The following is a 72,089-nucleotide window of genomic DNA, read 5'->3' as shown; positions in this document are numbered from 1 at the left end:
AAAAAAAGGGGCACCTTTGACTCTTCTTCCTCCTCCCTCTTTTCCTTTGTCAATATTTCTTCTTCAAAATAAAAAAAATAAAAAATCCGCTGGGCTGAAAAACCAAAAGGAATCCCAAGCTTTGGAAAAATGGCTATAGGGCTGAACACCCGAAAGAGACCCCAGAGTGACAGGAAAAAAAAAAATCTGTTAGGCTGAAAATCAGAAAGGAACCCCAAGAATTGGAAAAAAGGCTACCGTGCGGAACACTAGAAAGGGACCCCGGGGCGATGAAAAAAAAGAAGTTCTCTCCTTCTTTCTACTCTCCAAAGTCTTTTCTCTCTAAACATCTTCTCTTCCTCCCCCTGAGTCAAAGTGGTGTTAAAAGAAAATCAATAAGCATTAGCCTGACAGAACATTGTTAAGGACCTGGATCATTTGAAACTTCGAAAGGTGGGTGGTGGAGGAACGAAATCAGAAAGAGATTTTGAGCACTCAAGGGCAGTGTCCTATATTTTCAAGACTATGTTCTGCTCAAAACTCTAGAGAACTCTCCTTGAATTGCAATACAAGAGCTGAGGTTGGAAGATAAAGAATACTTGAAGATTCCTCGTCCTGAAGATTCAAGCAAGGACCCAATATGCTCACATAGGGTCCACCAAAGGGGTCACAAGTGGTTAAATTGTAGGACCTACATTAAAAGAAAACCACCCCCCAATAATAATAATAATAATAATAATAATAATAATAATAATAATAATAATAATAATAATAATAATAATAATAATAATAATAATAATAATAATAATAATAATAATAATAATAATAATAATAATAATAATAATAATAATAATAATAATAATAATAATAATAATAATAATAATAATAATAATAATAATAATAATAATAATAATAATAATAATAGTAATAGTAATAATAATAATAATAATACTAATAATAATAATAATAAATAATAATAAAAACTCCACGGTCTTATGAGTATAACTGCCGACTACACCGGCCATCGCTGCATGATGTTAAACTGCTTAGAGGGCTCTATGGTTGCAGGAGTTAAAACTGCTAACCAAAATTTGTTTTCCAAAATATCTTTCTTTTTTAAAAAAAAAAATTTCATATGTCTTGTGTTTTCAAAAACTTTAATTTCGTTGTTAAAATCGTAACCTGTCCATGCTCTGGGTTCTATTTCAAATATCCCTCTTTTCAAAATCTCCAAAACATCTTCTAAAACGAAGGAGTTTGGACACCCCGTATATGATGATTAATGCGTTGCTACCTCATCTCTTTCTTTGAAATTAGCCAGACAAGTCTCCTCCGATAGAAAGCTTTAAGAAACCCTAAGAAAGTCAAAGAAAATGCCAGATCTAAGAATATGAAATCGCGAAATCCTTTGAAGTTAAATGGCATGACCAGAAAATCCAACTTGAGTTTCAAGCTTGTGTAACTCACCGACATCTCACGCCAAACACCCTAGGAGGAAAATGCCATAGGTGGGTGAGCTCGGTGAGCACAATGAATTTGAGGGATTAGTTGGTGTGTCCTCTAATCATGTAACCTTAGGAAGAAATTTAAAAATGTTTGCATTATCTCTGACGTTCACCTGCCCCTCGAAGGATAAGGAATGCCAAGTGTCTACTTCTTTGCCACTCACCTTTCCCTAGAAGGACAGGGAATGCCAAAGCGGGGCAACTGTAGACACCCCATTTTAAATCTGGCAAATTATGTAGTTTCCTGAACTCTTAAGACAACGTTATCTTAGTAAACAAAAAACCATAGTCCACACAGCCTACCTTGTGACCTAGAACCATTCTGTCTACCCAGAACCATTCTGCCTACCCAGAACCTTGCAGATATCATGTTTTGACTCAAAATTCTATAGACGCCCTATTTTACTAAAAAACTCATTTAAAATAGTAGAAAAATCCTTTTTGACCCAAATTTTCTCTGAGAGCTTCACAAGAATCCTAGGAACAGACTTGAAATGGAAATTTTCAATTTGGACTAATTTTGGTTTGGGAGATACTAGGAGTGTCGCCCATCCTAAACTGGGGCACACGAGTGGACACCACTGGTGTCGCCCAGCTCTATTCAGGCCCAAATTAGAATTTTCCTTTGGGCTACGATTTCTTGCCCTTTTTTTAAGTTTTTACCATATTTGTTTTGGCGATGGTTAGGTTCCTCGATCTCACCCTCTAGATCTAGATGATCTAGCGGTACGTATCTTGGCTTTTTAGTGAACCCAGGATTTAAGATCGATCTCTCGGAATCTTGCTCAAGAGCAAGGGCAGGTATACCAACCGAGAGAGGAATTTAAGGTGGGTTCAGGACTTACTCGAGCTGACTCGCATGGGCGCCCTCTTAGATCATGAAGAAAGCCCCCCAACTGCTTTAGCTGGTTCGAAATTGCCACCCTTGACCTGCAATCCTCTTGTTTCCTTTACAACACTTCTATGGTTAAATTACAAGACAAGTGGGTCGAAGCGACCCACCCTTGTCTAAGGGCATTGTATGTTCATGTGAAAGAATGAGGAACTGGAAAGTTCAAATAAGGATAGAAAAGAGAAGGGGACTTGATGATGGCAAGACTCGCATGACAGCAGGAAAGTGACCAACTCGAAGTGGTAGTAAGACAGGCATGGTTCTCAAGATCATGGCGGTAATACTACTCGAAACCGAGGCTGTTATGGCAATGCTAGGCTAAGTATTCCCTCAATCAAATGAAGAGAGGAGAGAAGGCACGAGATGGCGAAGAGATAGGGTCCCATCGGCACTAGGCATTGCCACCCATGACCATGGAGTAGCAATGTCACGGCCCTTGGACGGCACTAGACACTGCTGCTCGTGGCGTGAGGGGAAGTAGAGAACTATGGATGACGCTAGGCATTGTCATTGGCAACACAAGAAGGAAGTGCACCCTTACACGGGCAACGATAACCTCTCGTGAAGCACGTGGCAACAACCATTTACGAAGCGCACGACGATGTTCTCATGAGGCACACAGCGGTAGGATTGGGATGCAAGGGGGAGCAACGATGAGCACTGAACGCACTGAGGAGGTTCACAGACAACGATTAACATCGCGCACATGAAAAAAGCTCACAGGCGGTAAAAGGCACTGTTGAGGTCTCTCGTGGGCAGCGATAGGCGTCGCCGTCTGCGATAGACACGCAATAGGGGAAGACCCCTGTGGGCGGCAATGAGTTTCGCCATCTGTGCTTTTCACTGAGGTGTCGAGGACACGTCTGCGGACGATGATGAGCAACACCATTAGCAAGCCTCGCTCGGAGGTTGAGATGGACAAATAGAAGGAGGAGGAGGCTCGTGCATGGCACTGCCATTGCCATGCGCGACCTGTGAGACCATAGGAGAGGCATGCACGACACTTCCACCGCCGTGCATGGCCTCTGAGAGGAGCTCACATGGAGAAGAAGAAGAAAGAGAGGAAGAGAGAGAAGAAAGGAAAAAGAAGAGAGAGAAGATTTACCTCGAGCTTAAGGGTATCAGTCCAAAAGTTTCTCTCACCTTACTCTCTCTCTCCAAACATGACACAACAATGAGAAGAAAGATAAACATTATTAAGTGAAAAAACTCTCTCTTTGCGTATTCTCTGTGTGTGTCTATTGTCCCCCTGCGTACAGTGATGGTACGCGGTATATTTAAAATTTGCCCCAAACATATGTGGATGACCAAAAATAACCCTAATTGCTGGAAATTAAGATTAAATTGAATTAAAAGAAATTAAAAAATAGAGTGCAAAATGAATAATTTGCCCCTTCCTAACAATTTGTGGAATTTCAAAATAGTCACTGTGTTGCTCAAAACTTGCGTGATCTTTCATGGATGATCCCGGTTGATCGAAATATGATTGTTTTCTTGTAGGGCTCGGCATGGCGATCGATTTGATACCAAATTCGACTCATGGATCGTGCTTTTAGTGCACGATCATGTGTCTTGAAATTTGAATGGATCTTGAAACTTCGGATCGATAGTGTGCTCGTTCCTTGATGTTTTTCTGTGGTTTCTTTGCTGGAACACACTGAGCATGCCATTACGATCGCGGGGCAACAAATGCAGCTCGATTCTGTGCTTGAACAAAGATTTTGCAACTTTGGAATTTTGGCTGGAATCTAGGATTCTGGCGACGAAATTTGCAGTCGGTTCCTCCGCCTCGGGTGCAGAATCTGACTGTTCATTATGTACGGGGTTCAGGTCATAGGTAGCTCGAGACCTTACGTACGCGATGGAATTGGTCTCACATCGATCGAGCTCATGAGCGGTGTGATTTGGTTGCTCGAGCGAGGCACGACGCTACTGATTTTCCTGCGCTTTCTTCACCGATCAGCAACTTCTCTCTAGTTTTTCTCCGCTCTCGGGGTCGTCATGGGGTGTGTCACATATCGAAACGCTCGTCTTGATGAGACGAGTATGCTCAAAAAATTTGAGCTTGACACAACCTCAAATAAGTCACATATGAGCATCAAAAGTCACTGATCATGACTGTCCCTTCAATGGTGTGGAGTTACAAGGTGGCCGCACGGGAATAGCGTGTGGCACCTCCTGTATCACTCTTTTACCTTTAACTTCTTTTTAGAGTGTCTGTTTAGGCTGAAAATTGACCCATAGGGTTTTCAAACGTGTCGAATCCAATGGTGATAGTCCCATAGCAATTTGAGACACCAAAATGTAGCTCTAGTTATAGGGTCCGTTTCAAGGTGCAAGAGGTCAATTATGTCAGAACTGTTTCTGAGTCTGCACTACCATAGACATGCTAGAATGCGATGAAACTTAGCAGGAAACTTTTGAGAGTCCTCATGAAGACCTTGACCAGTTCTGGGACTATTCTAAGAAAGAATTTCCACTGTTTGCTAGGCCTTTATTGAGCGGGGGCCCCATGATGATGAAAAATATCTTCCAACAGGCGACACTAGACATGTCACCCAAATACGGATCCCCAAAATGGTATTTTTGGTTGGAGGATCTGTTGGTTATGGAAATATGCCCTTCTCAACAGATCCTTAGCCTTTATAAACCCTTTTTTCGTGGCCATTTCATGGACATACTTCTTCAAAAAAGAGAAAGATTGAAACCCTAGCCCCTTTTTTCAAAGAGAGTTAAGCCTAAAATCGTAACCTAAAAACCCTAACGCAAAGCTTGAGAAACCTTAAGCCATGAAAGAATAGATCCGAAAATCATCTCCAGGGCACAACAACCGTTTTCAACTACAAATTGTCTGGTCAACATCTGAATCAGAGAGGCAAAGAGGACGCAGGTTCTGATACGGGCGAGACCTCGAAGGCTCAGGAGTCCTGAGCCATCCGGCTTGAGTTGGTATTGTTATCTTACCCATTCCTTCTTCTTCTTCTTATTGTTTTATTTGATTTTGAATTGTTTACTATTTTGAATTTGTGTTTTAATGTTTTGGATCATGCTGGCTCTGCCACAGATCGGAGAGTGGATCTGCTCGTTTCTTGGCAGATCTGGCCTCAGATCTTAATTCGATTTCTCCCACCTTTTCTACCATATTATTTTTATCAGTTTAAGGTGTCAAGATCCAACCGATCTTCGTCGGAAGATCAGCCCGATTTTCATCGTAAACACCTTGATGAGGTCGAAATTTCCCTAGAGAGTGAGCTAAGGGATTGTGTGAGGCTTGTGTATGATGTTTAGCTCTAGAAATGAGAGTCAAAGCCTCATCACTGAACCATCACACAACATGTATATATGATAGCCGTATTGGGAAATGAAGCCACTATTGAGGATGAAGCATGTACATATGCGAGAGATTACTGGTTAGATGCCTCGATGTTACCCTTTGGGTCAGGATGACCTGGTGCCATGGCTTTGGGTTCGAGATGGACCTGGGACCTAAGACCACTCTCTCGAGAACCATGTAAAGAAGACACAGGTAGGAATACCAATCGGTGAGAGAGGAATTTGGGTCGTGAGGCGGGACTTACCTAACGTGGGTTCGTGACACGCTCAGCCTAGCTCGCATGGGTGCCCTCTTAGATCACGTGGAATGCCCCCTGGCTTGTGCCCGATTTGGAATCACCTCCCTTGACCTATTTCTTCTTACCTACAAACACACACACACATTAGATTACAGACAAGTGGGTCTGAGGACCCCACCTTGTCATAGCATGAGTGCACACATGCGTGTGTACCCCAAGGAAAATGGAAGAATCAACATAATGGAGTCTATGTCAATTTGACAGCCTTACTGCGTCTCCTTGATGAGGAACTCAGTAAAGGGAAAGGGAAAATGGGTTAGATGAAGCAAAGACATTTGAGAGAAAGGAATTTTAGAGAGGAGAGAAAAAAAGAGAAGAGGATAGAGAGAGAAAAAGATACGAAGGCTGGTTTGGCTTTCACCTAGCTCTTCAGAGAAAGAAGAAGAAAAGTAGAGAAAGAAAAAGAGAGACGAATGTTTGAAGACATTTTTCAGCAACTTGGTCCCTGATTCGGAATAAAGAGGAAGCAGGTCAATAAAGCCTCAACATGTAGTGAACTTCTCGAGAATCTAAGAATTTCCCTATAATGGGTCAGAATCTTCTTAAGCACTCCAAAAGGCCACCTACTAAGTTTCGTCTCAATCGACAAGCCTAAGGCAGCACCTACAAAGAAACAATTTTGGAAAAAAATAATTGCCTCTAGCACCCTGAAATGGACCCCGCAACTAGAATTATATTTTTGGTGCGTTATACAGTTGTGGGACCACCGCCATTAGATTCGTCACAGTTGAAAACCCCTATGAGTCAAGTTTCGACTTTATCAGGATTCCAAGACAAAGTTACGAGTAAAATACCAAAAGGGGGTAGGCTACACACTATTCTCGTGCGGCCTCCCTACACCAATCTCCATTAAAGGAGGCTGGTATGAACAGTCCCGAGTAGCAACTTTATAGGTCTATATCTCACTCGTCTTGAGTCGAATCGCTCTCAAATTTGGTGAGCATGATCGTCTCATTAAGACGAGCATTTTGATATGTGGTACGACACGTGACGATACCCGAGCAGGGAGAAAAACTAAAGAGGAGATGGTGATTCGTGAAGATAGTTGCAGAAAATTCAGCAGCAGCACGCCTCACTCGAGCGACCAAATTGGAACGCTCACGTACCCAATCGATGTGAAACTAATTGCATTATGTGCGTAAGTTTCAAGGCTATCTTTGGTCTGAACCTCGAGTATGATGAACAGTTGGATTTTACACTTGGAGGTGTCAAAGCTACTGTAATTTTAGGCTGCTGGATTTTCAAATTCTTGCTAAAAACTCCAGACGACAAAATCTTCGTCCGGACGCGAAATCAAGCTGTGTTTGTTGCCATGTGATCGTTACAACATGCTTTGTGTGATTCAGCGAAGAAATCAAAGAGAAAAAATCAAGAAACAAGCACACTACCTATCCGACGTTTCTAAGACTCATCCAAATTTCGAGTTACATGATCGTGGCTTAAAAACACGTTCCACGGCTCAAAGTTGGTATCAAATCAATCGTCATGCTGAGCCCCAAATTAAATCAATAATATTTCGGTTAAACGGGCACCAAAGCAACCCTGAATCATCCACGGAAGATCACACATGTTCTAGGGCAGCATCAGGGGCTGTTTTGGAATTTCACACATTGTTCGGCAGGGGCAAAACAGTCCTTTTGCACCCAATTTTAGAATTTATTTTAATTCAATTAAGTTTTAATTATTATCAATTTAAGTAATTTTTGGGTGTACACCCATGTTTGGGCCCAATTCTACATAAACATGCAAAGCGTAATTGTAAAGGGGCCCCCAGTTCATTTTACACATTGATTCAATAAAGATTTCAATTCTTACTTAAGTTCGTGGGTGAGTCTTGGAGAGAGAGAGATAGGAGAGAGAAAAAAAGGGCTGGTACCCTTAGGTAAGATAATTTTCTCTCTCCTCCTCTTTTCTCTCTCATCTCTCTCTTTCTCTCCCTCATCTCTATCTCCCACTTTCTCTCTCCTCTCGTCTACGGCTTTCTTTCTTCTTTTGTCTCTGATCTCCTTTATCGACTTTCCTTTTTCTCTCTTTATCTTTCCTTCACTTTTACTTTCTTCTCGGTTCTTTCTCTCTGCTCTCTTTCTCCTTCTTCTTTGTTTGTACATGGCGAAGCCGATCGCTTGGCATGATGTTTTCTCGCTTCAGATACACAAACAGTGAGCGGGGCCTTAACTCAATTGGCGGGCCGGGCCTCTGTCAAAGTCTTCTCTTCTTCTTCGTCTAACATGGACGGCAGAAGCACATCGCCGCCCATGTCTTCTCCCTCTTCTTCTTCTGACAAGGACGGCGGAGGCGCATCGTGGCTCATGTCTTCTCCTTCTTCTTCTTCTTCTTCTTCTTCTAACACGGACAGTAGAAGCACATCGTCACCCATGTCTTCTCTCTCTTCTTCTTCGTCTGACATGGACAGCGGAAGCACATCGCCACCCTGTCTTCTCTATCTTCTTCTTCATCAAACACCGATGATGGAAGCACATAGTTGCCCATGTCTTCTCTCTCTTCTTCTTCATCTGACACGGACAGTGGAAGCGCATCGCCGCCCATGTCTTCTCCATCTTCTTCCTCTTCTTCTAACACGAACGGTGAAAGCACATCACCGCCCATGTCATTTCTCTCTTCTTCTTCGTCTGACATGGATGGCAAAAGCACATCGTCACCCATGTCTTCTTTCCCTTCTTTGTCGTCTGACATGGACGGCGGAAGCACATCGCTTCCCATATCTTCTCTCTCTTCTTCTTCTTCTAACATGGACGATCCGCCCATGTCTTCCCTTTCTTCTTCTTCTTTTGACAAGGACGACGGAAGCACATTGCCGCTCAAGTCTTCTCCCTCTTCTTCTTCTTCTGACACGGACGGCGGAAGCACATTGTCGCCCATGTCTTCCCTCTCTTTTTCTTTATTTGACACGGACGGTGGAAGCACATCGTCGCTCATGTCTTTTCTCTCTTCTTCTTCGTCTGACACAGACAGCGGAAGCACATCACCGCTCATGTCTTCTCTCCCTTCTTCTTCATCTGACATGGATGGCGGAAGCACATCGCCGCCCATGTCTTCTCTGTCTTTTCTGATTCCGCTACCATGAGCCGCAGAGGCTAATTGCCGCTCAAGTCCTTTCTCTCTTCTTTCCCTCCTGTCATGGACAACGGAGGTTCATCATCGTCCATATTCTTTTCTGTCTTCTCTATCATCACCATTTAGGTTCTCTTCCTCTCCTTCTCTCTTTTTTTCTTCTTCCTTGCTTTCCTTTTCGTTTTTTCTTCTCCCTCTGTTCCTCTTCTCTTCTTCTTTTTCCCCCATGCACAGCATCCGTAGTACTATGCATGTCTCTCTTTCTCTCTTTTCTTTCTTCTCTCTCTCATTTGACAAAGAGAGGCTGAGACAAGCATTGCCATGGTAGTTTTGTCATCCATCAGTATTGTCGTTGATCCGGTCTTAGTCATCGTGCCCGCTTTACTGCCACGATAGGCTACTCGTTACTTCAGGCCGGCCTATGATTATTCTATCGTCTAGTAGTATTTTTGTTGTGTCGGTCTAGTTACCATGCCCATCTTGCTACCACGCTGGGTCAACCACTTGTTGATCTAGTTGCTTTGTCAGTCTCTTCACTTAGTCAAAATTCCTCTGATCAAACTCTTTCTTCTTCTCTCATCTATTCTCTTACCCTTTCTTCTCTTGGATGTGCACACCTGTGCACATTCGCTCATAGACAAGGTGGTGTCTCTTTTGGCCCACTTGTATTGCAAAATTAACCATGTGTGTGTGATTTCAGAAACAGAAGAATACAGGCGAAGGGAGACGATTCGGAATCAATTTTACCACTAAGGGGCTTTCTTCATGATCTAAGAGGGCACCCACATGAGCCAGCCCAAGTAAGTCCCCGAACTCACCTTAAATTCCTCTCTCATCGGTTGGTACACCTGCTCTTGCTCCCTTGTGAGGTTCCCCAGAGAGCGATCTCAAGGTCTCGGGTTCCCCGAAACCAGAGACGTGTGCCGCCGATCATCCAGATCCGGAGGGCCAGATCGAGGCACTTAACCAGCTTGGCGACTCCACTGGGGAATTACTACCCCTTTGTCGGATCGTTCTTGTTTGACTAGTTCCTCCTTTGTTTTTTTGTTTTCACACACCACATGGCTTCTGGGTGCTCTAACTCGTTTATCCGGATCGGTGATTTTTTAATCTCTGCATTCGTGAGTGTTCCCCAAGAACAAGTTCCTCGAACTTGATTCCCAACCTTCATTTTGAGCATAAACTCAGTGTCTAGCTCCCAGGTCTTAACCTGGATAAACGTAAGGAGGGACTTAAAGGTCCCTAACTCCCCATCTCCTTGCTCTGGTAGAACCTCCACCAAGGCACCCTGCATCGGTAGCACATCTGCTGCCACTCATAGCATGCACCCTATCATTGGCAAGTCACTTTGTCGGTCGTATTGCCAATGTATGTCGAAAGGCTGCCCAGTCCCTTGCTACAAAAGGCAAAGAAGTTTCCATTGCCTCAGTGGGTCACCGCAAGGCTACCCCCCACATTCCTGCACAACCACGAGTCTCTACTCTTAAAGGCTCGGCACATCGAGGTGAAGACCCTGGGGCCTCCACCTCTCGCACACACTATAAGGCTCGTGGGTCATCCACTAGAGCCACACCTCAAGGCAAATTTTATGTTACCTCTAGTCAATGTACAGGGTTAGACCTCCCAAGGCCAGGTCCTGTGCATGTTGTGAACCAACCCAAGCACACTAGAGATGACTCCTTTGTCTTCCCATTCATCACACACTAGCATAGCCTGTAAGGGACAGGCTTCCACCTGTTCTCTTACAAACACCTGCTCACGGTTCTCAGCCTCCTAAGGCCATACTACTTGTTCGAGCTCGGGCTGACCCCCAAGTCACCCGTCATCCTTCTTCACGGGATGAACACACGTCGTCGTTGCAGACAGCTCCTTTCCCCCTACTCAAGCGTCCTTATGAGTCAACCCTACCTTTGCTTGCTCCTCCTTCTTTGAGCAAGCACCTCCAACCTTGGTACTCGAAGAACTGCCCCAAAAGTACCATTTTGAACCAGCCCCATTATCTAGATCATGTATGTGGAGCCCATAGGAGAGCTTAAGGTAAAGACCTGATGGGAGATCAAATCCTTCATCCTCCCCAGCCAAGGATGACCCCTGTTCCTGGCCCTCATCCTTTGCCGCACCTGATGGAGATCGCTCTTGCTTGTGCAAGAAGAGTTGACCAGCCGCAATCTCGATCGTAGTTCTAGCGTAAGGTCCATCAAAACCTCAAAGCCAAACGCGATAGGGGTCTGCAAATTTTGACTAGGGTAGCAACCAAGATGGTCGGGGCAACTGGGCTAACCCTCTTCATCTGAACCCCTTCTACCCACTTTAAATGACATATCTTGAAGAAGGAGGCCACGAACCCTGCACTGTGGTTAGTGTCATAGAAGATGACCCAGCCACTCACCTGCCACAGTCCCAAGACTGTCGAGAACCAGTCCTCACGCGATCGGCAAACAAGACTCGAGTCCAGTTGGGGCTTGCTGACAGACCTGCCATGGGCGACCCATCAAGTTTGCAAGCCCTCAACTGCAGCTAACACTGAACTCCCTGGGAAAATAGTCAGTGTAATGGTTATAAATGAGCCTAGCGACTCTCAAGAAGAGCACATGAATAAGTTTGAAGACATGGTGCGTGTAATAATGGAGAAGATAGATCGCATAGATGCCGCACGACAATCAGCTAACCGTGAGGTCAATTCCCATCACTCAGATGATGCACCACCAAGGCAGCCCCCTCCCTCGACCTCATAGAACAATTATGTCAATCACCCCATCTCACAGGAAGATATTGATGTTATTGTGACCCATAGCTTAAAGAACCGGCAGATCTAGGGTATACAGGGAGCAACGCTTTACCAAAAGCCATATCCCTCTTATATTGATCAGATTCCATTTCCCTCATACTACAAGAAAAGGAAATTTCCCCTGTTCAGCGGACCCACATCCCCCAACTAGCATATCGCGCACTTCCAAGCAACATGTCGAGAGACAGCAGCTGATGGGAAACTCCTTCTCTGTTAGTTTGTTGAAACCCTTGACGACTTGGCATTCCAGTGGTATGCTCGGCTTCCTCCAAACTTAGTACGTACTTGAGAAGAAATGGAGAAGATGTTCCATCAGCGTTTTTATGAGGTCGAGAGAGAATTCTAACCATTGAGCTCCTCACCTTGACCCAAGATCCCGATGAGCCCATGGATCAAATCATTTCAAGATGGAGAGATTTGATCGCTCGCCATCCCAATCCCATGCCTAAGAAGGAAGCGGTTCAAACCTGCATGCAGAACATGCGATCTGAGATTGCCCTACATGTTGAGGTCTCCAATCCGAGCTCCATGTCAGAGCTGATATCTAAATCAGTCTGCATAGAAATCTTGTCACATAACCACGGCGGGTCACAACAACAGTTTGCAAGATCAGGGAATAATCGGGGCAATGGTAGCTCTAGGACTAATACCCGAGGAAACCAACCAAAAGGAGTGATCAACGTAGCTGTCACGGTCAGCGATTCAAAGAAGGCTCCCTCTCAAACTTTGGACCTCTCCAAAGGGGTAAACACAGTGAAAGCACCCCAGTTGGACAAGCAACAATAGTCGTACAATCGAGTACCCCCACCTACAAATCTTAATCAAGATGATTATTGGACCAGGCATAGAAACAAGGTGTACCCCTTTGAAAAGGAATGGGTCCCTGCATTACTCCGACTGCTACTTGAATAGAAAATTATCAAGCTCCCAGAGACTAAGTTCCCTGATCAAACTGGACTTGATACTCAGGCAAATTACTCTCCTTACCATCGAAGGATCAACCACCCCACATATGACTGCTACACGCTGATAGATATTATCGAAGCCCTAATCTAGAAGGGTCAGATAAAACTTGAAGAGCTAAAGAAGAAATTCGAAGCAGCTGAAGGCTCCCACGCAGTAACAATCCAAGAGGAAGATGAACCGCCTGGTCTCCTTCGCGCCTTTTTCGCTATAATGCTTCAAGAAGGCCTCATCACACCAAAACCGGCAAGGCAACCCCGACACCTTCCTCAGGAGAGTGAGGACCATCGGTGTCCGTACCACCAGATATGGGGCCATGATCTATAAAAATGCTCCAGTTTCCATGGTATAATCACAGAGAAAATACAGGAATATCAATAGTCTTGTAGCATTCCAGAAAGTGATCCTCAAACCACTGCTCCACCAGTACGAGAGGGCCTCCTGACACAAGTCCTCGATAAAGATGACGCAGATCCTACTAAACCCTCAACTTCCCAGACATGAATAGTCCACCGCGGGCGGAGCAAACTCAAGTCATTAAGGCGAGAAGCAATTTGTCAAGCTACAGTTGTCCAAAAACCTAGTGAGACGAATCAACCGCTGTCAATGAAAACCAGGAGAAGACGAGCATCAAGGGCTGCTCACTGGAGAAACAAGACTGCTCAACCGCCAATTGAAAGGAATTTCTTGGGCCTCTTCCCCCATTGCCGACCTTGCAGGACTTCATCCCCGGCATAACCTTCCTCACTTCCTTACCCCATTAAGAAGATGTACCTGAGCCATCTTCCACTCGAAGTACGTCCAATGAGGAATGAGGGTGATGACGTTAAAAGCACTCCCAAGCGGTCTAAGCAAGAGAAAGACCTAAAATATTTCTTGCACATGTCCAACTCTAGTGATGATGCAAAAAGCATCCCAAAATGGTCCAATGAGGGGAATGACCTTCAAAGTCCCTCACTTTCTGACCCTTCTCCTCCTTCTTCTTCTACTTCTCATCCTTCCTCTTCTATGTCTCCTATAGGGACAACCTTGAAATGTCCAGACTTCGAGGCTCTCGATAGAGAATTTGAAGGGATCAACATAAGTAGGATGCAACAGAAGAAGTTGAAAAAGGCGCTAGCTCAGGTAGCTTGATTCGTAATAGTTGCTGACACCTTAGCAGCTCGAGCTAAGACACGACCATCCTCCTCCACTTAGAAGCACAAGAAGTCAAAACCAAAGAAACCCTAGTGGCCCCCTGAGCCGGACTTTGAACAGAAATTGAGAGAATCAAGAGGGTAGAGCTTCTATTCTCAAGAAGCTTGCCACATGGTACAAGTCTATGAGGTATCAGTTAGCGTGGGACAAACACCGCAAAAACTCGGGCAAAGACCGTGAGAGGATTCTTCTTGTCCCACAGTCACTGAATCTCAACTTCCCTATGACCTTCAAATTAAATTCCCACAACAGGATATGATGTCCATATTCGAAATTGATCCTTTTATGCCTCGAATCGATAAAGATGCAAAAATCGTAGCCTACCCTGGAGCTCTTTTGGAGATAGAGATGTCAGGATCATGGGTCTCTACACTTGAGGTTAATGAAACGACCTTTGAAGACAATGAGGAAGAGTTACAGGAAGCCCCAGAAGAATGAGAAGAAGGCGGTCAAGCCACAGCAGATGAACTCGAGGAGATAAATCCAGGGGATGAGACTTATCCTAGATCCACTTTCATTAATGCAAATATTCCTCCGGAAGAGAGAAAATTTCACTACCTTCTTGTAAGCAAACCGAGACATCTTTGCTTGGCATTACCATGAAATGTCTAGTTTAGACCCTTAAGTCGTCGTTCATTGCCTTAGCATCGATCCAACTATCAAACCTGTGAAACGGAAATCAAGGAGGTTTAGGCCTGACCTTGAAATGTAGATGGATGCTGAGGTGACAAAACTAAGAAAAGCAGGCTTCATTCGTGAAGTCAAGTACCTGAAATGGATAGCAAATGTTGTTCCAGTTAAGAAGAAGAATGGTCAAATCAGGGTTTGCATTGACTTCCGCGACCTGAATACCGTATGTCCCAAGGATGACTTCCCATTGCCATTCACCGAGATGCTCATCGATTCTATGGCTCACTGCCAAATCTTTCCCTTCATGGATGGATACTCCTGGTATAATCAGATACAGATGGCGCCCGAAGATGAGGAAGCCATCGTATTCTTTACCCCAAAAGGAGACTTCTGTTACACGATGATGCCTTTTGGATTGAAGACTGCTGGTGCCACATATCAAAGAGCAATGAGGACGATCATCAAAGACATGGTGCACAAAGAGGTGGAATGTTATGTAGATAACTTGGTGGTAAAATCCTTAGAGAAAGATTCTCATATGAGATACCTTGAAAAGGTGTTCGAGCGATTACACCTGCATCAGCTCAATAGGAACCCGTTGAAGTGCGCTTTTGGCATGCGTTCAGGAAAGTTCTTAGGGTTCATTGTTAGACACTGAGCACTTGAAGTTGAGCCAGTCAAGATCAAGGCAATCCAAGAAATGTCATCACCAACTACACTGCGAGAACTGCGCTCTCTTCAAGGGTAGTTGACGTACATCTGCAGGTTCTTCTCAAACCTCCCAGGTCACTGTAAACCCTTTACACACCTGTTAAAGAAAGATACCCCATTCATCTGGGATGAAGCATGTCAGGCAGCTCTTAATGACATCAAGCATTATTTACTCAATCCTCCAGTACTCTCTACATCGATATTGGGAAAACCTATCATTCTGTAAGTGACCACTTTACACGAGTCACTTGGGGCATTGTTGGCACAAAACAATGACGAAGGAAAAGAGACCGCACTGTACTATCTAAGCTGCATGATGCAAGAGGCAGAGAAGAATTATGCCCCCATAGAGAAGATGTGCTTGGCCCTGATCTTCATGATACAAAAGCTCCGCCACTACTTACTCAGTCATGAAGTGAAATCCATATCAAAAGAAAATCCTGTAAAGTTTCTCATGACACGCCCATGCATATCAGGACAGCTTGCTAAGTGGGCATTATTGCTGATAGAATTTGACATCACATATGTCCCCCAAAAGGCCATCAAGGGCCAAGCCTTGGCTGATTTTCTCGCTCCACACGCCATATCGGCGGAATCTCCTTTATCAAGTGACCTCCCTGATGAAGAAGTACTATGTGCAGAGCTTGCTCGCGCGTGGGAAATGTACTTCGACAGAGCCTTCCAATCTGATCGAGGAGGCACCGAAGTGGTATTCCTGACTTCAAAAGGAGGAGTTCTGCCACTTTCTTTCTCTCTTGCTAAGGTCGGCTCCCATAATGAAGCAGAATATCAGGCCCTTATAATTGGATTGGAGATAGCCTTTAATATAGACTTGGAGCAGCTTAATATCTATGGTGACTCTAAGTTGGTTATCTGGCAGCTCCAAGGGATCTAAGACGTACGAACACTCTCAAGCCTTGTCACGATAATGTAAAATCATATATGGCCCAATTTGAGGATGTATCCTTGAGTCACATCCCTAAGAGGCTAAATTCGCAAGGTGATGGACTAGCAAAACTCGAGGCCACAACTCAATTATCCTCATTAGGACCCACAATGGTCTAGGTGGCATAGTGGAGACACATTGAAGTAAGAACCGAGGTAGATGCGGATGATGAGAGAAATCTCTTCCCCGAGTGCCCTCCCTATCTATTCAAAGCGCTTCTATCAACTAAAGAAGTTATTAAGACGGAACACGAAATGATAAGGATTCAGGGAGGTAAGGTTCAAAGCCAGGAGCCAGAGTTCTTCGACCCAATATGCGCGAAAATTGACTTGGTAGAAGATTGGAGAGAACCCATCACTAATTTTTTAAGACATGGTAGACTTCCGGAGGACCGTGCTAAGGGCAACAACGTGCGTCGAATGTCTACCAAGTATACCCTCCTTGAAGGAGAGGCTCTCTTCAAATGGTCATTTGATGGCATTCGTCTTAGATGTGTGGACGCACAAGAAGCGCATAAAGTCCTAGAAGAAGTACACTTAGGCATCTGTGGATTGCATCAGTCCATTCCCAAGCTCTATGAATGGATACATAGATTGGGGTATTATTGGCCTTTGATGATTGCTGACTCCTTAAACTATGCTAAGAAGTGCCAGGTGTGCCAAATCCATTCAAGCCTAGTTCACCAGCCTCTAGAGCCCTTACACCCTATAGTGGCACCATGGCCCTTATCACAATGGGGGATGGACATTGTAGGGCCTATTGACCCTCCTTTATCAATGGGTCATGTCTTATTCTAGCTGCAACAGATTAATTCTCCAAGTGGGATGAAGCGATCCCCCTTATGGAGGTTCCTCGGACCACTGTAGCTAATTTCGTGTGACATCATATCATATATCGGTTTGGAGGTCCTGACCGAATTATATCGGACAATGGCCCTCAGTTCAAAAGTCATCACATTGATCTCTTGGTTAACCAGATCGGTTTCGAGTGGAGGTACTCAACTATGGACCACCCTCCAGCCAACGGATTAGCTGAAGCATTCAATAAAACCATGTGCAATGTTTTAAGGAAATCAGTATCAAAGACGAAAAAAAACTGGCACGAGAAACTCCCTGAAGTCTTGTGGGCCTATCTCACTATCACACGAAATGCCACCGATTCCACTCTTTATTCCCTAGTCTAATGGGGTGAATTACCCCTTGAAATTCAAATGCCTTTGTTGCGCGTCGCTATACATCAAGGACTAACTGAAGATAAGAGAGGCAAACTTCGATATCAAGAATTGGATGCACTCGATGAAAAGAGGTTGGAGGCTCAGTAGAACCTCGAACTCAACTAGGGGAGAATGAAGAGGGTCTTTGACAAGTCAGTCAAAGTACGCTCATTCGCCCATGGGGATCTAGTTCTAGTCGTCAAGAGGACGATTGCTATGCATGGGCGGTGCAAAGGGAAGTTTGAGCCTAAGTGGGAAGGTCCCTTTGTAGTAAAAAAGGTCTCACCAAATGGAGCTTACATGCTGGCACATCCTGATGGAGAGGAGGCAATGCCACCTATCAATGGGAAATATTTAAAGAATTACTACCCATGATGCATACTCAAGAAAAAAAAAGGAGACTCGAAGCACAAAAGTAAAAAAAGTTAGGAGGATGATAAAAAAGAGTCCTCAAATAAAGCTTCTCTTTTTGTTGCATTAAAAAGGAGTTACAAGTACAAGCCCATTATTAGGGAAGTTACAAATCCCTTGCAGCCAAGGAAAAGAGAACAGTTGACACCCGCAGTGTTCCTCTTGCATCTGAGGAAAAGAGAATAGTTGACATCCGTAGTGTTGCTCTTGCATTTGAGGATAAGAGGACGGTTACAGGCCAAAAAAAGAAAATGCCCTCCTCATGAAGAAGAAGCAAAATCACTTGCAAGAGGAAGGTTACAGGCAAAAAAGAAACACCCTCATCATGAAGAAGAAGCAAAACCACTTGGGAGTCAGCTTCAATTCATCTGCCAGATGTTTTCAAAGAGGATGGTTACAGGTCAAAAGAAGAAGCAAACAATTTTTGAGTCAGCTTCAATTCATTTGACTAGTATATCAAACATACAAAGCAGATTTCCCTGGCAGGGAACTAGCCTATGATGGAGAGTATACCCTGTTCACAGTGAATGCCCTTCCACAAAACAATACAGACTTCACTGTTGTGTTGGAGGACTTGGCTTCCAACAGGCATCATAAGCTAGGCCTTACCATGGGTTCTCGCCCTTTACCAACCCCAACCATCATCATGCACGATCACAACAGAACACGATTCATTGTCGTTCATCAGAGGATCGAGCAAGTAATAGCCATGTACGACTAAAGCCCGGAGTATCATCTTGCTAGCCACGTGTGACAAAGGCACTAACTAGCGCCACACGAGACTAACGCCGGTTGAGTTTTTGGAGACTAGCACCGGATGAGTTTTTGAAGACTCAGCACTGGCTGCGTACCTTCAAAAAGCTACCACCGACTATGTTTATGAACCCCAGCACTGGCTGCATGTCCCAACACCAACGTCGTCTGTGTTCCCAAGGACCAGCACCAGTTGCTTATCCTAGGTCAGCACCGGCTGTGGTCCCTTCCTACTGTGACTGTGTGCCTCTTGATGACTCTTCGTTTTCCCCCATGCACACCTTCTCAAGGCCCCTCGTCTTCCTGCAAGTAACTCTTCGTCTCCCCAATGATTGCACACTTTCTCGGGGCCCCTTGTTTTCTTCAACGACCCTTCGTCTTTGGTGACTTTTCGTCTCCCCCGACCCTTCGTCTTCGGTAACCGTTCACCTTCGTGCGACCGTCCACCTCTAGCGACTGTCCATCTCCTTCCTACCAGAAACTCCTTCCACTATCAGAAACCCTCTGCAAACTTCCTTCAAGTCATCAGGAAACCACTTTCACCCTTCAAAAAATTGCCAAAAACAAGCGGAAGACCCTGAGCAGCCCTCAACTGCACCTTCTTTCCTTCTCCAAAACCCCCTTAAAAACAAAACCACAGCTTGAGTTCCCTATTTCTCGGTGAACTCCCTTTTTCCTATTACAAACTCCTGCAATCCCGGCAAACCCTGCCTCCTTTCCTGCTAATGTCTCCTTGCTTAGTTGGAACCTACCCTTGCTCCCCGGTAAAACCTCTACTAATCTTGCCGGAATCCCCTATGTGTTTGTCAGAGCTCTCACCGAAAACCTCACCCTCACTGTTAAACCAAAATACCTTAAGTTTTTCTTGAAACAGTGAAAATGGGGTTTACCCCCTTTTTATAGCCGAAATTTCCCTCAAATATCCCTTACAAACCAGGAATCTCTACTACGTCCAAGAAGGCCAAATGAAGATCGGTTGGACTGGGTCGAGCTCTGACCCGAGGCCCAAGTGAACTTTTACCGACGCCCATGAAATCCCATGTAACAAAAAGTAGGACCGGGTCAGGCTTGGGTCAAGGCCTGAATAGTAACCCATGCCCAGCGCCAGTTGCATTCTCGACTTAGCGCCAGTTGCGTTCTCGACCCAATGCCAACTGCATTCTCTACCCAATGCCGGCTGTGTTTTTAACTACCCAGCGCCAGCTGAGTGTCCAAGAAGTAACGTTGGTTGACTTCAGCGGCAGCTGCATTTTCAAAGACTCAGCGTCGGCTGAGTGTTCAAGAAATAGCGTTCTTGGCAATACCCAGCGGCGGCTGTGTTCTTAAGGTTTCACTTTCATGCATGTTCATTGCCACACGCTCCATGCTAAAGTCATGCGTGTCCTGCTACTGTCATCCTGAGTGGCGTTGCACCCTAATTGTGGGCTATTATCCCCAACAGAGTGGTACCCAACTCGTTCCACACAGGCCATGACTTCTCATCCCTAGTAGGAGTCATACTCGTGTTGTAGTCCCTTATCCCCAAAGGAGTCAATGTCATTCTTATCACTACCACCCCCAGTGTGTTTGCTTCACACCTAGCAGTCCTATAGGATTTGGGTAATTTTTAATGAATTTGACCTCTATTGAGTACTATTTTTCACCTCTAAGAGAAACACACTCGTCCCCTAGTCCCCAATGAAGTCGGCCTTCCCATCTGAACCCCTTACCGGTCTTGACTATTTTATCATCAGGAGTCAGATTGCAGTCTACAAGACCTAGTCACATGCAACTTCACCTACATGGTGACCCACAACCTTGGTCTAGGTGCACGACCCTATACTGCATGGTCCAAACTATACGGCCACAGACTGTGGTGTAGGTCTAGCTACACGACCTTAAACTGCAGGTCCAAACTATAAGACCTTAAACCATAGTGCATGTCCTAGCTGCATGACGTTAAAAAGCTCAGCACCATGGTCCAAGCTATATGACCTTAAACTATAGTACATGTCCTAGTCGCATGACGTTAAAAGGCTCAGCACCCTGGTCTGAACTATATGACCATAAACTGTAGCGGAGGTCTAATTACACGACTTTAAATTGCATAGTTCTAGTTGCATGACTCAAAAATGCATAACCACGGTCTAGCTGTATGACCTTAGACCATTGTTCATGTCCTGGTCGCATGACGTTAAACTACTTTGCACAGGTCCCGGAGGCATGACCTTAAACATGCCCTCATACACACGCATACCCCCTTTACATGCATCTTCACACACGTCTTCCCTAACCGACCCATCCGTGTGTGCGTACCACCTTCTTTACCCCCCAGTGAGTCCATGCACTGCACCATCCATCATTCCCCAGTGAGTCTCACCCATGCTCACAAAACGACGAGGCATTTCGTCATCCATACCACCGTCCGCTAGTGGGTCACCACTTTCCACCTTCCATTCATACATTATCCATTTTTCATAGGTAGCTTCACGCCATCTACCCAAAGTGTATCAAAACCGCCACCATACTCACTTCATGGCCTCAACAGATTGTCATTCGCCATCACTACAATCCAGCTGTATGACCTTAAACTAGAGTGCATGTCCTGGCTGCATTATGTTAAAAGGCTTCGCACAGTCCTGAAGGCATGACCATAAACATGCCTTCACAAAAAAAATAAAACATAAATAAAATAACGGGCATGGTGTATACCTGAACAAGGGAATGCCATAAGTAAAAATGATGGACGGGCATGGCCACGAACCACGAGTAAAAGAGTTCCGTAAAAATAAAAATTCGAGAACGGTGAAAACCCACAAAGGGCATCATGAGTAAAAATGAAAAAACAAGGGTGGACATGGCCGAAAGGTCGTGGGTAAGAAAGCCCAAAATAAAAAGGAAGTTGGTGAAATCCGTCTCTATGGAACCTCCTTCCAAGTCCAAGTGAGAATCTACTAAGGATGCTTGAACCAATAAACAGGTTGATGCAGCACTCACCTCAGCAAGTGCCTTCAACCCATATTCAAAAGAAAAACCTCTAGTGTCACAATACCAAGATCGAAAATACGAGTTTAAAGCAAGATTCTGATAGTCTGAGTCCATTTACAAAAAGGACTCGGAGGATAGAAGATTCGCCAAAAAGGTAAGACACGTATCACGAAGAAGAGCATCATTCCCAAGACGCCACTAAACGCACTCCAAAGATGCCAGAGACGCCCCAAGAAGGCTAAGTCAGCCATGACTTTGGACCTATTGCGTGAAATTGCTAACAGTGGGTAGGGGTTATACCCAAAGCCGGTCACCTCGACAAACTGAAGTACCCTGTCCGCCAAGGAATATCTAAGTGCACAACGCAAAAGAGCACTGACAAAAGGCCCTTCAGCAGACCATTTAGAACAAACAAACAAGGAAGTCATTCCGACAAGCCAAAGATGCCCTAAGAAAGCTAAGTCAGCCATGACTTTCGACTTTTTACGTGAAACTGCTAACAGTGGGTAGGGGTTATACCCAAAGCCGGTCACCTTGATAAACTGAGGTACCCTGCCTGCTAAGGAATATCTGGTGCACAACATAGACGAACGCTGACCAAAGGCTCTTTTGCTGTCTATCCAAAAAAAATAAAAAACAGACCAAATGGGAAAAATGCCCTTCAACACGACACTCGACTGCTAGACGGGCTTGATTCTGACTAACAACATTCTTACAAAATCCTCAGCTTCAGAATCACAAACAATCCACGTAAGGGTGAAAAATTCGACATGATCGCTAAAAAAATTATTTTTTTCCCCTAAAGCCTCCACGGATGGAGCTGTACATTGCATCAAAATGTCTGAGCATCCTAGTTGCAGCATTGCGTGAATCTCCTTGACGTTCACGTCGTCATGTGGCTAGGAAGAAAAAAGTAATAATGCTGAAGGAAATTTTTTGAATGTTGTCCTTCTCACTACTGTCGAAGCACAACATTAGGTGGGGCATGCTATTTGAAGACATTTTTCAACATCTTGGTCCTTGATGCGGAATAAAGAGGAAGCAGGTCAATAAAGCCTCAACATGTAGTGAAATTCCCGATAGTCTCAGAATTGCCCCAGAATAGGTCATAATCTTCTTAAGCACTCCAAAAGGCCACCTTCCACGTTTCATCTCAATCTGACATGCCTAAGGCAGCGCATACAAAGAAACAATTTCAGAAAAAAAAACGGCCTCAACACCCTGAAACGGACCCCATAACTACAATTCTATTTTTTATGCGTCAAACAGCTATGGGACCATCACCATTAGATCTGACACGGTTAAAAGCCTCTATGGGGCAAGTTTTGGCTTAATCGGACATTTCAGAACAAGGTTATGAGACCAAAAGGGGGTAGGATGCACACCATTCCCTTGCGGCCTCCCTACACCAATCTCCATTAAAGGAGGCTGATGTGCACAGTCCCAAGCAGTAATTTTAAAGTATCGTATCTCACTCATCCTAAGTCAGCTCGCTCTCAAATTTGGTGAGCATGTTCATCTCATCAAGATGAGCGTTTTGATATGTGGTACAACTCGTTACGAACCCGAGCAGGGAGAAAAACTAGAATGAAGTTGGTGATTCATGAAGATAGTTGTAAAAACTTTAGCAGCAGCACGCCTCGATCGAGCGGCCAAATCACGACGCGTGTACCCGATCGATACAAAACCAATTGCATCATGTGCGTAAGGTTCGAGGCTATCTCTGGTCCGAACGCCTTGTAAGATGAACGGTTGTATTTCACACATGGAGGTGTCAAAACTGCTGTAAATTTCAGCCGTCGGATTTCCAAATTCTGGTAAGAAACTAAAGACGACAAAATCTTCATCCGGACATGAAATCAAGTTGCTTTTTTTGCCACGTGATCGTGACGGCATGCTTAATATGATTCAGCGAAGAAATCAAAGAAAAAACATCATGAAATAAGCACACTACCGATCCGAAGTTTGCAAGATTTCTCCAAATTTCGAGACACATAATCGTGGCTTAAAAACACGATCTACAGCTCGAAGTTGGTATCAAATCAATCGCCATAATGAGCCCTACAAGAAAACAATCATCTTTTGGTAAAACGAGCACAAGAGCAACCCAAATTATCCACAGAAGATCGTGCAAGTTCTAGGGCAGCAGCAACGACTGTTTTGGAATTTCACACATTGTTGGGCAGGAGTAAAATAGTCCTTTTGCACCCAATTTTATAAGTTCTTTTAATTCAATTAAATTGTAATTATCATCTATTTAAGTATCTTTTGGACGTACACCCATATTTGGCCCTCAGTTCATTCTACACATTTATTCAATAAAGATTTCAATTCTTGCTTAAGTTCATGGGTACGTCTTGGAGAGAGAGAGAGATGAGAGAGAAGAAAACGGTCGATACCCTTCGGTAAGATAATTTTCTCTCCTCCTCTTTTCTCTCTCATCTCTCTTTCTCTCTCCTCATCTCTATCTCCCTCTTTCTCATATGTCTTTCTTACCTACTTGTCTTTGATCTCCTTTATCCACTTTCCTTTTTCTCTATCTTTCTTTCACTGCTCATGTCTTCTCTCTCTTCTTCTTCTTCTGACACTGACGGTGGAAGCACATTGTCGCCCATGTCTTCTCTCTCTTCTTCTTCGTCTGACACAGACGGTGGAAGCACATCGCCGCCCATGTCTTCTCCCTCTTCTTCTTCATTTAACACATACGGCGGAAGCACATCACCGCCCATGTCTTTTCTCTCTTCTTCTTCGTTTGACACAGACGATGGAAGCACATCGCCGCCCATGTCTTCTCCCACTTCTTCTTCTGACATGGGCGGTGGAAGCACATCGCCACCCATGTCTTTTCTCTCTTCGTCTTGGTCTGGCACAGATGGTGGAAGCACATCGCTGCCTATGCCTTCTCTCTTCTTCTTCGTCTGACACAGACGGTGGCAGCCCATCGCCGCCCATGTCTTCTCTCTCGTCTTCTTCTTTTGATAAGGACAGCGGAAGCACATCGCCATCCATGTCTTCTCTCTCTGCTTCTTCTTCTTCTAACATGGGCAACGGAAGCACATCGTCGCCCACGTCTTCTCCCTCTTCTTCTTCTTCTCACACGAACGATGAAAGCACATCGCCGCTCATGCCTTCCCTCTCTTTTACTTCGTCTGACACGGACGGTGGAAGCACATCACTGTCCATGTCTTCTCTCTCTTCTTCTTCGTCTGACAAGAGCGGTAGAAGCACATCACCGCCCATGTCTTCTCTCTCTTATTCTTTGTTTGACACCCCCTACCATGAGTGGTGGAGGCTAATTGCCCTCAAGTCCTTTCTCTCTTCTTACCCTCCTGTCATGAACGGCAGAGATTCATCGCCGTCCATATTCTTTTATATCTTCTCTATCATCGCCATTTAGGTTCTCTTCTCCTCCTTCCCTCGCTTTTTCTCTTCTTCTTCCTTAGTTTCCTTTTCTTTTTTTCTTCTCCTTATGTTTCTCTTCTCTTCTTCTTTTTCCCTCATGCCCGACATTGGTAGTATTGTGCATGTCTCCCTTTCTCTCTTTTCTTTCTTCTCTCTCTCATTTGACCAAGAGAGGCTGAGATAACCATTGTCATAATAGTCTTGTCGTCTAGCAGTATTGTCATTGAGTCGATCTTAGTCACCGTGTTGCTGTACTGCCACGATAAGGTAGCCATTACGCCAGGCTGGCCGATGATTTCTCTGGCATCTAGTAGTATTTTTGTTGTTCCAGTCTAGTTACCGTGTCCGTCTTGCTACCACGCTGGGTCAACCACTTGCTAATCTAGTTGCTCTGCCAATCTCGCTACTTAGTCAAAGTTCCTCTAATCTAACTCTTTCTTCTTCTCTCATCTATTCTCTTACCCATTCTTGTCTTGAATGTGCACACCACATTTGCTCAAAGACAAGTTGGGGTCTCTTTTGGCCAACTTGTCTTGTAAAATTAATCATGTGTGTGATTGCAGAAATAGGAGAATACAGGTCAAGGGAGACAAGTTCGAACCAGTTTTACGACTGGGGCGCTTTCTTCGTGATCGTAGAGGGCACCCACACGAGCCAGCCCAAGTAAGTCTCGAACCCACCTTAAATTCCTCTCTCATCGGTTGGTACACCTGCCCTCGCTCCCGAGCGAGCTTTTCGAGAGAGCGATCTCAAAGTCCCGGGTTCCCCTGAAACCTGAGACGCGTGCCGCCCGATCATCCAGATTTGGAGGACAAGATCGAGGCACTTACTCAACGAAGACTAGTTTGATGTTAACCCATCTCTTCAGAGAAAGAGGAAAAATGAGGGACGAAGGCTGGTCTATTTTTCACCCAGATCCTTCAGAGAAAGAGGGAAAAGAGAGATGAAGGCTGGTCTATTTTTCACCTAGATGCTTTAGAGAAAGAGAAAAAAAAGAGATGAAGGATGGTCTGTTTTTAACCCAAATCCTTTAGAGTAAGAGGGAAAAGAGAGACGAAGGCTGGTTTGTTTTTCACCCAGATCCTTTAGAGAAAGAGGAAAAAGAGAGACGAAGGCTAGTATGTTTTTTCACTCAGATCCTTTAAAGAAAGTATTCGGTTTATAGAGAGGAAGAAGAAAAGGGATGAGAGAAGAGAAGAGAAGAAAAGAGAGAGGAGAAGTGAAGGAGAGTGAAGAAGTTTGACCCGGCAGCTAGACTGGCACATTGGCAAGACTAGCGCGACGGCTGGTCTGACGTGGAAACTAGACAGGTACGGTGACAAGACCGGCACGACAGCTAAATTGCTCGACGACAAGACTGACACGACGGCTGGTCTAACACAGTGGCTGGTTTGACGTGGCAGCTAGACGGGCATGGTGACTAGACGGGCACGACGGCTAGATTGCTCGATGACAAGACCGTCACAGTGACTGGTCTGGCACAACGACTAGTCTGACACGGCTGCTCGACGGGAATGGTCACTAGACCCACACGACAACTAAACTGCTCGACAACAAGACTGGCACAGCAACACAAGGCTCAGCCTACCCTTTGATCAAGCAAGCAAAGGAGAGAGAAGAGAAAGGAGAAAGAGATCGTGCTTCGGCAGTATGCATTGTCGTGCAAGACGGAGAGGAAAGAGAGAGAAAGAAATGTCACGCATGGCGGTGTGTGCTACCGTGCAGGACAGGAAGGGGGAGAGAAAAGAGGTAAAAGAGAGAGAAGAAGGGTCATTCTTTGTGGTTGTTTGAACACATAATTCAGCACCTTGGGTCCCCGATGTGGAATAAAGGAGAACCCGGTCAATAAAACCCTGACATATAGTGTAATTTTTGCAATCTCATAATTGCCCCTGAATGGGTTAGAATCTTCTTAAGGACTTCAAGAGGCCACCTTCCAAGTTTCTTCACAATCCAACATGTCTAAGGCAGTGCGGACAAAGAAACAATTTCGAAAAAATTAGCCTATAGCACCTTGAAATGGACCTTTAACTAGAACTTTATTTTCAGTGTGTCAAATGGCTGTGGCACCCCGCCATTAGATCTAGCACGGTCAAAAGCCCCTAGGGTCAAGTTTCAGCTTAAAGGGACGTTCCAGGACAAACTTATGAGTGAAACAATAAAAAAGGGTAAGCCACACGCTATTCCCGTGCGGCCTCACTGCACCAATCTCCATTAAAGGAGACTGGTTCGCATAATCACGAGTAGTAACTTTGAAGACTCATATCTCACTCGTCTTGAGTCAGATCAAGCTAAAATTTTGTGAGTGTGTTCGTCTCGTCAAGACGAGCGTTTTGATAATGGCACGACTCGTGAAGATGCCCGAGCAAGGAAATAAACTAGAGAGAAGTTAGCGATTCTTGAAGACAATTGTAGGAAAATCAACAATAGCACGACTCACTCGGGCCGCCATATCATGGCGCTCGCACGCTCGATCAACGCAAGACTAGTTCCACTACATGCGTAAGGTCTGAGGCTACATCTGCGATAAACCTCACACATGATGAACAATCGGATTTCATGTGAAAGGCTGATAAAATTGCTGCAGATTCTGGCCATCGGATTTCAAGATCTGGCCAAAAACCCGAGACGACGAAATCTGCGTTCGGGCACGAAATGGAGCTACATTTATTGCAACATGATCATGATGGCATGTGTCATGACCCCACCCCCGACAGCCTCGTCGTACGTGAGAGAGGGGACCGAGCGCGGGTTCGTGATCCCGATGTAGCGTTTATCAATTTGGTTCGGGTGAACTCAACGCCATTAATTCGCTAATAAAAAAAAAAAAAACATGGAAAGATAAATACATCAATAATTCTTAATACAAAATCAAATTTATTAATTTGAAGCTCCATATAATAACAAAAGGTCTTACATAACATTCTTCCAAAATATTACAATTGAGTCTAGGGCAACAGAGCTCAAAGTTATAGATTCATGTAATAAACAAAATCTAGGACTAGACTTCCCAATCACATACAAGATCTAGATCCCGCCTTCAATAAGTCTGGCTTCAACTTCATTCAAAAATCCCATTGTTTCAACTCTTAACCTATTGTTATCAGTCTACAAGGAGGGGAGAGAGAATGGGATGAGCTATATAGCCCAGTAACTAGGTCTAAGCACTATGCATCAATAATGAGCCTACTCAAGAATCATAAACAACTTATTAAACCATACGGAATTCCAGTGCAACAGTCATGAGAGTCAGCGATCTGGTCAGTACATCAATTATAATTGTGCTATCCATATAACAGTTATCATTCAATCGATTCAATCATCGGCATTCACAATCACTATTCAATCATTACCCACTCACTATCTAGTTCACCTACTCCCTCAATAGAGGCCCAATCTATCGGGCTAAGCCAATCCCATTGCTTAGGACCTCTACCATCTTCCAAGAGGGAGGGCAATAACAAGTGGGGAAATCTACTTCGTAATGCCCTCATACTCACACCCACGGCCCCCAACACGCATTGGGGGTTCGATAGGCACTTACCTTGCAAGGCGTCAATTGTTAGTCTCAATGTAGTAAATATCTTGGGGTGTGACCCTCCCATTTCACTTTCCCCTAACTGCATCCTATCATTCAGCAAGTTAGGGGATATAGCTAGCATCACTTTTCTCAATATAGCAATCCTCACTACTGATGGGTGCCCCATCCCGTAGCGAGCAGTATCAATGAAATAATGGCTAAGATCGTACTATTATCACAAAACAATGCCACTACCAATGGTTGTCCCATTGTGTAGTGGTTATTATGACGGCATTATAATATGCTCAAGCATTAAATTCATTCATACTAAATTTGTATCTTATGACAAATAATTCAAATTTTCATCAAGCACAGTTTGAGTCTTACTCAGAACTGTCCAGCAGTCACATAGTATTATGAAACCCAGCATAAAATATCAATGGTACGAGAGCCATCATATTGCATTACGCATAACAATTAACATTAGTATTACGACACTCATCATGTAGTGTTTGTCATGGAATTATCAAAGTTGTATGGCATTATCAATTTCCACATAACGCTTGGCTGCATAACACCGTTCACATAACACTATGACATTAGGTATTCATCACATAAAAACTATCGCTCTAGTTGCGATCATCGCTTAGGTAGCAGTGTCACTCTCGAAACTACACGCATGGCGTTACGTGCGCAGTGCTACACGCATGGCATTACGCACACGGTGTTACATGCCCGACATTATACGCACGGCACTACCCGACCGGAGTTACACACGCGACGCTACGCATGCGGCATTACACGCATAGTGTAAAGTGAGTAATAGTACTAGGGGTTCCTGCAATTGGGAATAGTGGCATACCCTCACATTTCGGGGCCCATTTCATAACTCATATAGCATTTTATCAAAGTGAAAAGAGCAAACTCAAAATAGACAAGCACATCTTTCATTCAAAACCGGTTTGGCCGCATTTGGACACATTTAACCATTGGAAACTTGATGTAAGAACAGTCACAGTTCTGAAAATTCTTATTCTAAAATTTAACATGCTTTAAAGAGCACTTTAACATTTTACCAACGAAGATAATTCTTGATGCAAAACCTTATCCATATTAAACTAGTCTCGTAAATGAACTGTTTGGTAAATCTTCACGATTACAAATATCATTTACATTGCTCAATCAATCATGGTATTGAAAGTCATAAATCTGAGATTTAAATCTCATTTCGACCCATTCACTCTCATAATTTTATCCTATCATTTTACCCCCTTTCAATACTTAAAATTGGTTTCTATAAAAGTTATTGATGCATAGATACTAAACCCACTTTCCTGGTGTTTACAGTGTCTCCCACTCATAGGCCACCTCAAGCTCTAAGTAATGACTTGTCCAAGGTATAGTTAACTCCCACTAGTTCTAGAGATACAAAGTGCAAGGGAAAGTAAGGGGAACTGTGGAAAAAGGGGAGGGGAAAGGACTTATGTACCCAGGGTAGGTGAAGGTCACTGTAGCTGACATGTACGGCTCTGACAGTTGCGGCGTTGACACGTACAACACTGACAAGTGCGGCACTGGCAGCGGTCACATCTTCCCTCTTCACTTACAGCGTTAACTCTTCTCTACCTTCACGGGCGACGATACCCCAATTCACGAGCGGCGATGCTCTAGTTCATGCGCAGTGATGCTCCAATTCACGTGCAGCAATGCTTCAGCTCACATGCGGTGATGCTCCTCCTCCTATCTCTCTACACTCGCAGCACTAAGCCTCTCCTACACACACGGCGCTAGGCCTCTCCTACACACGCAGCGCTAGGCTTCTCCTAATCAAGCGGCGGTAGACCTCTCCTGCACGCTATTACCGTGCGCATCTCGAGATTGGAAAATTTGTGGTCCATACATCATCCCCCTTTAAAAAGGATTTTGTCTTCAAAATCATCTCATTATCAGTCAAAAAGGTCGGGGTTACTTCTCTCGGATCTCATCCTTCTGTTCCGATGTTGATTCTTCTCTTGAATGATATTGCCATTACACTAGGACCAGGGGGATTTCTTTATTGCACAAGACCTGTACTCTCCTATCCAATATCTCAATCGGTTGTTCAACATAGCTAAGGTCTTCTCTGATCGGGATTGGTTCGTACTTCAAGACATGGGATGGGTCGGGCTAATATTTTCTTAACAATGATACATGAAATTAGTTAGGTGCCTCGATCTCGCCCTTTGGATTTGGATGATCGGGTGGCATGCGTCTCAGGTTTTAGGGAGACACGTGACTTTTGACATCGCTCTCTCGAGAACCTTGTTCGAAAACAAGGGCAGGTATTACCAATCGATGAGAGAGAAAGTTAAGGTGGGTTCGGGACTTACTTGGGTTGGCTCGCGTGCGTGCCCTCTTAGATCACAAAGAAAGCCCCCAGTAATAAAACTAGTTCGGAATCGCCTCCCTTGGCTTGTATTCTCTTGTTTTCTACAGTCACACACATATGATAAATATTATAAGACAGGTGGACACCTTGCCTCTTTGGTTAACATACACAAGCATGCACATTCAAAAGAAGAAGAGAAGAATGAGAGAAGAAAGATGGGGGAGAGAAGAATTTTACCAGGCGGGAAGATCAACACAGTGACTAAGCTAATGAGTAATTGGCTTGACGTAGTAGTAAAACGGGCTCGGTAACTAAGACCAGCTCAACAGGATTACTACTAGACATCAATACTGATACTGACTAGCTAAACACGATGGTTAGTCTATCGTGGCAATAAAGCGGGCACAGTAATTCCGGCACAACAACATTACGGCTAGACGACATGACTACCATGATAGGCTAATCTCAACCCCTCTTTAATCAAACAAAAGAATAACAGAAATAACAAATATCATAAAGAAAAAACATAAGAAGATTAAGATAAGTGAAGAAGAGAAAAGAAAGAAGGAGTGGGAAGAGAGAAGAATATGAGGGAAGAGAGAAAAACACAGACGACACTAGGCCTCGCAGGCTGTATTAGGCAAAGACGAGGAAGAGGACTCAGTCGACGCTGAGCGTCGCCAGCTGGGTTAGATAAAGAAGAAAGAGGTAATGCAGTCAGTGTTGAGCGTCGCCGACTGTGCTAGACAGAGAAGATGCAGTTGAAGCTAGGCTTCGTCGACTGTGTTAGACGAGAAGAGAGAGAGGATGCAGTCGACGCTAGGCTTCACTGACTGTGTTATACAAGAAGAGAGAGGATGCAGTCGACGCTGAGTTTCGTCGACTGTGTTGTTAGACAGAGAAAAGAGAGAAGATGCAGTCGACGCTGAGTTTCACCGACTGCATTAGACAGAGAAGAGAGACGATGCAGTCGACACTAGGCTTCACTGACTGTGTTAGACGAGAAGAGAAGGAAGATGCAGTCGGTATTAGGCTTTATGGACTTTGTTAGACGAGGAGCAGAAGGAGAGATAGAGATCAGAAGAAGAGAGAGATAAAGATGAGATTAAGGGAAAGAAAGAGAGATAGGGATGAGAAGAAGAGAAAGAAAGAGAGCTAGAGATGAGAAGAAGATCGAGAGGGATAGGGATGAGAAGAATAGAGAGGAGAGATATAGATGAGGAGAGAGAAAGAGAGGAGGAGAGAAAAAGAGATGAGGAGAGAGAAAGAGGGGAGGATAAAGAAAGAGGGGAGGATAGAGAAAGAGGGGAGGAGAGAAGAGAGAGAGAGAGGGGAGGAGAGAGAAAGTTACCTTACCAAAGGATACTAACCCTTTTCTTCTCTCTCCTCTCTCGGGTTCAGATGATGAAGGTGCCAGTGAGGGATGGTAGGCAGAAGCGGTTGGTTTTGGAGTACCGACTGACTTTGTTGTGCAATTGGTGTGGATTGGAGAGTTTGTGAGGATTGGGTAGATAAAGATTGCAACACCAGACTTGGTGCTGACTGGCTAGGTCAAGCAGCCGAGTCTGGTGTAGGCTAGTTAAATTGGGTGATAGGGGTAGGTGTTGACGAAGTGGAGTTTGATGGAGGTTGAGGGTTTGGAGGTGGTTGGGTATATGGGACTAATGGTAGTCCCAGGAACCTAAGGAGTGTTGGATTGGTTGGTATGTTAGGGTATGGGATGAGTGGTGGACTAAGGTACTTCAAGAGTTTGGGTTGTTGAGGTTTCTACATGAGTGGCTGCAACTTCTTGCCTGACCTGAGACTGATTGGGTCAGCATTGGTCAGTGCTTCAGAGATCTACACCATATGGCATGCTTCATAAGAATGGAAGCTCTACCCTCTTGACTCTCTCAGCCGTTGTTTGAAGTCGAGATCATGTGGCCTTTGGGCTTTCTTGGCCTTGGGATTCTTGTGTCTCTCAAGGAGCTCCTCAATAGTGGGAGGAGGATTTGCGTTGGCTTTAGATGCCAAGGCATCAGTGACTAACAGGAACCCACTGCATGGGCCACCGTCTTTTTCAGTTGCTTTCGATGCCGCCTGCTTGCAACTCTTCAGCTCTTTGTCAAGAGCCTCGAAGTCTGAGAATTCGAGAGTTGTACCTGTAAAAGACGTGTTAGCAGAGGAAGAAGAAGGGTTGAAAAAGTCGGGGATAGAAGATGGGGGAGAGGTTTTAATGTCATCACTCAGATTGGACCAATCCTGGTAGCTTTTAACATCATCATCAGAATTGGACGAGTGCAGGGAATCTTTTAAGTCTTCACCTTGCTTGGACCGTTGAGGGGTGCTTTTAATGTCGTCACCCTTATTAGACATGTTGGGAACCTGAGCAGAGGAAGACTTTGGAATGGGCTCTTGACTAAAGTGCGGGTTTTGGTTAGTGGAAGAAACTGAGAGGAATCCCGCAGGGTCGGCATCAGAGGAAGGGGCCTGAGGAATTCGATCTCAGTCTGGGGTTGAGGGAGTTTCCTCTTTCGACGAGTGGCCCTTGGTGCTCGTCTCCTTCTACCATTGTCTAAAATGGGCGCAGGTTGACCAGGTTCATGTGGCCTAGGGGCTGGCCTTGCTTGGCGAACAACCTCCCTCTTCATGGATTTGATTCGGCTTCATCCTCGATAGACCTACCAAGGTTGGGAAGTGGAGGGCTCATCAGGATCAGAAGGCTCGGGTGGTGCTCTCTCACAGGAGGTATGTTCTAGGTGACCTCTTGTATTGGCAGCCTGGTGATTTGAACATCAGTCTCGACATAGCGCCAGCGACATGTCTTCCTTGGACTGTCTCTGTGATTATAGCTCGAAAACCGAAGCACCGCTCTTAATCATGACCTCGTGTCTAGTGATAGGAGCACCAAAGGTTTTTAATCCCATGAGCAAGGTGTATGGGCTATTTTTACGACATTGGTGTGATGATCCCTACTTGAAGCATCAGACAAAATAAAGCCTGAAGAATGTCCGGTGGTAGCTCGTCAAGATGGTACACTTGCTTATCTTCTTCTTGAATTGTCACCACGTGAGACGCTTCAGTGGCCCCGAATGACTTCTTGAGACTATCGAGCTGTATTCACTTCTTCTGGATTAAAGCCTCGATGTGATCTTTGAGTGTGAAGCAATCATGACCAGGGTGCCCCAACATTTTATGATAGGCACAATAATTCTTATGGGTGATAAAGTCAGCATCCTCTGGCCTTTTTATCTCCGGCAAGGTGATCATTTGTTGCTCAATCAACATACAGAGTAAGGTCGGGACGCACTCCCTATCAAAGCTATAGACTTTCTTTTTCTTCTCTTCTCAGTAGTCTTTTCCGTAGAGGTTCCGAGGTGGAGGCACCTTATTGTAGGACTGGTGTTTTTGGCTTTCCTGAGGTGTCACCTGAGTAGTTGCAGGGTTCACCCCCTTAGAGAAATCCAGAGTTTGAGGTGAGGCCTTATTGGGGTCCCATATAGTGACAACAACACTGATCACTCCTTTTTGTTGATTGCCCCCAGAATTGGGATGATTACCAAAACTTCGATTGTTTTCTCCATTTGATGATGCGGTTTGAAGTTGTCGTGATGCTTAAGGAAACTCTCTATCCGGACTGCTTTGGAGATCAGATCTGATATAGAGGTCAGGTTTGATGCTTCGACATGCAGGGAGATTTTCAGTCGCATGTTGCGCACACATGTTTGGATTGCATCAATTTCAAGCATGGGATAGCTTGGTGCGCAGCTCGATCTCTCCATCTTGCAATGAACTGATCGACCGGCTCATCTGGGTTCTAGGTCTATGTGAGAAGCTCAATGGCTTGGACTTCTCTTTCGACTTCATAGAAGCGCTCATAGAACAAGTGCTCCATTTCTTCACAGATCTGCACTAAGTTCGGAGGGAGTCGGGCATACCACTTAAATGTCGGCCTGTCAAGACTTTCAACGAACTGATGGAGAGCAAGCCTCCCATCAGCTGTTGTCTCTTGACATGCCGAATAGAAGTGGGCAATATGCTGGTGTGGTGAACTAGTGCCGTTGAAGATCGGTAGTCTCCCCTTTTGATAATTTGGGGGAAACAGGAGCTGGTCAATAAAAGATGGATAGGGCTTCCGATATAGAGCTGTATCTAGCACGCAAGATGTGGTTGACCATGGCATCAATGTCGACCTGAGAGACCTACTAAGAGGAAGAATGGTCATGCGAGGAAGGTGGCTACCTAGGGATTGGATCGGTGGGATGAGGAGAATTGGCTTCCTGCTGAGATGAGTTCCCAGGGAGTAGGGTACTTTCCATTAGCTCTATCTTCTCCATCATTTTATGCATCATGTTCTAAAACCGATTCATACAGTCTTCTTGATCTATAACGTTGACTATTTCTTCAGGGAGATTGATCTCTCGTTCGATCGAGGCCTGCAATATCCGTCGAATTAGGTGTGGCAAGTCGGTCAGTAGGGGTTTGACATGCCTCAACAGAGCTCGAGCTTTGTACGCTGATCGAGTCAGGACTGGTTCATGACAGTCTTGGGACCGCAGGGGCTACAAGGTTGGGTCATCTTCTACAACATTGACTTCCATGCAAAATTTCGGCTCTTCCACCTTAGGCTCGGCTGTGGCTTGTAGTGGGTAAAAGCGATTCACGGCCAGGGGATCAGCAGGCTCGGTTGCCCCGAGTGCCTTGGCTTTTTCTCTCGGCAGTATTCTTATGCCTCGGTCATATTTGGATGTCAGGCTCTAGTGTACTTCTTTCCAGAACGAAGACGGGGACCGTAATTGTAAAAGGTTGTCTTGCTTCACACATGACCAGGCGGTCTCCATGAGGTGCTGCAAGGGATGTGGTCCAAAAACAGGAGTCAGCTTAGACTTCTATCTTGACTTGGGGGGAGACGGGGGATGGAAGACCTCATCACCCAAGGGAACCTTGCCCCGAGCTCTTTTGTGAGCTCTAAAGGTAGGGCCGGTCTGGAGAGGGTACTCTTAGGGAATGCCTTCAATTACCAAGTCTTGAGCGGTTCGTCTGGAGGAGAAGGGATGAACTAGGGAGGAGACAGCTGCCAATGACCTTTCGGTCCGGAGCTTGGAGTTTTTTGTGGGGGTGGTGCATGTGTGCCACTTGCAGAAGGGTTCCAAGTGACCTCGGGTGAGCTAGGGAAATAGGTCGGACCTTAGGAAGCCGATGTGAGGGAATGGCCTTGTGACCACCTCTCACAGAATGAGCAGGCGTGTGCTGGGAGGGACAACGAGGGGGTCGTCTCTCGTGTACTCGGCTAAGCACAATCAAAGGACTGCCCCGAGTAGTACGATATGTATGCAATAGGCATACAGGGCCGGGTCGAAGAAGACCCGAACCTGGACAGTGACTCAAGGCGCCCTGAGGATTGCCCCGAGGTGTGGCTCGAGTGGATAGACCATAAGCCCTAGTGCGTGCATGGGAGGTGGTGGCCTTAGGGCCTCCTCCTCGACGTGTCGAGCCTCTTGCTACAGGGGCCCGATGTGTTAGAAAGTCTTACGGCAACCCGCAGGAGCACTGACAGCCGGACTGCCTTTTGCAGTAGGGGAAGGGGCGGCCTTTCAACTGGCCCGAGCAATGGGACCGGCAAGCGACTTGCTGGTGGCAGGGTGCATGTGGTGTGCGGTGGCTAGTGTGCCACCCATGCAAGGTGCATTGGTGGAGGGTCCACCAAGGCTAGAAGATGGGGAATGAGGGACTTTTAGGTCCCTCCTAGCACCAATCCAGGTCAGGACCTGGGAGTGTGACACAGGGTCGATGCTCAAGAGAAAGGTCGGAAACGAGGTTTGTGGAACTTGTTCTCGAAGCGGACTCAGGGATCATAAAATCCCCGACTAGGACGAAGAGGTTGGTCAACCGCAGAGACATGTGTGTTAGTGAACATCAAGTAGAAGAAAGGTAAGCCAAATAATAAGGATCTGACTATGGAGTAGCGTGTCCCCAGTATAGTCCCCAAGCAGGTTAGATGCCTCGATCTCACCCTTCGGGTTGGGATGACCTGGTGGCGTGGCTTCGATTTTAAGATGGACCCAGGACCTGAGACCGCTCTCTCAAGAACTGTGTAAAGAAGACATGGGTAGGAAAACCAATCGGTGAGAGTGGAATTTGGGTCATGAGGCGGGACTTGCCTCACGTGGGTCTATGACACGCTCGGGCTAGCTCGCATGGGCGCCCTCTTAGATCACGTTGAATGTCCCCCTAGCCTGTAGCCAGTTTGGAATCGCCTCCCTTGACCTGTTTCTTCTTACCTGCAAACAAATACACATTAGAGTATAAACAAGTGATGCAATGGTTGTATAATAGTATGATGCAACAACCTTCAAAATTATACTATGGCCATTTGTTTTATTTAAAATTTGAAATATACACTCTTTTCATTCTAATGAACAATCACAAAAAATAAAAATTTGAAAAGACAACCTATAAAGTATTTTTTTTAGTACAATTACCATAGGCCGTTCATTTTGGTGAGATGCTTAGATCTAAACCTTAGAACAAATTTTTTTTATTTCCAAATTTTTTGGATGGCTTTATTATCATTAGATGAACCATGTTAAAAAAGAAAGAAATGATTTTGAGTTTATAAGATTAAGATCTTGAAATTCACCAAAGAAAGATTCGTTGTTGGAGGGTCTCATTTCGACAACATCTAGAATTTAAATCAAATATTTTCTTTTTTTGGAGTGATTATTGAGATAAGAGAGTGGGTCAGAATTTTGAGTCATACAAATACCACAAAACTATTTTGTGTCGTTGCAATACAGAAATCACTTCTCATGAATTTATGTGGTGCACCTTAAATTGGTCAACCTTAAATAACCATTGGCGGCTTAAATTGCACATCATTAAGCAATCATTTCCTCCCCCACCCCACAAAAGAAAACAGAGAAAAAGCCATCTTCTGATCTTCAAGTAAATTTGCCTAAATGTTCTGTGCTTTTTCCATACAAATTATGCCCTTTTGAAGAGAGAGAGGCCCAAATCAGCCAGAGAAAGTTGGTAAAATCGACAGAGAAAGAGACCTTGCTAGGATCCTTGTCACAATGGTATTTTTATTGTTCTGATGCATTATTTCATTTGATGTGCATTATCGAATATAATCTACTATTTATCGATGCTTTTGTTTTTTTTTTAGCATGGATTGGGCCCCAAATTGCATGATCTGCTGATGGATTAGTGGGACTTTTCTGGTTTCTCTTAGTTTGAGAATTTGGGTTTGTTTCTTCATGCATGTTGTGATTGGTCACAGATGAAGTCATTGTTGTTGGGCTTTATTTTATCTGGTGAAATTTCAGCTTGATATTTGCATTGGTTGGGTTTGTACCCTTTTAGGGATCAATTCTATGTTCCTTCTCTCTTCCCCTGCAAATATCCTGTCATCTGTTTTTACTGTTTTAGTGATTGTCATTTTCTTTGAATTTCTTTTTTTCAGTGCTGTGGATGTTTTATTTATATAATTTTGTATCTTTTTTAAATAAATCATTGAGTTCAGGGCTGGATGTTTGTTTACTGTTCCTCTTTCTCAAGAATGTCTTCTCCTGTGTTCTCATCCCTATTCGTTTGGATATGTGGATACATTCCTCTAGTTTGTGGTTTGTTAGCCCATCTTATTGAATAGAGAGATTTTATCTATGTGCCCATTCATGACAATCAGCCGATACGCATTTCACTTGATGGGACCATTGTACATGCGCGTTTCATGTATGAGTAGTTTACAGCAGCTATGATACAGGGCCAAGAGAGAGATTCAAGTATTAAATAATGGCAGAATGATAAGTTAACTTTATTTTAGTTCATATAGATTGCGGAATCTTATAAATAAATCTTAGGGGACATAGTTTTGTTGAAATTTATTTATAGGGATACATATACTTGGGAGAGAAATAAATGCATTTACTGAATTATTCACAGTTTTCCTTTTTCTTTGTTTTTTTTTTGTTTGGAGGGTTGTGATTTCCCTTCAAAAGATCAAGGGCGTTGATTGTCTTTGGCAACAACCATAAACATACTTACATTATTTAATAATCATTTAATAATATAATATTAACATTTATCTGGGTATTTTAGGTTTAGCTCTTGCATGTGTGTGCATAAGTAGCTTTACATAGATATGCATATAAAAATGTGTAATACATATTAGACGTGCATTAAAGGTTACTTTTTTGTGGTTATGACATGGATGTTTTTAACATCCAGTACTTGCATGCTTAACACTCAGCCGTTGAGCACATGGACACATTCATGTCTATTTACATAATATATTCACAATTTCATACAACAGATTTATGTACATTTAGTTATATATTAATATGCACGGATATAAATTCAGACCAGTACCTTGTTAATCTACTTACATTTCTGTTCTCACATACCTACATAGCAGATCTAGACACATACTTACATAACAGTGCAACCAGCTTAATGCACAAGGTGCCTTCATCACCCGCTTGTGCTTGCCAGGTCAATTGTTCTTTCTATGGAATGTGGTTAAGGAGCTCCTTAACATTATCACAATTCTTATAATGTGAGTACTATGGTTATTTTCCCTTTGAAATTAAAAAATCTTGTCAGTGTGCCACTTTTGATTTTGTAAGCTACTTGACTTCCCAAGGAATTTGCTCCATGTAAAAGCATCCTCAAATTTGCATGCTCAGGGTAAGGTCCTCCTGTGTAGTTTGCAAATTGTGCTCTAATAATATTTATAAAGGTAGTGAATGCGGCTATCTGCGTATTAAGGAACTCATAAGGTGGCGGTTGACTGGAATTGGGCCTTGATGGAGAAAGGGCAGGACACTCTTATTATTGTACTTTCTTTGTATGCTGGCAATTAGATTCTCTTGATTTGTATGAATTCACATGATTTAGAGCAACCAATGAATTACTCAAAGACACAAAATGTCTGGAGAATGAGACCTCTTATAGTGTTGAACACCTAAGGTCATCTCATATATTCCCCTTCAAGCATTTTTTTCACTAAGGTTGGTTTTTTTTGGAACCTGAAGTAGGAGACTGTAAGCAAGGTGACTTGATAGTGCCTGTGATAATCTTTTGCCTTAATGAATATGATCACCAATGAGTATGATCACCACAACTCCTTTTGAATCTTGATACCACAAATACATTATTCATCTGCTCAAACTATTGCCTATTTTGAGTCCATAGAGTTCCCTAAGAAGTGTGACGTGTGCCAGAATGAGAACACAGAGGGGGTTTCATGTGAATATCTCCCTAAAGATGCCTGTGACTAAATGCATTCTTCCCACCCATTTGAGGTCGGGGATTCAGATTAAACAACAAAAATTCTATCATTATTAACTATATCTCCTTTCATTTCATCTCTCAATATTGAGAATATCTCGTACATTAATTGCGAACCTAAGTTTCGTGACCCCAATTGCAAACTTTTGCTTCTAAAGTATAAGCTAGAGAAACCTAGATTTTATTTGCTTCTAGTGCATGCTAGTCTTCTTTCAATGCTTTCTGTAAACTAGTAAAGTGGACGTTTTGGAGTTAAGTAGGTAGGTATTTATTCAAAGATACATGAAACAAGAACTTATTTTTTGAGTTAGAGCAAGTCTTTTGAAGCAAATGAACTGGTGGTCCAAAATGATAAGAAGCGAAGCAAACTTGTGACGAGAAAGATCTTACTATTTCACCTTTTCTTCTAAACCCTTAAGTGATTGATGGTGCACAGAACAAAATTAAGACAATTGGTGTTCGTGGTGCCTCTATAGTGGTTGAGCAATATCCATGCGTTATCCATGTTGGTTATGTAATATGACTCCTATAATTGGATACTTGCTGAGGATAGCTTTTTGTGCATCTTGTAACAATTGGAAATTCATTCTCCTTCATGTGGTTTGTAATCAATTTGAACGGCCTCTAATTCTTTTCAAATTTAGTCATACATGACATTCTTAGAGAAACAAGGAAAATAATCGTCCATAGTTACATTGGGCATAACTCACCTGAGATAAGGATTGTGATTCATGAATCAACCAATGAAATTTCTGGATATATATCTATTTCAAAAAGGTTGTAGCAGATAAACTATTAATTCAATAATGTGAACTCCTGTGTGGTTTGACTCTTGCCCTTCCATTCCTGTAATGGTGGAAATCCCTCAACAAAGGATACGGGAATATTTTCAATATCGCAAATAGTTGTTAAGGCGGCTTCCACTCAAAACACTCATGGAACATGAGACAAAAATGATAGACATCAAAGTGTCATCATTCTATGTCTATGCTTTATTATGGCTACTCCACCTTGTTAGCAAATCTAAGTGTGGATGTATAATCAAAACATAGAAGTCAATTTAAATAATCTTCCAACTTCCATAGCTTTATCTGCTGCCCAACTCATTTGAAATGGCACAGGTGTGCTTGAGATTGTCTATAAACCACCATTCGATATATATATATATATAGGAAAAGTATACAATGAGACCGTTTACCTTTGGTACAAGGTGGTCACAATTAATCTTGACCATTAGATGTGAATTTGGATGGCTACATTTATTTCATTGACCAAGCTCAAACTTCAAAAGAATTTTTCTCGAACTTTGTGACACATCCAAGCTATCAGATTTCACATTGGATGGTTGTAACTAATTGTAACCTCCTTGTATGAAAGGTAAATGATCTCATTGTATACAATCCCATATATATATATATGGATATGGGAGGGAGGGGAGGGGAGGGGAGGGACGGAGTGAGAGAAAATGATTTTATATATGAATTCCTATTTTCATGGAATAGCAAGAGAGATGATGAAATTCATTGAATAGGAACGGATGGATTCTTTTCCTATGAGAATGGACAAACACACGAAATAAGAGAATTATAAGGTAGTATAGATTTTATTGCATTCGTCGCCGGTTTCCAGCATTAACTGATGTCTCCGATATAAAAACACTTTTAACTGATGCTACCCCTCCAATTAGGCAACAACAACAAAAGTTTCATGCCATTGTACTAGCTGCTCTCTCTCTCTCTCTCTCTATATATATATATATATATATATATATATATATATATATATACATATATATTCAACACCCATAGGAAAGGTTTTTGCCTTCTTACTAGAATATGTAGATGACATTGTGATTACTGGTGATGATAATGTAGTTTGTTAAGATTTTGGAGGAGAGGTGTAAACTCATTGCTTTAGTTTCTTTACACCTTCAGGTACATAAATGAACCCATTATGGGAATGTACAATAATATCCTTGATCAAATTATACCAATGCCAAATAACAATTAATACGTATTTATATCAAAACACTCCCCCTCAAGCTGACATGGTAATATGGAAATCTTGTCTTTATAATGGGAAATTTTCTTCTTGGTAAGAGCCTTTGTCATAATATTTGCAGCTTGATTTGAAATGTGTTGTGTTTTGTAAGGATTTCATCATCATCGACAATATCTCTAATTTAGCGATGATTGAGACCTAGATGATTGGTCTTCCACGTATTATTTAATATCTTGATTTCCCTTCGATTATCACAAACCATCATTGTTGGCTTCTCTTGAATGCCCAGTTTTGAAAACCGTTTGCATAACCGCATAGCTTCTGATGCTGCAAGAGACATGGATCTGTACTTTGTTTCAATGCTTGATTTGGCCATAGTATTTGCCTTCTTGCCATTCCTAGTTAAGTGCTCTTGGGGAGCCTTGATTCTAAGCTGGATGGACCTCGATCCAATATATTTTGTCATTCAATTTTGGACCACTTTGGATCATGCTATGCTTATATTGGGATCACAGTCCCTTTAACTCAGGGTGTAAGGATCTTGATCCCTATCCTACAGAGCTTTGTGCGTCTCTCTATCCCACGGTCTCAATCCCGATTGGGGGCCCAATCATGGTAACTATGATTTCCAGTCCAATATGCAAAATTATTCAAGCAATTCCAATGCATTTTTATTTTTTTGAGATGGAACCAAGCTTCCTGAAAATCCATATACTTCTATGCCAAGGAAATATTTGAACTTTCAAAGGTCCTTAATTTCAAAAGATGCATGCAACTTTGCATGTAGATTCTCAATATCCAACTTGTTGCTCCCAATAATGATCATGTCATCTATATATAAGAGTATGAGGGTTTTATCTGAGCTCCATTTGTCGATAAAGAAGAATTGTCTGCTTTGATTTCACTGAATCCCTCCATTTTATTGACCTGTAAGAATTTATCAAACTAGGTTCTTGGAGCTAGTTTCAATCCATATATTGCTTTTCTTGGTTGACATACACATTGAGGAAATTGTTGTAGACAAAGCCAAGAGGGCATGCCATAAACAATGTTCAAAAAATCGGATGCAGCCGCCTAGGCGGTTTGTGGACCTAGCAGCCTCGATGGTCAGGTGCCCGCCCAGGAGCAAAGACAGGCCAGGCCCCTAAGCAATTCAGCAGGCAGAGGTTCACGAACTATATCTTTTGAATTTGCAAATAATACAAAACGTTGAAAATTTTTTTGATGTCGAAAAAATCTCAAAATCTAAGTTTTCAAGAGTTTATCTTTTTTTTTTTGAGGGAAAGTTTTGGAGAGTTTTTCTCTCTCTAAAATCGACAAAAGGGTTTTTGGGGGACCAGAATGCTCCCCAAAATGCCTTTCCCCTCTTTTAATGGGAGGTGGTACCCCAAAATACCCCTGGTCGAGGGCTTTTTTTGCCCTTGGCCAACCTGCATTGAGGCGCTTCCTAGACGCAAGACGTCTAGATGTTTTAAAATGCGGCTGCATCATACAGTATGCGCTAGGAGGTGAATCACAAAATAACACATAAGTGCTTTGGTGGGATGCGACCCATCGCACCGCATATGCATTACATCAGCGTGATAAAAAAAAACCCTCAAAAAGGGGTATTTAGGTAATTTTCCCCAAAAAGGGGAGAAAAGGGTTGTTTTTTTGGTGGGGGGGGGGGGGGGGGGGGGGGGGGGGGTGTATTATATCCCCAAAAACAGCCACTTTCGTGGCTTTTTCTTTGTCAAATTGCTTAAAAAAAAGAATGGCGGAAATTTTTTTGATGTTGAGCTACGCGTAGGGGCTAATGAAGAAGTACAGCCCAACACTAGAACACAAAAGAGTAAAAGCTCAGTTCAGGCCCATGTTTGTTCCAAAAGTCGAGGAGGAGGAGGAGGATGAGGCTGACTTCGAGGAAACTGAGGAAGAAGAAGAATATGTGGAGGCTGCCGAGGATGATATTGATGATGATGTTGCACATGGAGACTCTCTAGATAACTTGTTTAATAAAGATTTGAGATTTAGACTTGAGACTTGAGAAATGACGATGATTTGTGTTGACTTTTGAACTCTTCAATCTTCATAGACCTTTAGTTTGTAACTTTAAAGTTTGCAGTTGTGAATTTGTGATATGTTTTTTGAATGTTTAAAAATTATGATAATATAATGTCGTCTAAGTTCTATTGTTTTCTATAAAGTAAGTTTCAAGTTTCTAGTTTCTACTTTCTAATGTCTTCTATGATCTACGAGGGGATGGTGGATACATAACCTTCGACAACTGATACGTTTGGAGTTAATGAATAAATTGAATATCTACTCTCACATAAATCATTTTCATATTTTTTTGATGCATTAATCTATTTTTGAGTTTTTTTAAAATATTTTATATATTTATTGACCTCATTGGGGTGATGCACCTGCTTTTGGACTGCATTGAGCCGCATTGCTGCATTGGGACCATACCCCACATTTTAAAACATTGGGATTAGCCCCATAAATGGTGAGAAGTAATCATTGTCAGTGTTGATGGAATGTAGCACATGTATACCTTGTGGTTCGGACCATAGTTGTTGGAAACGCCTGGGAACTCGAATTGTTTTAGGAACCGGAATTGTGGATTCGCGACTAGCTAGAAGATTCCTGTTTTAGGAATCGTTGTTTGTACAATAGGAATCGTTGTCTGTACAATAGGAATCTCTTGGAACGAGATTCTTAGTTTTTGAGAATCGTGTTCTGATCAAATAAATCCAAGTTTCATCCACATATGGAATCAAGATTTCTGCCTTGGAATCGTGATTCCTATCCCCCTAGAATCGACACTCCAGGAGTCAAGATTCATTAATATGAGGAATCGAGTTTTCGACATCTATGGAATCGAGTTTCTGACATATGTGAAACAAAGATATGTTGTTGTTTCCAAACGTGATTCTAACATATTTGGAATCAAGTTTTTGAAGTATATGGATCAAAGATCTACGACAGTTTGAGATCGAGATTTACAGTTATATGGACTATGGAATGCGTTTGACGACCCCTACCAGGAATCGAAGTTTCATTTTTTATGGAGAAGGAAGCCACAAGCACATCTTGAGCCTCATCAACTTTAGAACCTATATTGGATGTTTCTTATTAGAAGGTTTCCCAAATTTTAAAGTGATTGTGTTGACTAATGAACTTATGGTGATTATATAGAAAAGACAAGTATTTCTAAATTGTGATTGTGACTTCATTATTATAAAGACAAAAAAGGATGATTTCTACGTCATGGTTTTACTTTTAATTGTATGTTGTATTTACCAGTTATATTTTCAATTTAAAGTAAAGGCCATCCAAGGTGGCACAAATAAAATAATGAAACTGTACAATCTCTTGAAGCATTCGAAAGAAGATTTTTACCCCCATTGATGTAGAATCAAGATTTAATCATCGCTGGAAGCCAGATTCAATATATTTGGGAATGTCTACCCACAATGGGTTCAAGTTTCTAAAGATTTGTTGGATCGAGATTCCGAAATTAAAGAATCGAGTTTCCTTGGTTCCAATAAATGGTTTCTAAAGATGTGTTGAATCGAGATTCCAAAATTAAGGAATCGAGTTTCCTTGGTTCCAAAAAATGGTTTCTAAAGATGTGTCGAATCGAGATTTCAAAATTAAGGAATTGAGTTTCCTTTGTTTTGAAAAACAGTTTCCGTGGAGATTTCTTAACAGAAAAGCGAAATCGGGTTTCGGAACGAGAAACGCGAGGTCGGTGGAGAGATTCCGGTAACTATGGTCCAGACTGAAACCAATGAATACTCTTTGATGTGCTTTAGACTGAAGCTTATTACGAAATGAGGAGTCGATGTGCACAACTCTTGTGCAACCAAATACATGCAGTACAGAATAATCAGTAATGATTCCATAGAGTTTATAGTAGGAGTGTATCTTAAGATTATTGATGAAAGGGGGTGATTAATAAGATAGACTGCACTTACGAAAATCTCTACTCACAAAAATGGTGGAACATGAAATCAAGCATCATAGATAATGCAGTCTCCACAATGTTTCGAATTCTCCTTTCAACAACCCTATTTTGTTATGGGGTATATGTACTGCAATGATCGGTGAATGAGACATAACAACGATTTCTATGGAATCCACAGGTGTAAGCCCCCATACATTAGAGTGTATTAAATCAAAAGGCTCATAAGTAAAATTCTCATGATAAATATCACAAAAGAAGGGCAGTAGGGCATGCTTGCCTAACTGACAACTAGTATGTAAACTAAGTACTATTGAATGAAATTAAGCCATCTTTTTTAGAGTCTTAAAACTCGGATGGCCAAGTCGTTCTTGCCAAAATTCGATAGAGAACATAGTTGCGAGATGGCATTGAGTGGCTATTGTGAGAGCAAAAACATGACCATCCACCAAATGTAAAATCCATTTTTTTAGCTATTAGCTTCCTCATCTTTTGGTCCTTAAAAAGATCTTGAAGAATTTAAATATGCATTTAAGATCAAATGTATATTGACATACTGATAGTGAGTTCTCCTCGATTTTGGGAATCATGAGAAAGGGATTTAAAACTTTCCCAGTGCATTAGATATTAGAGTTGTGCCAATATGAGATATTGGAAGAGATGATTATCACCAGCTGTGACTAGTAATTGAAAAATTTCCAATCTGGATTGAGAATCCTCAATCTGGATAGTGAATCCCCTAAGTCTGTGTCAGTTAATGGACTGAATCAACGGTTTAATCACTATAAATGTATGATGTGTAACTTATATCACAAAAATCAAATTGTTCTATTGGTTAGAGCATGTGTTTCTTATCCGCAAGGTTTGTGGTTCAAACCCTCTTGAGTGCTCTTTTTTTACAAATTTAGGTTAGAGGTCTTTTGATATGTAAATATATAGGGAAATTATCACATATATACCTTAATTTTTGTCTATTTAGAAAAAAAACTCCAACTTTCATTACCTCGCCCACACCCTTTTTCTTCAATTTTGGGCATCTTTTTACCAAAATAACCTTCACAGTAGTGTATTACTGTGAAGCACCATTATGGTGCTTTAAGTACCATAAAAACTAGCTCATGTTATACGGCATTTTATATACCACAAGGAGTTGAAGTATTATTACGGCACTCGAAATGCCCTAATAGTATCGCACCCTATAAATCCTACTCGAAACCCTTTTCTCCTTTATAGTTCTGTTTGTATTTATCTCTTCTTTCTCTCTAATTCTTTTTATATTTATCTCTTCTTTCTCTCTAATTCTTTTTAATATTTATCTCTTCTTTCTCTCTCGGACGGTTTAGACAGAGAAAGAAGAGATAAATACAAACAGAACCGTAAAGTCCCTTTCTCCTTGACGGTTTTGTTTGTATTTATCTCTTCATTCTCTCTCTAATTCTTTTTATATTTATCACTTCTTTTTCTCTCTAATTCTTTTTAATAATTATCTCTTCTTTCTCTTTCTAATTCGTAGGAGAATGAAAGATATTTAGAGAGAAAGAAGAGATAAATATTAAAAAGAATTAGAGAGAGAAAGAAGAGATAAATAGTAAAAAGAATGAGAGAGAGAAAGAAGAGATAAATATAAAAAGAATTAGAGAGATAAAGAAGAGATAAATACAAACAGAATAGCAAAGGAGAAAAAGGTTTCGAATAGGGCTTATAGGGTGCGATACTATTACGGCATTTCGAGTGCTGTAATAATACTTCAACTCCTTACAGTATATAAAATACCGTATAACATGAGTTAATTTTTACGGTACTTAAAGTACCGTAATGGTGTTTCACAGTAATACGACTACCGTGAAGGTTATTTTGGTAAAACAACACCCAAAATTGAAGAAAAAGGGTGTGGGTGAGGTTTATGAAAGTTGAGGGTCTTTTTTTAAATAGACGAAAATTAAGGTATATTTGTGATAATTGCCCAAATTATGCTATATACAAATTATATCGTAAAAGTCAAATGGCTCTATTGGCTACAGTGCTCTAACCTTCGCCATGAGGATGGAGGTTTGAATCCCTTGTAGCTATTTTTATATAATATATATAATTTTTAAAATTTAAGGAAGGAGGTTTTGAACCTCCGACCTTGTGGATAGCAGCCGTAAGGTCTTGCTGTTTAGGCTCTCTGAAATTGTTTTTAATAGTTAATACCATCATTGTTTTTAATAATTACTATCTTCATATAGTATATATGATATATCACATAATTTTGTTTTTGATCATTGATGCAGTAGATTGGATTCGGGTCGGTGGGTGGGCGATCTACCCCAGCAATCCATTTTTCCAAGCACGTTTTTTTTTTTTTTTTCTTTTCTGTGTGTAGGTCAGTGGGGATTACATGCTCCTATCTGTTTTGGAAAGAGAAGTTTTTTTGAAAGTGTTGTTGACAATGGAGGTTTTAGAATGGGACTTCTACCCATGGTAGAAATGAAACTCAAGATGTCATGTTATGGTACTTGCCACTTTGACCACCTAGCCTTGAGCCCATTCCTCATTTTTTAAAACATTGATTATGACAAAGCACGACCCTGGTAGGGAACTAAATTTTGGCAAGATGTACTTTTTTTGGGACGTGGCTTGTTGCACTAGAGTCAAAACTGTCCTACAGTCAAGAGTGACGGCACTTACATGACGAGTGAGATTGTGCACTTTAGTTGATAGGGGCTGAAAGGAGGTATCAAACCACGGATAGCAACAATCATGAGCCAAATGATTTGATTTACCACATAGTTGGCATGTCATAGTGAGTTGGGATTTAGTGGATTCCATTGATACGAGGGTCCTCAACCTCTTCATTGTCTAAAACATTCACTTCCATGACATCATGTGTGCTCTGTTGTCCATTCCATAAAGAAGGTGCTGTTGGAGCACTTAATTGTGAAGGCAGATGCTTGAGGCTGTGGATTGTGTCTGGTTTGGAGTGCTGATAAACACGATTTCAAAATTAAGAAAGATAGGGCATAAATCTTCAAAGGATTTATACAATCTTTCAAAGGATTTCAAAATAATGAGATTGTGAAATAGAGGAAGTAGCAATCATTTTGTATTCTTCTTCAAGAGCATTTAAGATGAACAAGACTTTATCTTCATTAGATACAGCCTTTTCTATGGCAGCCAGATCATGACAAATCGCCTTAAAGCGTTGAAAGTACTGAGAGCTAGATCAAGACCCGTTGTTACAGTTTTGTAGGTCAATATGGAGGTACATTTATCTGGCTTTTTTATTTTGCAGCGAGTAATTTTGCCAATAATCAAGATGTCGAGTAGTAGGGAGACTAGCGTCTCTGTAAGTATGTCTGGGGATATAGAAGCAAACCAACAAGCTGATCTTGGCTTAACCATGATTTATATTCTGGATTAAGTGGACTTATTTCTTGGGTTTGGTCAGTTACTGCCTTTTTGTGAGATACTGTGGTGAAAAAGACCTAGACCCATCAAGTATTCCAGCCATATATTGGCTTCGCATAACCCGAAGAAATTGGTCTTTCCATAACTGATAGTTTGAATGGTCCAATTTAATGGATAGGGGAGTAATTCCATGAGATAGAAAGGATAGTGTGATGTGGTTTCAAGGTTTCAAATAGACCAATAAGAAATTCTAGAGAGGGAAGGAGAGCTTAAAAGTGAGAGAATGTCACATCTTTTGCAGACCAATAATATGTTTGTATTTTGTGTTTAAATGTTGCTCCTCAATATTGTCGAATCTCTAGTTTGTGGGGATGTCCTTTCAAAAGAAACGATTTTGGGCCTTTTACTTCTTGATCTCAATCCTCTTGCAGTTCTTTCTTAAACAGTTGTAGTAGTGATTAGATAAAGAAGTTTCAGTCCGCTTGACATCTGTTTGATGATGGAAATGGAGGGTTGGAAATTCAGCTGCTCACAATTCTTATTCAATAGAAGTTTTGAAGAGAGAAAAACTTGTTGCTTTTATTTCTTCCCCCTTTAGTACATAAATAAACATGCTTTTATTCATCCCTCTTTGGTATATGAATTGACCAATTATGGGAATGCACAATTGATATATTCTTTCCTAATGCAAGTATACTCAATGTCTCATTTCAATTGCTTGCTTTACAGGGCTATGAAATTGTTGGTACTTGAGTTGATATGAAATTGTTGGTACTTGAGTTGAATGTGAAGATCAATTAACAAATGGGAAATAGGTCGCTTGATCCTATACTCTATAAGCAATTACTAGGAACAATGTTGAAAAAGATGGGCCTGGCCCCCCAGATGGGTGCCTACGAACCTAGGCGGCCCAAGCCTAGTTAAGGGGGTGTGGGCCCTTTGGGGTGTTCATAGGGGTAAGTCATGGCCCCAAAACCTCCCAAATGAATCTTATATGTATCATTTTTCAGGGCTTCTATCTGTTATCATGTTCTGCTATTTCAAATTTATATGTGAAATTGGATTGAAACTTGAATTTGAAATGCCAAAACATTATGAGGTTTACTTGCCCCATATCCATACAAAGTTGCATTTCATTTCATTAGTGATTACAGCCAAGATGCCATAGTTCCATCATCATTAATCTTCACCAACATTAGATACTAGCAACATCAACACAAATTAAACACAAACAAAAACAAAAAAAAATTTAAATTGGCAACAGAGCTCAGAATGCATAAACTGATACATTATCAAGACTCAAAGCGTGATGTGACATGTGATAAACTCAAAATGATATTTGAGTTTCATTATCACTGTAAAAAGTATTTGATGATGATACCATCATCATCAGAGTCATCCCCCTCAACATATTCATCTTTATACCTTGCCTCCTCTGAGTTTGCTTCCCCCACTTCATCTTCCTCTCAATCTCATCAACCTCTTTCCTTCCTTTGAGATTTAGATCTAGTGGTCTTCACAGGGCTTACTGGCTTTTCAAAGGCCTCATGAACTTGACTCTAAGTCAAGCCCTCTCCAGGGAATACCTCCTCATCCCCGGCATCAACTAGTGAGTCGCTACTATCATCTGCATTATCAACAACAAGAGCCTCTCTTTCATTGCACTCCTAATAGCGCTCCTTAAACTTTTGATTATATACAAAACAAAGGGAAGGTCGTTTAATCTCTTCTGCTCAAGTCTGTTTCCCTTCTTTTTATGGACCTAGTAGACAATTAAAATTAATAACTAATGGAGTTTAGGGGTAGGCTAGTTAACTAACTAATAACTAGTAACTCATAAGAAGCGATGGTATAATAATATTGCCATTTCAAATGTGCTGAAGTTGCTCGCATCTAGATGAGCAACAAGTCAAATTCATTATATACAGCCATCTGCTACAAATGTGGGGTGCTTCCTCCATGGCTTGTCCACCTTACATAAATGAAAAAATGCAACACATAAGGTAAGTGTATAAGGAAATACTCAAATCACAAAATCAAAATGAGTAAGTTCTAAACTTACCAGGAGAGATCTTGGTCCTCTGCCTTATTGCAAAGTCTGTTCCAACAGACCCCATTGAGAATCTATACTTTTCCAAATCCATTGACGCATTTTCTTGGATATGGAAAATAAGGTTGAGATTAATATTACATTGGTTCATTATGTCCATGAACTCACTCTTATTGTGTATCTCATGATTATTATAGAAATAAGCAGAATTAAGGTAATACCCTGCTAAGTATGGGAGCCTCTCAATCTGCGAGTTCCATTTCTCTTTTGTAATTTTCAAAAAAGGCCATATTTAGCTTCATTATTGCCAAATTTTCTCTTGATTTCATCCTTGGCAACCTCCATTGCTTTATAAATGTCACCCATTGCATGTTCCTTCTCACTAATGGGCGTAAAGCACTTCTAGCAAACTGTACCCTATTCCAAAATCAAAAGTGTAAAGCAATACTAACCACTGCTTTCCCATCTGACCTCTTGGCCCACTTTCTTTTGGTCCAATATTCCTTTTTGTCTTTACATTCCTTAGTGTCTTACTAATTGCCTCGAGCATGAGGTCTATGCAGCGTGGCGCACAAGGCAACCAAAACACACGGTCTCTTGTCTGTCAATAAATGAGCAGACACTACTTGGACCACATGATCTTCCCCCACCTCTTCATATGCTAATCCACCAAATCACAAATGAATCTCCCATCATCAGTCTTGTTAGATGCATCAATGGACCTCAAGACCATTGGCCCTAATGGACAATTCACCATCAAGTGCATAATACTTCTATTTCTCTTCTCACTCCATCGATTTAGTCATAATGGTGTGTGCAACCATATGTCCCCCATTCGTCCTTGTGGGTCTTCAAAAAATTATTCTGAGCTCCACCTCCTTTCTAAGCAATGACTTCATGAGCTTGTAAGTAGCGGGGCCTTATACCCTAGTCTAAATTGACCAACTGCTTTCAACATAGTTTGGAAGCTCTTCAATTTAGCAGCATTGAAGGAAATGCCTGCTTGATAGAACCATCTAGGATATGGAGACACCTTGTCCCCTTGTTCGAGGCCTCTTTTTCTTTGTTCGCATCGGCCTACTAGAGGACCCAAACTCCAAACTCCGGCATATACATCCTATTCTTCTTCCTAAACTCCAATATATCTAGACGCAAGATCTTCATCTCCTTTTTTTGCGTACTCTTTTAGGTTTTTGATCCCTTGTAAGTGCTCTAGCATCTCTGTCCGTACCTCATGTGGTACTTGAGTACATGGGCAACATCCAATCTAATGCCGGCCAAATGTTTCTTTAATCTATTAATATTGACACTATAAGATTTTTTGCTAAAGTTGCACTCCATGTTGTTCTTGTCAATTGATTTGGACAATACCTGTACTTCCAAACCGAACCAGTTTGCTTACTTGAACCAATGAAGACGTTGTCAATTTGTAACGACTTACAACCCACAACTCACCGTATCACCTAATCTATTAACTTGAAAAATGTGCAAGATGAAAGTATTCAATGAAGTAACCCAACTTATGTTTACAAAAAAGAAATTTCAAGTATTAAATGAAGTAAAGAAACTAGAAAAGTTCAGTAAACAATTATGGAAAGCAATCATAAAATGAAGAAATAAGTACGAATTTACAAAACAATATTCTTAAGTATTCATGAAATTAAAATAACTCAAGCACAAATAATATCCATTTGGTTTGAGATTAGTGACTTTCTCTTAAGATTGGGTTTCCTAATATAAAAAGCACAAATAATATCAAATTGGTTGGAGATTTATGACTTTTTCCTATGATTGGATTTCCCAATCTAAAGAAAATTTCAAAAAACCCCAACCAAAATCTTCTATTGAATATGGGAGAATAATCCAAACCCAAACTTGTAAAAACTTCACAAAAAAATAAAAACCAGCAAGGAGAGATAAACAAATCATAACCCATTTTACACAAAAATAGCAAAACCCTGATTCAGATATTGTGATACACTAAACTTTCCAAAGTCGAATTCATACCCCGAATTGGCGACCTTTGGTTGTCCAAAGGCCTCTTTTGCAACTACTTCAAACTCCAAAAAGTATTGGGTAGAATAACTTGCAAAATTGAAAATCTTGGAAACGTTTCTATCTTGAGAAAAATCTCGAAACCACAAGAGTTTCTCTCTCTCTAAAACTCAAAAAGCGGTTTTTTGGTGCCAAAATGCCCCTTAAAGCCCTTTTCACCTTTTGAAGGGGAAAATGATAAAATTGCCCATGACTGGGGGCCTTTTTCCACGCTCGGCCAAGTTACATCGAGGGACGGCCTAGGCAACCTTAAGGCAAGTGCCTAGGGGATGCCTAGGAGCACGCCTTCGTAGGGAAAATATATAAAACTGCCAAAATTACTTTAGTTGCCCCTTTTTTTGTTTTACAACTATAAAATGTTAAAACTTCAAAATTACCCTTGTCTTTTAGCAAAAATATCCACAATACCCTTTTAATGACAAAAATGCCCTTATTCGTTTTGTGAAAATTGAATAATTATAGGGGCAACTATGGTAATTTTAAAAGTTCACATCCCTTTTTAAATATGATTTATAGGATTTTATAGTGTGTTAACAATAAGAAAACCATACACACACACACACATGTATATTACCATATACTTTGCATATGTGGGAGCAAAAGTCCATTTAGTCACTCGAACAAATGACCTACTTAAGCAGATTTCCTTGATCTAAAATTTTTGGGACCCACTTTAGAATCACCAAATGACTTTTCAAAAGAACAGATTTTTAGTCTTGACCACCAAGATCTCACTCTCACTATAAAAAAAATGGAGGGTTTGTGTGCAATCCTTTTAAGTGCCTGAACACCTAGGGTTTTATTGTTTCAAATCTTGGTTGCTGGGTTGTGTATGTCACGTAAAATTGCTCCTAGTTACGGTTATGCGAGAAGGAGCAAATGTACATTCTGCACCATCAGGATTATATACTCCTCCCTACCCACCCAATCTCCCAATATTCTTCCCACCAATCCCCCCCCCCTAGCCAAGGGGATTTCTTTGACCCCAAAATTCTCAGAGTCTTCTCTGTTCACCTGAATGATCAATATAAAAAGTGATTTGGAGCTCATATGGCACTTCAAATAAATTCCCACTCCAATTAAGTGTGTAGGCTGCCTTGTTTTGTGAACCATTGGTCTAGGGTTTTAAGAGCTCAGATTCCCTGTCCAAGAACTGAATGTGCTGTGCATGTGTATGCCTCAATGTAAATTACATATCTTTGTCATTTATGTGTACTTTGTGTCCCAATCTATAAAGAGCCTTGGAAGTACGCCATTATTTGTAAATACCCTTATCTGTATCAACTGCCTATACCCCATATTGATGTCCATTTTAGACAGTGCATATCATGTGATGGATAAACCTCTGGGATGATACATATGTAATTGTTTCAATTGGGCAGTCTTGGTTTGGATAAGTAACCTTTTCTTTTGATTTTTGATGGCAGTGGACAAATGATGGTTCATACTAGTCTCAAGTTTTCTATTCAGAATTTCCATTTTTGCTATGTTTTAACCTTAACTGAGTTCTATTTGATGTGATTAAGTGTTCCTTCTGTGTTTTATGACTGAAAATAATGAAGTTTTGAGGCAGTTTGAAGGCTGATGTAAGTGAGATATTTTAGTCATCCATCTTATGGACCTATTCATCTGTCCTCTGGGAAAAATAATACTGTCTTCTTTATATAATTGCTTCTTTTGTGGATCTTCATATGTATAAAGCAATGGAGCTCTTTTGTCAATCTATTTATGATGATAAGATGGACTGTATTTGATGTTTCTGTCACTGAGCTTTCTTGGTTGTGTCAGACAACCTCACGCCGCCTTGCAGATAGAAAAGTTGCAAAATTCCAAAAGAACATCACCAAGAGAGGGTCTGTTCCTGAAACTACCGTGAAGAAGGGATATGGCTACCCTGTTGGGCCAATTGTGCTTGGCTTTTTTGTGTTTGTTGTCATCGGTTCTTGTATGTTCTATCATCCTTACTTCTATTATTTGATCTTTGAATCAAAATATTCTTTGTTTTGTCTATTCTGAAGTTTCTATCCCATTCTCTTGCTCTGCATGACTAGGAATCCACCCACTGGGATATTCTTGTGAGATGATTTGAGTAAAACTAACTGTTAGGGATGAATCCTTGCATTTGGTGTCATATGAAAGTACACAGTCCTACTGAAATACCAAATGTGCATTTCCCCTGGTTATTTAGTGGCTTGTGTATGTTTTTGGTTGTACACTTGCAAATAGTATTGAATCTTACAGTAAAAATAAGTTCATGAACAATACACATTCTCAAAATAACGAGTTGAACACATTTCTACCCTTCCCTTTGCAGAAGTGGGTGATTTCTTTTGTTATACATGATTGTGCATTATAAAGAAAACTGAGTCATTTCAATGATGAAAATGAAATGCTATTCTATCCCTTTGTAAGGACCAAATTTTCCTTATGACTCAGTTGACAACCCTTGTTCCATCTTGAGCATTGTAAGTCCAGCTTTGATTGTTCTCTTTAGAAAATAAGGATATGGACTTGAGCAATTGGGAACTCAGTCCCATTTTCTAGGAAGCCCAATGCTTAAGATTTTTAAACTTTGGGGCTAGTTGTGGCCTGGTAGGAACCCTGTGCTCATGTGGTTATCCTGCTTCAGAAACCAGTTCTGTTTTTGTAAGTCATAGCAAAAATTTGTATCCTTAATGCTCACTCTTCCAAAATCATTTTCTTTGGAGTCTTTGGCAACTAATGTTTTGGATCGTGATGTTTAGTTACGTTAGTTGTGATAACATTGCAACTAAGGTTAGGAGGGCTTTAATGCCCTCACAAAATGTATGGCACTAGAATACCCTTCATAATGACACTAGAACACCCTTAATATCAATAGAAATTTTTGTACACCTATATATAAGTTATAGTTAAACATTCCTCATCAAAGCATGAAATACTTCATCATAACATGGTCAAAATCAGTGCTCCAAAGGCGGGCTACCCAGCGCCTAGGCGGCCGCCTAGGGGGTCCAGAGGGCGCCCAGGTCTAGGCGGCCAAAATAGGCGGTCTGCCCTTGGGCGGCTGCTTAGGCACTAGGGCACTTACTTAGGCGGGCGCCTAGCGCCTAGCCCTGGGCCTAGGGCTGGCACCCCACCTAGGGGCAGGAATGCACCTGAGGGGTATTTTTGGGTTCTTTTTGAAAAATAACAGGGATAAAGGTGGGTTTTAGGCTCATTTGAAACATAAACCCCATTAGAAGAACCCATTTTTTAGAGAGAAAAACCTCAAAAAATTTGATTTTTATGATTTTCATAGGATCAAAGGGTTTTTCAAAGTGATGAGAAATCGATATGAACATCACCCGTTGAGATGAGATTTAGTTTTTGAGGCTTTAGAGCCTATTAGAGGGTGTTTTAGAAAATTTTGACATTAGAAAATATCTCAGAGGTGGAAGTTTGGAGATCGAGCAATTAAAGTTAGTGAAAAATTTTATTTTTTTAGATTGCTTGTATTAGTTTGAGTTGTCCAATTGAAGTGGTGATCCGGGTTGGAAATATTGCTATAACTCGAAACCTTTGGATAAATATTGCATGAGATGCAATTATTGTGAGAAGGATACGCATGGAGGCACAAACGGGTTTAAGAAACATCTTGCCAGTATTAAGGGGAAAGTTGCCCTTGTAAAAATGTTCTTGAAGCTATTCAAGAGGAGATTAAACAATATATGAGTTCAATAAAACACATACAAGAATAAATGCCTTGTCATTTGGAAAGGTCTATTTCATGTTCTACTAGAAGAGGTGATCCGGGTTGGAAGTATCGTTATAATATGAAACCAAACGATAAAAATTATTTAAGGTATAATTTTTGTGAAAAAGGTACCAATGGGGGTATTAACCGATTTAGGAAACACCTAGCCAGAATTAAAGGGAATGTTGTTTCTTGTAAAAAGGTTCTTGAAGCTATTAGGGATGAGATCAGACAATATTTGAATTTAGTCAAACCAAAAAACGAAGAAAATGAGCCTTGTAATATGAAAATATCTTATCCAGGTTCTTCTAGAAGTGGTGATCCTGGTTGGAAGTATGGTCATAACCCGAATCCAAATGACATGATGATGATTGAAGACATTTGACACTTGGTGTTGAGTCTTAGACTGTATATTTTCTTTTTCTTATTTTCTAGTTTCTACTATCTAATCTTATGTGTCTGCTTGTATCATTGTATACAAATATGGATTATGAAACGATATGAGCTATGGAGCATGGAGTATGGTCTATTAAGTATGGATTATGGATTGTACCTGTATTACTAATTTACTTGTTACTATTATATATTTTTTTGCGCCATTAAAAATGACAGAAATTGCAAAGAAAAATCCCAATTGAGATTTAACATATTTGGATTTTATTTAATGGATATTGCTACTAAAAATGATTAACATTGATCAATAATGGGTGTCTAAACATCCCAAGAGCACCTTGCCCAAAATTAGCCAAGGTCTGCATGGGGATATTGCTTTAGGCTATAGATGCTCTCCTTTCAAGCCAAAATATTTCAGATTTTGTCTTATGCCTCTTGGATGGAAGGCAAGTTCTTCTAGCTCTTTGGTTGAAGCGAACTGAATGGCATAATGGTGTGGTATGGATGGCCTTTACTGAAACCCTCATGACTTACGTCAGGAGTAATGGATGTGTGTAACTCAACCAAATTGTACCAAAAGCCCTCTTGGAGATCGTAAGGTTTTGCCTTGCGATTCTTAAGTAGAAGTAAAAGCCCTCTTGAGCCAAACAGCCTGATGTTCTTTGCCTATTTTTTTGATGAAAAAGAGCACTTGACCTTTGCAAGAATGATTTGGGGGCCATTAGTAGAAAAATGTGGTCAAATTTGGTCTTGTTTTATTTGGAGGGGCAGGATAGTTGACATTGTACTGAAAAGATGTGTGAAACTAGGCATTGATCTCTTGTAGACACTGCAAATGCCCTGAAGTTAGATATGTTCATCCATAATGATAATGTTTATCTTTATCCGAAAGGGGCTACGAGTAGAAGATACTATGGTGGAAGGATTTGGGTGGTGGCAAGAAATATGAGGTGAAACGGACCATCCCTGCTTTAAAGGTTACTTGGGTGCCTTCTACTCTTCCCTCCCACGTTGTGTAGATAAGCTTGAGAGAAGCTTTTGTGGCTTTGTTAGTAGAATGGCAACAGGTGAAGACTGGCTCCTCAGAAAAGCTAGTATCTACCGTTTATTGCTATGGTTACCCTCATTATGGCCACTTTATTTCACATCCCGATACACATTTATGTTAATGTTCTAAACATCTTGGAATCATGGATAGATAAAAAATTCCCAAAGGTTTCTTTGTGGCCTAGAGAAAGCGAGGGGCATAAGTTTCACCTTTTAAATGAAGAATGGATATGCAAGTGTACATGGGGTTAGATTCAGAGTTGGGAACATTGGGGTAGAGGCTCTTAAGTATGGGTCTTCTTGGACTACACTTTTAAATATTCATGACAATACTAGTATTTTCTCTCTTTTCAGTGAAACAAATAAAAAAACAAATTATTTAGAATACAGGAAATGAGTTGTTAATGTGTTTGTTTATGTTCAAGCCAATGTCTCAATTGGGACTTCTCTTTGCAGCCTTGAGGTTGTGTTTGCAAAGCAGCTTACTTATCAAGAACAAACAAAAGGTTATCTGTCCAAATCCAAATATGTTAATGTATAGCAAATTAATTATATAAAGAAGAGAAAAGCATTATTGCTTGATGTGATGAAGTATTTTTGAAGTGAAATGGCAGTCATATTAATGAGTTAGTTTATCAGAAAAAAGAAGTATTCGAGAGTCATAACCTGTTTGAAATGATAAACTCCCATATTTATTGTTGGCCAATGGAAATGAGTTCATGTTTGTTTTCAGTTTATAAATGCAAATTTGTTATCACCTTAGACTTGTCAAAAAGAAGAAATTAGATCATTGCAGAGTTCATCTAGTTTGTTGCAGTTGATTTTCGTTTTGTCTTGGCTTTTGGACAGCACTGTTTCAGATAATCAGGACAGCAACAAGCGGCGGTATGGCCTGAGTAATGCAGTTTCTAGTGAAGGTATATGAAGAAGAAAACGGACTGGTGAAGTTCTACTCCATGCCTTAAAAATTTTCATGCTTTTGGAGAGAAGAAAATGATGGTGGTTAGAAGAACTAATTTTTCATGTTTATGTACATCAGTCTTGTAGTAACTTATTGTCTCAAAAAATAAATGGTGTCTTCCCCTGGATATGAAAGTGTTGTGGTAGAAGGAAATGTTCTGTTTCCTCAGATCGTATATTAATTTGTACATCGTAGTGTAACTCTCAAACTGTCGCCAAAAGTCCCAAACTCTAACAAATATTACTACCACTGCACTGGTCTCAAACTTCAGTGTGTGGGTCCTTTGTGGTATCTCTCTCTCTATATATCTGATAACATTGTGAGTGCCCATTGCTGTTATGGGTTTTGTCTTCTTTAATCTACTGCTGATCAGATAAAGGAAGAAAGTATGTCCAATATGAACGATTTCAGTCTCTCCAATATGAACGATTTCAGTCTCTGGTTCCATTATACATAATGCTGGTTTCTGAAAAGGCCTTGCAGAATTTGAACCAACAACATGAGAGAGTGGGGTCACAGGGCCCAAGCCCAAGTCTGGAGATGCAGCCTTCCTGGCTCTTAGTCTCTTCCATAAAAAAACAACCAAAGAAATCCTAAAGATGAACTTCGTCATTTCGTTCCCATGTTCACTCTGACAATGAAGCAGGTCTCTTTGGCTTCAACGCCCTAGTTAAAGAGGATCCACCCTCCATGCTTTTTGGTGTGAGATCTGTGAGAGTTAAGAGGGGAGCATGTCTTCCAGATTTGTAAAGCCATCCTCTCATATATGTGAAGCACAGTGAAAAATCTCTCATATATGTGAAGTACAGTGAAAAATCTCTTTCTACCCAGTGACCTCATTATTTTTGCTCCACAGAGGGAATGTATAAAGATCTGAAGCCGTCCTTTAAGTTCTCATATGGGTGAAGCCCAATAAAGGATACTTCCTTTCACCCTACCCAAGTAGCTCTAATATTCCTGCCCGCATCTAGGGATGCATGTATATGTGAAGCCATCAATTCGGATCTCCAAGGCCATTATTTCATGTCTTTGAAGCACATAACTAAGATTTGTGAAGCATAATGTCATTTTCTCAGTTCTTTGAAGCATAGATCTATAACCTTGCTTATCTCTCAACCATTGCACTCGCTCTCCTTACTTTTGAGAGGAGAGAGTTCGCCTAATCAAAACTCTTTCTCGAGCATGTATCTTCTCGAGTTTGTGCTCTACTTGGTTTTCTATGGAACAATGGAAGCAATACCCTCTCTCTATCTCTCTTCCCTGCATTTCAAGAACCCTAGGACCGGAGAGCATCATGGGCTTGAGCCCTAGGGAGAGGATACAGAAGCACAGATTGATAAGCTTCTCAAGAACTCTTATAAGCAAATACCCATAAGCCTAACTGTGCCCTCGGGCCTTGCTTAACTATCTCTCCACCATTGCCAACTCGGCCCTCGGACCTTTGACCCTATTTGGGTGTGAGGGCTCAAGCTTAATCTAGATTTTTGCTTGGGGGCACACTTGAATTTGAGGCTTCACTTGAGCTCAAGTTCTGCATTTGAGCCCCTCCTCTAATTTAACTACTTGCAACTTTCCGGATCCCTTAGCCTATCTAAGAAATCCCAAAGCTTGGGCTTTTGTTTTTTCTTAGAAAGCACGGAATTTGATCTCTATTTCCTTCCAAGATGGCCATCATTTAGGATATTGTTTCCACGGCTAACTGGTCGAGGAATTGAGACATGTCACAGATTTGAGATTTAGAACCTTTGTGTATCTACGTGATATTTTTTTTTTTGGGTAAACCAGTGAGGGGAGAATATGCTTACCTGATTTTCATTAATAATAAGAAAAAAAAAAGACAATTTATAAATTTACAACCCTAGAATAAAGCAATTGTGCCACATCATGAAATAGTGCAACAGATAAAATCTGGCGGTCTAGATCACCAATCTGTGCATTGTGGCCATCATGGTAACTACGGGATTCAGTAGTCTAATACCGTCTATATGTAGAGTTTGGTCACCTGCAAGTTGTCTTCTCTCTCTTCTTTAATGTTAATGATGGGAATGAAGGGCTGCTAGTATTCTATATTCTCTTTTAATTGCTACTCTTAGAATGTTATGTGTCGTTTGGGACCTTGTATATATAAATCCTGGGTTTTTCTCAATACCTAGTTTTGTTGATTATAGTATATATAAAAGTGGTTTTTGAGCACAATGCTGTTTGGTTGGCTGCTGGAAGAACCCTATATATATATATATATATATATATATATATATATATATATATATATATATATATATATATATATATATATATATATAAAAGTTTGTAGTTTATCCTATTTGGCACCATGAAGATGAAAACCAGGTTTCATCTATTTGTTGGTAGTGCAGTTTAGCCGTTTATTCTATAAGTAGAGTTCGTACTAATACATGGCAAATTAAATTTCATTTTTGGAAGAAATTATCAATAATGTAAAAAATAAATTAAACGGTTCGGATCATATTTTTTGATATTTTTATAGATCGAATTATGATCCTCTCTCTCTCTCAATGTATACGACCCGTATTCATCATATATGTAACACTACATTTCATTAGATAACAAACAACTTTACAAGTTAGATAATGAAAAGTTAAATACAAATTCCCTTAGAAGTCCAAAAGTACACTTCATATAGGCACTGATAAGTAGAATACAAATGATATTAATGAAACTAATTTATTCCATAGGCTGTGCTATGCCATGCCCTTGTGAAAACCTAATCCATGAGCTACATAGGAGGCAAAACAACGCCGAACGACTTCCCTTTAGCTTCATTAGCCTATGCACATAAATTTTGTTAAAGGTTCAATAGTTGTCCCAGCATGTGTATTTTTAAAAGTAAAAATTGCACTTGTATTTGAAATTTACTGGTACATACTCATCCCAACTGGGCCCAGTTATTCTCCCGGTACCTTAATCAAACCGGAAACCAGGTTTTTGAAGGAGCTCTTTAATATTCCTATACTTATATACTTCAAACATTTGACTATGTTTTTAAGCATATCTATACGAAATACGGGTCCATATTCCTCACACATGGCGCTGCATATTTCTTTTCAATCCTTCTTTCGCAAGTTTGTAACACCCATTTCTACTATGCCCTTGAACAAAGTTTTGTCATGTTCGGGATTCCATTTGACATAGTTTATATCTTTGTTATTTGGAAGAGTAACACGAACGATGACCATCCTAGTTTTTAAAACAATATACATGAAAATTGCTGAGACTGCGAACATTTATTAGCATTCGGCGTAATGAAAGCATTAATATAGGTAAAATTGACTGAAATAGAAGTTTTCCTAAGAAAAACATTGCAATAGATCAAAATGTATGCACATAGATACGAAAGTTCATGTAACAATGCAATTTACATTATTCCCTCAGGGCCTTAATTAGAAAGAAGAAGATTGTCATAACAAAAAAAATGAACTACACTCCATAAGCATTGCACAAGCATTCTTAATAAAAGAAAAAAAAAACACAGACTACAATCCATAAGCATTCCTCAAAAAAAAAAAAAAAAATGGACTACACTCCATAAGCATTCGAAAAACATTCCTCAAGAAAAAATAAACTGCACTCTAATAATAGAAACATGAAGGACACTCCATAAGCATTCCATAAAAAAAAAAAAAAAAAAAAAAAGAACTATACTCCAATAGCATTCCTTAAAAAATTAGAAAAGCAAGCATTCCACTATAAGCAATCCACAAACAAATTAGAAAAGTAAGTATTCCACTATAAGCATCCACCAAAATCCTACTAATCATTCAAAAGCTAAACATTGAGTCATTGTCTTTAACAAACAAAGAGGAAATAGTTCACAAAATAGTATGAGCATAGTAAAATTCAACAAAGACAAACAAACCCAACCATAAATGTTTTAGTTTCCCTCATGGAACTATCAATTGAAATTGGTATTGTAATCTGCAAACATCAATTCGACCCGATCTTTCCTCTTCTGGTCATTCATGGCGTAAAAAACTTTACACCTTGTTAGTGTCTATGGATTCCATCTTCATGACAGCCTCGAAAATATCTCTCAACACATCTTCATCCTTAGTTGTCGTCATGCCCTTATAGCTTCGGCAATCTCGTCAAGCTTCTCTGTATAAATGTCATCTTTGGCTACTTTCTCTTTTTATTGGTTGTTGATCTACTCACAGCCCTTGACCTCCTGCATTTGATCAACTTTCATTGGCATCCTCGGTGGTCTCCTCTTCATCTCATCCTGTGCCAACAACTCCAATCATCTCCTCCCACATCCATGTCTCTTGAACTTCTACATCCCTATCACAATGGTTGTTTTCTACATCGGCATGGCTTTGTGCACCTCCACCATCAACCACATTATCAACAATAATGATACATAAATCTTCCAAGTAGGGTATGACCTTATCCTGGTACTGCCTTGTAACCTTATGGCCCTACGATACAAAATACCAAAACGTTCAAACCCAAACAAAATAGCCTTCGTAAAAGAATATTTAATATTTAATAATTAATACTTGTAAGTACGTATCCCACACAATGGGATTTGCTGTGACCATGCATCGTGTTGAACCCATCCAAACCCACTTTCATTGGATTGGTTCTTTACGAACTTCCATTGTGTCTTCCAATGCTTGTATCTATTTTTAAGCTAGTCCTTGGTGATGTTCATTGAAGGTTCATAATTGAACTTCCTTCGCATAACAAACCATGCCTCTCTTTGGAAATCCTCCTCTAATTTCTTCCCTAGACTAATTTGTTCTCTTAGTAAGCCAAGGAGCATGAGATCCATCTGTTGGCTCCAAGTAAATTTTTTATTTGATGTCTATTGGCTACTAGTCACATCCATACTTGATTAAGAATTATAAACCACATTTCTATAAATTTCTGTTACACTACTAATCAATATAAATATCATAAATTAGTTGACAACATGCATTGTCTTGTAAACATGCATTGTCTTGTAGAAAATCGGCGCATAATCAATATCCACACCATAAATTACTTGACATTATGAACACTTCTCTGTTATCGAAAGGTATAATTCAATTATTGAACGGTAAGTATACAATATGAAAGCATGTCTATTGTTATAGTTTTAACGATACTAAATGACCTAATTCAAGGATGCACTATAATTTTCCTACATTTTTTGCCTAATATCATATAAAAAATTATCCCAATCATCCCTTTCCCTCTGACCCCTTCCATAAGTAGGATGTCATGGTACACACAGGATTTCCTCATTGCTTGAACTACTATCATCACTAGAACTGTTGTCATCATTATCAATGTTGTCATCTCCATTATCATTGCCATCGCCACCATTTTCGTTATCAACAACCACACTATAAAACCTATTAGGACAATCTTCACTTGAGTTTGAATTGGGAAGGTTGTCGCATAACTCAAAATAGAGAATCGTCCTTTTAAGATCCCAAATATACATTCGACGGCGTTACGCAATGATAAATGACGGAGGTTAAACAATTCCTCTGCAGGGTCGATTAAGTTACTATGGGAAAACTCCTTCAGATGGTAATGAGTGTGGCAATATGGTGCAAGAAATCCTGGGATATTGGGGTATCCAGCATCAACAAGATAATATTTTTCTAATAGAAGTAGAAAAAACAATTGTAAGGGTACTATTAGTTGTTATTCCATCTTATTAATAACAATGCAATACACGTTAGGACAATTAACAGATGAAACATGGAAAGCATCTGTCCTTGACAATGTACTCGATAAAACCCTTGAATTTGTTGCAGATCCCTCCCAACCATCTAAGACATTAGAATTTTAAGTCAAAGGATGTCGATGCCATGACATTTTGGGATAGGAAACCCTTCATGTTACGGTACTTAGCATGCACATCATTGGTAACTGTGACTGGGATGTATGCGCCGTCGATGGCTCCAAAGACATCCTGTGATTGAATATTAGTTCGCATAACAAAAGGGCACATCTAGATTTGTGATGTATTTGACATATGGGATTTCACAAGCATTACCTTAAAATATTATTGAAATCTAGGATCGTTCATAATTTGGGGGGTCTTTGCAATATCATTGGCCTAATGAAGTAACGATGAAAGGCTAATATCGCATTTAGAGATCGGTTGAAATGCCGACTTATTATCTCACCTGAGCGACCAGAGTCACGTCCAATTTTCCTATTTGTTAAGTTGTGACTTATAGTATGCAAGAATATGACTAAGTGTTATTGCACAGTTATCCTTGTAGTGTCCTGCAATAGACCTTTTTCTCGTATTATGTGCACCGATCTCCTATATATTCCCTGGGACATTCATATCTGGTTACGACAATTGATGTCTGTAGTATCGACAATGTCCTCATTTTTGCTTGTAGTCGAGACCCTAATAGGAATTGGTCTATTGATTCTCTTCACTACCATCACACAAGCTACATAGGTACCTAGTAAGGCTGCTTTGCATTTGTTGCTCTCCGTAAGACCATCTTCCATAGTATCCGTGACATTTTCTGTAGACATCCTTAGGGATAGATCCTAGATAGAAGAACGCTCTAGTACAAGGACACCTTCATATTCATTTTCATTCACATACTTAGTACACCCAATAAAGATTTCTCAATGCGAATAGATTCCTTAATAAATAAACATACCATTCAAGACAAACCAACAATAAACTCATGATCAAATCAAGTAATGAATTATATCATAAACATGAGCATGGATTCCATCTATTGATGATTTTTTCAGATAAAACTTTCAACAGAAAAATGTTAGAGAACAGTAACATACTCCATGCTACATTGTATGCTAGAGAACAAACATACCATTCAAGATACACACATGCAAAGGAATGAGAGGAAGTCCGGACCAGATCCATATCGAAGAAAAGAAGTATCACCAACCTCAGTAAAGGGCCTCTCTCTCTCTCTCTCTATATATATATATATATATATATATATATAAAGAAGTATCACCAACCTCAGTAAAGGGCCTCTCTCTCTCTCTCTCTCTCTCTATATATATATATATATATATATATATATATATATATATATATATATATATATATATATATATATATCCCTCTATCCCTGTCTCTCTCCCCCTTAAAAAGATACCCCATGAATAAAAAAGAACAAGAAGAACATGAAAAAAAAAAAAAAAATTCATGCCGGTCTAGACATCAAAAGGAACCCCGTATGGTTGAAAAAAGAAGAAAAAAAAAAAGAATTAATAAAGAAAAATGAAAAAAAACAGAAAAAAAAGAGATGATGCCACCAGACTGAACACCCAAAAGGGACCCTGAGGCACGATAGACCAAAAAAAAAAAAAAAAGAAAAAGTTTGTCTCTTTGCTTCTCTCTAAGCTTCTCTTCTCTTTTCTCTCTCTAAAACTTCCAGAGATTTTCTCTCTCTCAAGTATCCATGATGATCTGGTGCTTTGGCAATCAAATGGCACTAGCCTGATAGATCATAGGAAGGTTCTTCCAAGCAAACTCAAAGGATCTTAATCATTCGAACTTGAGGATTGGTAGTCTCAAAATTAAAAATCCAAGGAAATCTCCACCATCGAGGCAGTAAACTGCACAATTACATCCATAGCTACATGAAGTTATATTGTGCGATTTTATCCTCAGCATGATGTTAAACTGCATGATTTTTTTCTCGATATGACATTTAAGTTCACGAGTACATCGATTGTTGCATGATATTAAACTGCTTAGACGGCTTTATAGTTGTATAAGCTTAAATTTCAACATAGTTATTTTTAAAAAATCTCCCATTCTTTAAAATTTTCTTTTTTTCTCAATTCCTACTTTTTAAATTTCTCATTTCTTAATTTCTCATTTTGTCATTTCAAATACTTTAATTTCTTTGGTCTAAAACTTCTCCCTATTTTCAAAAAATTAATAAAAATATGATTCAAAAGGAAGGTGTTGGATCAAGCCCAATAAATGATACTATACCGTTGTCAGTAGATGTTTGAATCCAAAATCTAAGGGGATTTCTTGAACCAGAAGTCGACGCGAAAAATGAATTGGAGAGAGAATGGCAAGAAAAATCAGAACGTACCTTTCAAAATCTCTAGAAATCCTTAAACCCTTCAAGTGAAAGTAGAAATCCTCCTAACCTTGAATCTCTAACCTTAAAAGACCCTTAGAGAGTACAAAACTTTGGGGCAGTGTTTTAAAAATAATTGACCCAATCCGAAATCGGGTGATTCGGATCGGGAATCGGGCGAGATTCGGATCGGGCAATTCAGATCGGGAATCGGTTGTACCATTTTAGATCTGACTATAAATGAAGATTCGACGATTCTACTGTGTAGAGTTAGTGTGATGACACCAAGGATCGACGAATCTACAGAGTATAATGTCATGAGCAGTGAGTTTCACGAGAAAATCTGGATACGTTGGTTAGGTGCCTCGATCTCGCCCTACTGGTCGGGTTGACCTGGTGGCATGGTTCCAAGTTCGAGATGGACCCAGGACCTGAGATCGCTTTTCTTGGGAACCATGTAAAGAAGACGTGGCCAGGAGTACCAATCAGTGAGAGAGGAACTAGGGTCGTGAGGTGGGACTTACCTCACGTGGGTCTGTGACACGCTCGGGCTGGCTCATGTGGGCACCCTCTTAGATCACGTTGGCAAGCCCCATTGGCTTGTGGCCGGTTTGGAATCGCCTCACTTGACCTGTTTCTCCTTTCCTGCAAAAACACATACATTAAAAAATACAGAAGTGTGGGTCATAGGACCCCGCCTTGCTATAAAGAGATAAAAGAAGTGAAAATGAGAGAAGAAGTTCGACTAGGCTGGCACGGTGGCTAGACTAGCACGGTGACTGATTTGACATAGTAGCAAGACGGGCACGGTAACTCAGACCGGCACGACGGCAATACTACTCGACGACAGAACCAACACTGACTAGCTTGGCACAATGGCTAGTCTAACGTGGGGACATGCACGGTAGCTCAGATCGGCACGGCGGCAATACTGCTCGATGACATAACTAGCATGACGGCTAGTCTGGCGCGGCGACTTGTCTGATGTGGCAACAAGATGAGCACGGTAACTCAAACCGGCACGGCGGCAATACTGCTCGACGACGAGACAATCGCATGCACAAGGCTCAGCCTGCCCTCTGGTCAAACAAGCAAGGGAGAGAGAGAGAAGAGATGAAGACTAGCTTGGCTCTTGCTAGGTCTTCCAAAAAAAGACGAAAGTGGAAATAAGTGATGATGAAATAAGGATGATGGAAAATGAGGTGAAACAAAAATGAGAAAGATGAATTAAAATAAAATAAGATTAGAAGATGGAATAAAGTAAAAATAAGATGAATAAATGAAAATAAAATGAAGTAAAGGAAAACAAAATAAAAAGGATAAAAGAAAATGAAATAAAATAACATGGGATAATAAAATAAAATAAATGAATAAAATAAAATAAATGAATAAAATAAAATAAGGTAGGGTAAAAATAAGTGAAATAATAATAAATAGAATAACATAGAACAATGGAAAATAAGGTGAGTGAAATAAAATAAAATGATGAAAGGGAATGAAATAGAATAAAATTAAAAGAAAAGGGGTAGAAGAGATAACATGAGATGAGATGGTTTTAATATAAAAAAAAGAGAGAAAGTTGGTTTAATGGGTTTTTAAATTTTAAAGAGAGAGAGAGAGAGAGAGAGAGAGAGAGAGAGAGTTGTTGGTTTTACGTGAATAGGAAGGAGGGAGGCGGCTTATGGGTGTGAAAGTGAAGAGAAAAATCACGAGGGGTTCATATGAGTGAGGGGGGTTGGACGAAATGAAGACGAATAGAGGTATGAACGAAACGAAACGAAACTTTGAAAAGTAACGAAACAAAAGAAAACGAGGGAAAAAGGTAATATGGTTTTTTTTAGTGCCTCACGGTGAGAGAAAGGAACAGGGGACTGGGAGAATGAGAGGGATGGCCGTGCGTCGTGAGAGAGAGGGGGAAGGCGAAAGCAGGCCGCAAAGGAAGAGGATGGGGCAGCAGCGCAAGATGCTCGTGGTTGCAGGTTGACGGAGATGGAACAAGGATGGAGGCTGCGAGAGCAGGTGGAGGGAGATGAGGAGGAGTTGGAGGATGGACTCAGCAGGCGGAGGATGGAAGAGAATGGCGGAGGCGAAGGTTGCAGCAGATTGGTGGCAGCGAAGGTGAGTGCGAAACAGTGAGAGGGGCTGAGACGAGGTGGTTGGGGGCAGCAAAGAGAGGTGGAGATGCTGTTGCAGCAGAGAGAAAGGGGGTAGCAACAGAGGTTGGCTGGAGGCGACTGAGAATTAGAGGGGAAGGCGAGTGGTGGCTGCAACTGCCGCTTAAATTCAGGTGATGGACATGGTTGAATCTGGTTGTAGGTGATGGTTGTGACGATTGAGAGGAGGAAGAGCAAGGGAGTAAGGGTAGCAGAGAGAGAGATGGTTGCTGGATAGTGGTGATAAGATGGTTGCGATGTGGAGGAAGAGGATTGCTACTGAGAGACAGAGTGCAAGGTGGAAAAGAAAGGACTGAGATGAAGAAGGCGGGTGAGAGAAAGGCGGGAAAGTTGCTGATGGAGGAGCAGCACGAGGTGGTGGTTGAGCGATGGCTGGCTGCAGAGCGAAAGAAGAGGATGGTGAGAGAAGACAGTGGAAGAATTGCAAGAATGGAGTGTGGCAGTAATTGGGGAGGAGAGTGGGAGAGCTTGGGTTAAGAGCAGATGGAGAGGCTACGTGAATAGCAGGTGGGTGGTTATGGTGGTGAAAGACGGTTGAGAGCAGAGAGCTAGAGAGAGAGAAAAAGCAGTGGCAGAAGTGGAGAGAGGTGGCATAGACAGAGGGGCTCGTTAGTGGAATTCGTGCCCGGCAATGTGTTGAGGAGAGGGAATGAGAGCGCACGGCGACGGGTTGGCGGTCGTGCACGGCGATAGGTTGGTTTCACAGGCGGCAGTAAGATGGTCATGTTTTCACATACTGCGTTGGCGTTGTGCTTTCATAGACGGCGATAAGGTGGGTTCTGTTTTCACAAACGGCTGGGGTTGTGCTTTTATAGATGGCGACAAGGAGAAAAGTTTTGGGCTATGGTGGTCGCGCAGGACCACAGAGCATGAGAAGGAAAAAAGGCACGTAAGGTGCGAAGTTTTGGGCGATGGTGGCTGCGCAGGCTCACATAGCATGAGAGGGAAAAAGAGGAGAAATGGAGGTCGGCACGATGGACTACGAGAGATAGGAGGAGGTGAACCCGAAGGTGCACAGGAAGCAGATAGACATGCGGGGAATAAAAGAATAAGAAAAGAGAGAAATTGTGAAGGAGAGGAGAAAAGAAAGAAAAAGAGTGAAACACGAACGCCGATGAGGTTCTACCGTTCGTAAAAGAGGAGAGAGGAAGAGAGAGAAAAAGAGAAGAGAGAGACAAAAAAAGAGATAAGAGAGAGAAAAGAGAAATAGCATAAAGACAGAGATAAGCCGAGGAGTACCGATCCAAAAATTTCTCAATCCTTCGTCTCTCTCCCAAAGATGTCACCCAACAATGAAGATAGAGAATCTTTTTTATTAAGCAAAGTGGGTTCCTTGTACAATGATATAACGTGATATATATAGACTTCTACCCAAGCATGGGTGGATTGATCAAATATAGCCGTAATTGCTGAAAATTAATATTTAACTGAATTAAAAAAAATCTAAAAATAGGTGCAAAATGATTGTTTTGGCTTTCCTTAACAATACATGGAATTCCAAACAGTCACTGTTTGCCTTAGAACGTGCGTGATCTTCCATAAATGATTCGGGGATGCTTCGGTGCCCGTTTGCCAAAAAGATGGTTGCTTTCTTGTAAGGCTCATTATGATGATCAATTTTATACCAATTTCAAGCTACAGATCGTATTTTTAAGCTACAATCATGCAACTTGAAATTCGTGCGAATCTTAAAAACTTTCGATTAATAGTGCGTTCGTTTCTTGATGTTTTTTTCATATTTTTGCTGTATTGCACTGAGCATACCGTCACGATCGTGTGGCAACAAACGCAGCTCAATTTGGTGCCCGGACGAAGATTTCGCAGTCTTGGGTTTTTTGTTGCAATATGAATTTTGGCGGCCGGAATTTACAGCAGCTTCGATGCTTTCGTGTGTGAAATCCAACCGTTCATCACGTACAGGGTTTAGACCAAAGATAGCCCTGAACCATACGCACGAGATGGAACTGGTCTCGCATCAATCCGTTATGTAAGCGGCGTGATTTTGCTGCTCGAGCGAGGTGTGTCGCTGCTGATTTTCCTGCAACTTTTTTCATGAATTGGCAATT

The 72,089-nt window shown here is 41.3% G+C and overlaps 1 protein-coding gene across 1 annotated transcript; it reads left to right on the top strand.

Moving 5' to 3' along the window:
• The first annotated feature begins 37,812 nt into the window (after positions 1-37,812).
• LOC18438779 (uncharacterized) lies at positions 37,813-60,108 on the top strand. Its single transcript, XM_011626829.3, has 3 exons — positions 37,813-38,007; positions 55,453-55,609; positions 59,669-60,108. The coding sequence occupies exons 1-3, from the start codon at positions 38,005-38,007 to the stop codon at positions 59,713-59,715; spliced, it is 207 nt and encodes a 68-aa protein (XP_011625131.1). The 5' UTR covers positions 37,813-38,004; the 3' UTR covers positions 59,716-60,108.
• Positions 60,109-72,089: the final 11,981 nt, after the last annotated feature.

The sequence above is a fragment of the Amborella trichopoda genome, chromosome 10, assembly GCF_054954075.1.
Source record: "Amborella trichopoda isolate Santa Cruz 75 chromosome 10, AtrichopodaSantaCruz75HAP2 v2.0, whole genome shotgun sequence".
NCBI classification, from domain to species: Eukaryota; Viridiplantae; Streptophyta; class Magnoliopsida; order Amborellales; family Amborellaceae; genus Amborella; species Amborella trichopoda.
Note: the sequence above shows the minus strand (reverse complement) of the source record. Positions and strands in the feature narration are given on the sequence as shown.

Bases quoted from the DNA above. Each gene is read 5' to 3' on its own strand.
- LOC18438779 (XM_011626829.3), top strand. The intron at 55,610-59,668 runs GTATGTTCTATC...GCTTTTGGACAG, and splicing joins GTTTGTTGTCATCGGTTCTT to CACTGTTTCAGATAATCAGG.